The sequence below is a fragment of the Moschus berezovskii genome, chromosome 10 (genome assembly GCF_049115385.1).
Source record: "Moschus berezovskii isolate FMDL1 chromosome 10, NW_MosBer_1.0, whole genome shotgun sequence".
NCBI lineage: Eukaryota > Metazoa > Chordata > Mammalia > Artiodactyla > Moschidae > Moschus > Moschus berezovskii.
In genome coordinates, this window is record NC_142469.1 from 57842164 (window position 1) to 57914252 (window position 72089).

Sequence of the window (72089 nt, forward strand, 5' to 3'; positions counted from 1 at the left end):
TTTGGCACATTGTAGGGTCTTAATGAGGGGGTCTAAGATAACAGAAGCTGGTTAATTCAGTATTTCCACTCTCCCTATGCCTCGCTCCAGATTGCTAGTATCTTACACAAAGGAGTTTATTTCCTTCTCTAGTACCCTGATTTTCATGACCGCTAGAAGGGGTATATCTATATCACCTGGCTCTGGTGGCCAGTGGGGCTTATACTTACATGTCTCACAGGACTATAATCAACACTGAAAGAGTTCTTAAACAGCTACCACCCCAGGGCACAACAAAAGGCAACAGTCCCAGGAGCTCAGTCTTTCTGGAAAGAGGCTTATTAGCTTAGCATCATAGCTACAGCCTGAAGGAGAGGCTTCTAATTAAATATACATCTAATAGCCAGTGATAAACCTTTCCTGAGATGTCAGATGGTGAGCACTATCCACCCACTCTCCCTCTGCCACAGACCCGAGTGTTCGCATCTCTCAGAGGGGAGCTATTGTAGTGTTGGTATATCTGGGTCCCTGGCACTTGTGGACACTATTTGAGAGATTCTCCTTGATTGCATGATTCTGATGGCCAGGGACACTTGCATTTCAGAGTCACATGGGACTATAACAATCAAAGAGACATAATAGTACCATCTTCTGTTAAGAAATATTATCCAAAACTTGGGAATAAAGCAAAGGAAAGAATGTATGTTCTTTCAATGTCAGGATAATGCACTGAATAACAGGCCTACCCATGGAGTATTTAATTCACAAGGGGACTGTAACTTCCTTAGATACATTATTTACTATTAAGCAGGACTTAGGTTCTGAAATTACATGTTAATTTATGAATATCTTAGGGTGGTGAACTAATTGACTTTTATCCTAAAAGATTCATATAGTTATCATGAAAGGTTATCATTTTATTACCATCTAGGACTTTAAGCAATTTTGCATATAATCTCACAATTTTATTCCAGTAACTTTCCTTAAAACTATAGTATATAATCAGTTCCTTAAATAGTCTTTAAACAGGCTTATATCTCACTTGTTCCTTCATTATAGATATAAATAGGCAAGAACATCTTTGACATATATTCCTCTAGATATATGTGACAGTCTTGATTATATAACATTTATGACTTTTTAAAAATTAGCTTTTATATATCCATATAAAAAATCTCTATTGTCTTTAAATATATCTTCTCATGTGATTTGAAATATTTTCCAACATACTTCTAACTTAAATTTATATAATTTTAAACTTCATAAATAAATGTAAGCTCAGTACATATCATAATTTTAAAATGGTCTTCTCTACCAGTTGGTCCATCCCCACCTGACTCCACTTAATCTCTTGTAATGTAGTCTGGGATTTTAGACCCAGACTTTTGAGATTGCATCATTATTTTCATGTATATGGTTTCATTCAAGAATAATTCTCCATTACCATTTGGTCACCACAATTAAAACAATGTTAATTAGAAATACTAGGCTAGGAACTATGTGGGACACAAAATATATTATTTGATCACTAAATTACCTTGTAAGATTGGTTCCATTAATATCTCAAAATTTATGAAAAAGTAATGTGAGGCTTAGAGAAAGTAAGTGCCCAAGGTCATAAATTTCTAACTGGTCCCATAAAGTGAATCTCAATTTGTCTTCCCAGAACATGTACTCCAAACCAATGTGTAAATTTACTTGTTGGTTTAGCTTCAACTACCTGTTTACTGTTTTCAATGCTCATAATCAGACATTATCTTCATATTCCCCAAATTAGTTTGAATTTTGTTTCATCATTCAGTTAGCTGAAATGTATCAATATTATTTTTTGAAAAGGATTTTTCTTTTCTCTTTAAATTTCCCACATTTAAAAATTTTTTAAATATTTTTAAAGATATTATTTATAAAAGTCTATATTTCTATTTTCTCATAATTTAATGGCATTTCAATAGTATAAAAATTATACATCATAATCTTTAACCCTTTAAATTCAGTGACCACCTCTCATGTCCTGTCATAGACAGAAATATGAGATAGCCTAATTTTTGAGCATTTCCTGTTTTATATTTTACCTAAATACTAATTAGTAAGTTAAGGAGATCCAACCAGTCCATTCTAAAGGAGATCAATCCTGGGTGTTCATTGGAAGGACTAATGCTAAAGCTGAAACTGCAATACTTTGGCCACCTCATGCGACGAGTTGACTCATTGGAAAAGACTCTGATGCTGGGAAAGGTTGGGGGCGGGAGGAGAAGGGGACGACGGAGAATGAGATGGCTGGATGGCATCACCAACTCTGTGGACATGAGTTTGAGTGAACTCTGGGAGTTGGTGATGGACAGGGAGGCCTGGCGTGCTGTGATTCATGGGGTCGCGGAGAGTTGGACATGACTGAGTGACCGAACTGAATTACATTTCTCAGAGTATATCTAGAATATGCATCTCTTTTTACCTATTTTGTATATTATACAGTGAATCCTTATGCCATGAATAATTGTCTTTTTATAGTTGTGAAAAGTTTTCTTCAAGTATGCCTTTAATTACTGATTCTGTTCCATTAGTTTTACAATGTTTCCTATAAATTGTCCTTTTACTTCCCACTCACTCAAATACAACTTACATGTTTAATTCTTTGCCATTTTTGTTTGAATCCCAAAAAATTTCTCCAATGCATCTTAATTTCCATGGATAAACTATTTTTCCATTGGACCTGAGCTGTTTGCTTGCTTTTTCTTATTTATATACTTGTTCAGTTCAGTTCAGTTCAGACGCTCAGTGGTGTCCAACTCTTTCTGACCCCATGAAACGCAGCATGTCAGGCCTCCCTGTCCATCACCAACTTCCGGAGACCACCCAAACTCACATGCATCGAGTCGGTGATGCCATCCAACCATCTCATCCTCTGTTATCCCTTTCCCCTCCTGCCCTCAATCTTTCCCAGTATCAGGGTCTTTTCAAATGAGTCAGCTCTTCAAATCAGGTGGCCAAAATACTGAAGTTTCAGCTTCAACAGCTGTCCTTCCAATGAACACCCAGAACTGATCTTTAGGATGGACTGGTTGGATCTCCTTACAGTCCAAGAGACTCTCAAGAGTCTACTCCAACACCACAGTTCAAAAGCATCAATTCTTTGGCGATCAGCTTTCTTTATAGTCCAACTCTCACATCCATACATGACCACTGGAAAAACCATAGCCTTAACTAGACGGAACTTTCTTGGCAAAGTAATGTCTCTGCTTTTTAATATGCTGTCTAGGTTGCTCACAACTTTCCTTCCAAGGAGTAAGCATCTTTTAATTTCATGGCTGCAGTCACCATCTGCAGTGATTTTGAAGCCTGCAAAAATAAAGTCAGCCACTCTTTCCACTATTTCCCCATCTATTTGCCATGAAGTGACGGGCCTAGATGCCATGATCTTAGTTTTCTGAATGTTGAGCTTTAAGCCAACTTTTTCACTCTCCTCTTTCACTTTCAAGAGGCGCTTTAGTTCTTCTTCACTTTCTGCCATAAGAGTGGTGTCATGTGCATATCTCAGGTTATTGATATTTCTCCCAGCAATCTTGATTCCAGCTTCTGCGTCATCCAGCTCAGCATTACCCATGATGTACTCTGCATATAAGTTAAAAAAGCACAGTGACAAGATACAGCCTTGACATCCTCCTCTTCCTATTTGGAACCAGTCTGTTGTTCCATTTCCAGTTCAAACTATTGCTTCCTGACAAGCATACAGATTTCTCAAAGGCAGATCAGGTGGTCTGGTATTCCCATCTCTTTCAGAATTTTCCACACCTTATTGTGATCCACACAGTCAAAGGCTTTGGCATAGTCTATAAGGCAGTAAGAGATGTTTTTCTGGAACTCTCTTGCTTTCATGATGATCCAGTGGATGTTGGCAATTTGATCTCTGGTTCCTCTGCTTTTTCTAAAACCAGCTTGAACATCTGGAAGTTCATGGTTCACATACTGTTGAAGTCTGTCTTGGAGAATTTTGAGCATTACTTCACTAGCGTGTGAGATGAGTGCAATTGTGTGGTAGTTTGAGCATTCTTTAGCATTGCCTTTCTTAGGGATTGGAATGAACACTGAATTTTTCCAGTCTTGTGGCCACTTCTGAGTTTTCCAGATTTGCTGGCATATTGAGTGCAGCACCTTCACAGCATCATCTTTCAAGATTTGAAATAGCTCAACTGGAATTCCATCACTTCCACTAGCTTTGTTCATAGTGATGCTTCCTAAGGCCTGCTTGACTTCACATTCCAGGATGTCTGGTTGTTAGGTGTGATCACACCCTGATTAAGTGGGTCATGATCTTATTTGTACAGTTCTTCTCTGTATTCTTGCCACATCCTCTTAACACCTTCTGCTTCTGTTAGGTCCATACCATTTCTGCCCTTTATTGAGCCCACCTTAGAATGAAATATTCCCTTGGTATCTAATTTTCTTGAAGAGATCTCTAGTATTTCCCATTCAATTGTTTTCCTCTATTTCTTTGCATTGATCACTGAGGAAGGTTTTCTTACGTCTCCTTGCTATTCTTTGTAACTCTGCATTTAAATGGGTATATCTGTCCTTTTCTACTTTGCTTTTCACTTCTCTTCTTTTCACAGCTATTTGTAAGGTCTCCTCAGACAGCCATTTTGCTTTTTTGCATTTCTTTTTCTTGGGGATGGTCTTGATCCCTGTCTCCTGTACAATGTCATGAACCTCCGTCCATAGTTCATCAGGCACTCTGTCTAACAGATCTGCTGCTGCTGATGCTAAGTCGCTTTAGTCATGTCCGACTCTGTGTGACCCCATAGACAGCAGCCCACCAGGCTCTGCCGGCCCTGGGATTCTCCAGGCGAGAACACTGGAGTGGGTTGCCATTTCTTTCTCCAATGCATGAAAGTGAAAAGTGAAAGTGAAGTCGCTCAGTCGTGTCCAACTCTTGGCGACCCCATGGACTGCAGCCTACCAGGCTCCTCTGTCCATGGAATTTTCCAGGCAAGAGTACTGGAGTGGGTTGCCATTGCCTTCTCCAGTCTATCAGATCTAGTCCCTTAAATATATTTCTCATTTCCCCTGTATAATCATAAGAGGTTTGATTTAGGTCATATCTGAATGGTCTTGTGGTTTCCCCACTCTCTTCAGTTTCAGTCTGAATTTGGCAATAAGGAGTTTATGACCTGAGCTACAGTCAGCTCCTGGTCTTGTTTTTGCTATCTGTATAGAGCTTCTCCATTTTTGGCTGCAAAGAATATAATCAATCTGATTTCAGTGTTGACAATCTGGTGATGTCCATATGTACAATCTTTTCTTGTTTTGTTGGAAGAGAGTGCTTGCTATGACCAGTGCGTTCTCTTGGCAAATCTATTAGCCTTTGCCCTGCTTCATTCCATACTCCAAGGCCAAATTTGCCTATTATTCCAGGTGTTTCTTGACTTCCTACTTTTGTGTTCCATCCCCTGTAAAGAAAAGGACATCTTTTTTAGGTGTTAGTTCTAAAAGGTCTTGTAGGTCTTCAAAGAACCATTCAACTTCAGCTTCTTCAGTGTTACTGGCTGGGGAATAGACTTGGATTACCATGATATTGAATGGTTTGCCTTGGAAATGAACAGAGATCATTCTGTCGTTTCTGAGACTGCATCCAAGTACTACATTTCAGACTCTTTTGTTGACTATGATGGCTACTCCATTTCTTCCAAGGGATTCATGCCCATAGTAGTAGATATAATGGTCATCTGAGTTAAATTCACCCATTCCAGTCCATCTCAGTTCGCTGATTCCTAGAATGTCAACGTTCACTCTTGCCATCTCCTAATTGACCACTTCCAATTTGCCTTGTAATATTATTTGCTCATAATATTACTTTTTTGTTTCTGGTATAAAGATAGATCCAGAATAGGTTTCTAAAATTATGGCATTGTGGATTTTTCTTGGTCCCATTTTGTAGATGAAAGCTGAATCAATAATTTGAAGGAAGCAGACCCTGGTTCAAAAATAAGCAAGGAAATAAGAGCAAATAATATGATTTTAATAGGCAAATGGTCGGAGAAGGCAATGGCACCCCACTCCAGTACTCTTTCCTGGAAAATCCCATGGATGGAGGAGCCTGGTAGGCTGCAGACCATGGGGTCGCTAAGAGTCGGACACGACTGAGAGACTTTCACTTTTCGCTTTCACGCATTGGAGAAGGAAATGTCAACCCACTCCAGTGTTCTTGCCTGGAGAATCCCAGGGACGGGGGAGCCCGTTGGGCTGCCGTCTATGGGGTCGCACAGAGTCGGACACGACTGAAGTGACTCAGCAGCAGCAGCAGCATAGGCTTATAAGAAGAGCAGGTAATGATGTGCATTTAATGATTACAGACTATAACAAAAAGCGGTATTTTAAAAATTAGAATGATACTGAGAATATCATTGATACATCATGATACATGTAGAATATTTTTATGAATCAAAGACTCAACAAGTAAATTTTTAATTTCATATACCATGCCTATTTCTACATAACTGTATTCAAATATTGATGATAATAATAATGGATGAAAGAAGGAGAGGAGGCCAAAGAAGGTGTATACACACACATATACATATGTAGCCATATGTATTTGGTTTGGTTTAGTTGCTAAGTCACGTCCGACTTGTGTGACCCCATAGACTGTAACTGGAGTGGGCCGCCATTTCCTTCTCCAGAGGGATCTTCTGAACCCAGGGATCAAACCTGCATCTCCCATGTCTCCTGCATAGCAGGTAGATTTTTTATCGGAACCAACAGATGTGTGTGTATATATATGTGTATATATATATATATAACCAAATATATATATAGTTTGTAAAGCCCTGTGGTAGGCACTTTACTTCCTTTTTTTTTCTTAAAGCTTTTGGTGTTAAAAACAAGAATTGAAAAGCTGAAAATAGAAACATAAGGTGTTATGAGTTTTATATTTTGTGATTACTTAGGAAAATGTTTTCCATTTTTCTGAATTATATACCAATTCCAATTCCCAGTCACAGAATTATTTGTTCAGACCTTTACTATGTATATAAATATCTAACATTTACATAAATATATAAAAATCTGTATACTTAAAGACTACATATTTCATTACACCAGTTACAATCAGATGATTTGAAAATTTTTAAGTAAAATAGGTTTAAACTATTTTGAAGATTTCCTAAACAGTCTCATCTTTTTTTCATTTCTATGTAAATGATAGTGAAAAATAATTTTGTTCTGGCATTATCCTGCCAGAAATGAGTCCTTTCCAATAGAACAAAGGGCTTCCCAATGAAAGTAACTTTCAGAAACAAAGATCTCCCAGTCAAAGTAGACATTTAATTTGAATTTTTAGCACAACATTAAGGGACTGTTTTTGTCCAGTTGCCACCTGAATGTCATTGACCCAGAACCTTCTTTACTTTTATGCCCTAGATGTTCTGAAATATTGTTTTCATAGCTAAGCATGCCCTAGGTAACCCAGGGTACATTTAATTATCCAACTTATAGAAAAAAAATTGCAATATAAAATGATATGAAATGGAACAATATAGAATAATTGACATTGTAATTGAGGAAAATGCTTCTAAATGATATATTTTTGAGAAAGACTGAGGACTATAGTGATACACACCATAGAAATGAGTTAAGTACAGTCCTTTGTAAACTTAAATCACTTTATGAAGTTGGAGAAACATTTTACTATTTAATTTGCATTTTTCTTTTTGCATATGTCAGCAAACAAAAATTATAATTTCTCTGATATATTTTAAGACTTTTATATATTCCAATTCCTTGGTAGATTTTTCCTAATGTGTACCATTCACTGGAAGCCTGAAGTACTCGTATTAAAAAATACTGCTTGTAGATATGCAGATAACTTCAAATATTTCTGCACTTCACAGTGAATTGCTCATCTACCTAAGTGTTTAAAAGTGTCAATGTGCTCAGCATTATCATATTTAATTGAATAGTTCAACAAGATAATATGCCAGGGCACACACCATCCTGTGAAATCATTCAATGCATTAGGCTAACAATAAATAAAGCAACACTTAAATGCAATACAAGGGACTTAGAGGAAATCACACACAGAGAAAAGAGAAAAAGAGACAAATAAAAGAAAGGGAGACAGGAAAGAGAAGGACTTTTAAGAAGAAAAGAGAAAGGAGATGGATGTCTCAGAAGAGATTTCTAAAGTCTGATGACATTGATTCTTAAACCTCATTTTCTTGAATGACACTGAGAGAAAATATAATTTATGAGAAATAAAGAGAGCTTGTTTGAATATTATGATTATGTGCATGGCAAATGAGTACTATTTCTGGTCCTTCAACCAAGATTGGGTGGTAGACAAAATTTTCTGTAAAGGATCAAATAATAACAATAATATGGCTTTGGGGGTCATATGAAAGAGCCATAGATAATGTATAAAAAATGAGTGTTTCTGTGTTCCAGTAAAACTTTACATACAAACAGGTGTCTGTCCAGATTTGATCCAAGGCCTTTTATCACTGACATCTGATCTAGACAGTAAAGTCAACTCACTCTTGGGTTTGGATGGTCTAAAATAACATGGAAAACAGAGTCATGCTTTTAATTTTAATAGGAATTCAGTGACTTATTTTTAGAAGCCATTCTTTTTTCTTTCATGGAGTGACCCAAAGCACATATATTAGCTTTTCCTTAAATAGATACTTCTTAGAGCACAACAATATCAGAAATCCTTATTGTCACACGACAATTGATTCAGGAAGAAAAGCCATTGAGAACAAAACCATTTAAGAGAGAGACCAAATTTTTATCTTAATTAAAAGGAGATCAATGTCCTAATTGGGACTTTCCTTTGAAAAATATGGTAAAAAATCTAGATATAACTGACTTGTTTTTAACAAAATAATCTTTTAAGTATAAACATGTGCTAATTCTCAGAACAAAAGAAAGGACTGTGTTAATGGGGAGGGAGGTATAACTCTTTGGGGTAAAACACATGGGGGTAAACACATGATAATGAGGTATGTTACATATGAGTCTCTCTCTTTATAGTTCAAACTTTTAGCTCAAAATTCCACATTCTTGATAAAGGAATCACAAAGCATTTAAAACAAAAAGTCATTCAAAATAAATAATGGAGAAGGTATAAGAAAACAATGAAGCAGTTACTACTTAACAATTATAGTGTGCACTTCTATTTCAGGTTTTCTACATACTCTGTTTTGGCCTGAAATCAAATTTTATTAATTGCAACAGTAAAATGCTAGATCAAGTATGTATTTATTAAAAAAATCTTTGTAAACGTTAGGTAGAAATCACTTGATTGTTATTCAGTTCAGTTCAGTTCAGTTGCTCAGTTGTGTCTGACTCTTTGTGACCCCATGAATCACAGCATGCCAGGCCTCTCTGTCCATCATCAACTCCCGGAGTTCACTCAAATTCATATGCATCAAGTCAGTGATGCCATCCAGGCATCTCATACTCTGTTGTCCCCTTCTCCTCCTATCCCCAATCCCTCCCATCATCAGAGTCTTTCCCAATGAGTCAACTCTTCGCATGAGGTGGCCAAGGTATTGGAGTTTCAGCTTTAACATCAGTCCTTCCAATGAACACCCAGGACTGATCTCCTTTAGGATGGACTGGTTGGATCTCCTTGCAGTCCAAGGGACTCTCAAGAGTCTTCAACACCACAGTTCAAAGCTACATGTAAATTGTGGGAACAGTCATTTGAAAAAATTTTATTGCTGGATTATCTTCATTTGGAAGATATTATGACGTATTGGGAAAATAAATGAGATGACGTTCCTATAGTTGAGTTTAGAAACTCATACTTGTCTGTAATGAAATGAACCATGATTAACCTTATTAACATAATTAACAAGGAACTTTAATATAATCCACAGTTTCCTCAGAATAATTAATTTACTTCAGTTTAAAAATGGGCCCTTTTTTTAGATCAAGTAGCAAGCATATAGTATTTCTTAGTGGCTTTGTTTAATGGCACAACTGTTATGAAATTGCAGGATAATTATAATAGTAGAAAACATGAGTTAAAAGTATGGTATAGGTATGAAATACAGCACTTATAGCTTTTGTTTAATTCTTGGACTTATAACCCATATTATTTGAAAACATCAAGATCACATAATACAATGTATGCTCCATTTTCCTTACATGTGTTTTTCTATATTTTTCTTCTTAGTCCATGTGATACCACGTGAATTTTGACTTGTTCTAAACAGAGCAAGAAACTACTTGCTGTCACAATGAATAGTCTGCTACCAAAGTTACAGAATTCATTTAGACATTAAATAAATCCTCCCTCAATGAATTGGAAATTCAATTTTAGAGAAAGGAACAGGCTTCATGACCCTTACTATGATTACAGCTTACTTATAAATGTATCTACATCATAAATGACTATCATTTTCCTAAACAAGTAGCTAGACTGGGCCACTTATTGCCCAGTTACTTAAGTTAAACTAGTACCATGTAAGCATTTTCATAAAATATATAAATGGAATGAAATCTCTAATTTAAAATATAAATAAAATCAGTGGAACTTCATGTTTTTAATATGTATGAACTACATGACTATGATTCAGCTTGAACAAGAACTTACAAATATAAATGTATAGCTTGCAGGAAGTATCTAAAATTACACAAGGAGTCTTATAGAGGCATTAAAATAATGTACTACATTGAGCTAATGAAGAGCATTCTGAAAATGTCAATAAAATGTGATCTGTAAAAGAAGGAAAACATAACTAATCACCATCACTGTCAAAAAGTTAAATGAGTTGGCTTATGAAAAACTATATACACATACTATATGTATTATATATCTTCCCTGGTGACTTAGATGGTAAAGAATATGCCCTGCAACACAGGAGATCCGGGTTCAATCCCTGGGTGGAAAAGATCCCCTGGAGAAGGAAATGACAACCCATTCCATTATTCTTGCCTAGAGAATTCCATGGAGAGAGGAGCCTGGTGGGCTACAGTCCATGGAGTCGCAAAGAGTCAGACATGACTGAGCGACTAACACACACACACAAGTTTTATTTTTACACATATTACTACTGGGGTAAGATTAAGACATACCATTATTTTGCTAGTTCAGAGAGAACTCAAGATAAACTTAGACTAGGAGATTCCTAAGTAAATTAGTGGAGGTGATGGAATTCCAGTTGAGATATTTCGAATCCTAAGAGAAGATGCTGTGAGAATGATGTACTCAATATGCCAACAAATTTGGAAAACTCAACAGTGGCCACAGGACTCAAAAATGTCAGTTTTAATTCCAATCCCAAAGAAAGGCAATGCCAAATAATACTCAAACTACTGCAAAATTGCACTCATATCACACGCTAGTAAAGTAATGCTCAAATTCTCCAAGCCAGGCTTCAGCAATACGTGAACCTTGAACTTCCAGATGTTCAAGCTGCTTTTAGAAAAGGCAGAGGAACGAGAGATCAAATTACCAACATCTACTGGATCATCGAAAAAGCAAGAGAGTTCCAGAAAAACATCTATTTCTGCTTTGCTGACTATGACAAAGCCTTTGACTGTGTGGTCATAATAAACTGTGGAAAATTCTAAAAGAGATGGGAATACCGGAGCACCTTACCTGCCTCTTGAGAAATCTGTATGCAGGTTAGGAAGCAACAGCTAGAACTGGACATGGAACAACAGACTGGTTCCAAATAGGAAAAGGAGTCCATCAAGGCTGTATATTGTCACCGTGTTTATTTAACTTATATGCAGAGTACATAATGAGAAATGCTGGGCTGGAGGAAGCACAAGCTGGAATCAAGATGCTGGGAGAAATATCAATAACCTGAGATATGCAGATGACATCACCCTTATGGCAGAAAGTGAAGAACTAAAGAGCCTCTTGATGAGAGTGAAAAAGTTGGCTTAAAGCTCAACATTCAGAAAACTAAGATCATGGCTTCTAGTCCCGTCACTTCATGGCAAATAGATGGGGAAACAGTGGAAATAGTGGCTGATTTTATTTTTGCGGGCTTCAAAATCACTGCAGATGGTGACTGCAGCCATGAAATTAAAAGACGCTTACTCCTTGGAAGGAAAGTTATGACCAACCTAGATAGCATATTAAAAAGCAGAGACATCACTTTGCCAACAAAGGTCCATCTAGTCAAGGCTATAGATTTTCTAGTGGTCATGTATGGATGTGAGAGTTGGATTATAAAGAAAGCTGATCGCCAAATAATTGATGCTTTTGAACTGTGGTGTTGGAGAAGAGGCTTGAGAGTCCCTTGGACTGCAAGGAGATCCAACCAGTCCATCCTAAAGTAGATCAGTCCTGGGTGTTCATTGGAAGGACTAATGTTGAAGCTGAAACTCCAATACTTTGGCCACCTGATGCGAAGAGTTGACTCATTTGAAAAGACCCTGATGCTGGGAAAGATTGAGGGCAGAAGGAGAAGGGGATGACAGAGGATGAGATGGTTGGATGGCATCGATGACTCAATGGACATGAGTTTGCATTAACTCTGGGAGTTGGTGATAGACAGGGAGACCTGGCGTGCTGTAGTTCATGGGGTCTCAAAGAGTCGGACATGACTGAGTGTTTGAACTGAAGTGAAGTAAAATTTGAGAAGAATGAATTTTAAAATATCCTTCTATATTGTACATGGCCTTGGTAAGTGGTGGCTCTGATGGGAAAGAATCTGCCTGCAATCCAGGAGATTTGGGTTCGATCCTTAGGACGGGAAGATCCCATGGAGAAGGGAATGGCTACCCACTCCAGTATTATTGCTTGTGGAATCCCATGGACAGGGGAACATGGCTGGCTACTGTCCCTGGGGTCGCAAAGATTTGGACACGGCTGAGCAACTAATACTTTCAATTCAAAAATCACAGCTATCTGAGAATAGTTTTAGACCATGTGAGGGAAACTGGATCCAACTTAATAGTTGAAATAATGCTTCTAGAGTAAAAAAAAAAAAAATTATTATTTGGCATTCTAGAGGTATTTCAGTCCACTATTTTTAAGTCATGTCCACCCAGAGCAAACCAAATAGTTAGCAACCAACATCTAGAAGACATCAAATCTGGCTTTCCTCTGCATGTGTCTATCCTAAGGACACAGCTCTTATTCTCTAATACACAACTTTCTGTGCAAAAACAAACCTATCATTGCAAGTTCAGTAGTGTATACCAAGAACCTTTCTAGATTTAGTTCCCTCATGTTATAGAAAGTCATTCAGTCATGTCTGACTCTTTGCAACCCCATGGACTATAGTCTGTCAGTCACCCCTGTCCATGGAATTCTCCAGACCAGAATACTGGAGTGGGTAGACTTTCCCTTCTCCAGGGGATCTTCCCAACCCAGGGATTGAACACAGGTCTCCTGCATCACAGGTGGATTCTTTATCATTATGGAAAAACAAAACTGGATTAGTTTACATTTTCAATGCACTTCAAGTTCTGTATAAGAATGTTTACTCTGTTAAATTGTTATTTTAAATGTTGGAATTTTATAGTTCATTGATTATAGATGTCTATAATCCTCAATATCACAGCCTCTACTATTATATAAACATCACTTTTCTTAACTTCTACACTGGAATCTCAAAAAGGAAAAAATAGGTAAAAGTTCATAGTATATTCTGAAAAAAAGAAGTGAAAAAAGGAGGACAATGTAATAGTAAATTATGACTGTAAATAATTTACACTGTAAACTGTTTCAAAATATAAGCTTTTTGAAGGTAGGAATATATCCTTTAAACAACAGTATATATTTATATTTACATGAAACAAAAGGAATAGTAATTTTAATATGTTGCTTTCCTAATATATATGAAATATTAGTAGTTCCATGTTTCTATCTGCTTATTTATTATGAATGTTGGTTTTAGAACCAATATATTTCTGCGTCAAATAAGCACAGATGACACTTCGGTCTGTTTCCCATCCCCATGGGCCTTATGATGGCTTTCTGCATGCCACATAACGGTCTCTCTGACATTCAGGCTTGGATGTCATCCAACTTTTTAAAGCCAAATATAGACAAGGCTAAATTATTACTCATAGGATCTCCTCAACATCAATCTTTATATTTCTTTTTAGTTCTTGCCTCTGACATCTAGTATAACCTCCTCAGTGTCTCAGAGCTCATAACACTGAACTGATTTTAGATTCTGAGCTTTGTTTTTGATGTCCATATTAATCAGGTGGCAAAGTCATCTTATTATCATCCTAGGAGCCTTTCTAGGATATATCTTACTGAGTCTCTCAGGGACTGAAAAACCCTTGGATTTGCCTCTGTTATTTCTTGTTAAGATTACCATGATTCATTATATTCTGGCCTACCTGTCACCTCTACTCTTAGCTACTTACAACTAGTGCAGACTCTGGTAATGTGTAAAGGCATACAAAACCTAAAATATCTAATCATATTACTTCAGCAAAGAGAAACTTCTGCTTTCCTCTAAGAAAGCTGTGGGTTGTGTTTAAGCCTTTATTACATACAACCATGACAGCTCTCTGAACTATAGTTAAGTAGCTTGTTTTTCACTAATTGCTATTTTTCTTTAGAAAAAATGCCAACATTGAAAGCATTTATTTCCAACAGCATGTTTACCTCACAGAAAGCATAGGAGTTATGATCCTGAAAGGGTGAAAAATTAATATATCAAAACTGATTTTCATTTTTTAAGAACTTTGGAGGAGAGTTTATTATATAAAAGAATCTTGATAAAAATCACATATTATTTTATAATGCAAACAATCAGTCTTATGTTTACTTGTACCGTAAACTTGAATGTTAGTAGCAGTCTGGTAGGTTTAATAAGGCAAGGAATACTTGCATTGAAGCTGTAAAAAGAATAACCAACTCTATTTCAGTCTGGATTCTGAACTGTGAATAAGTTCTTCAGGAAAGCTAGCAATGCAGGAGCGGGTTTATAGTCAGTCACAGAAACTGACCAAAATGAACAATAAAATACACCTGCCTTCTCTTTCAGTTGTGATTAATTTGTACACTTACATTTCTTCATTCTGGGGCATGTTTCATTTTCCTTCATCTATGTTATGCTGTTTCAGTGTAAAAAGAACATCATCAGAAATCTCCTTCTTATGAGACCGAAGAATTTTCCTTGCTTATCTTCTACGTCAAACTGACTTGTAAGGTTCTTGAACATGGCACGATGAATCTTTCACCACATTGAATCCATAAAAGGTGTAAACAATGAGAAAGCAAAAGATATGCTACACTGTCTGTGCGCATACTCCTTACCTGTTCTCTATGTCTATCAGCCCTACTGAAGGCATTTTCATGGTAGACTTCCAATTTTATATTACTATAAAAATAAATTACAGAAAATTGTAACCAGTCCGTCAAAAACATTTGTGAGATAAATAAACCTCAAAAAAATGGCAATATCTCCCAGGATTTTTACTTTCCTCCTAGAATACCAAAGGAAGGCAAAAAGCAAGTGTATATCCTTACTAATATTCATGAAAAATGGTGGGTAGTGAGGGACAATGTGGGGATAAGAAGAATCTAGAAAGTAAAATTGTCCTTGAGATGAAAGATATTGAGTTCCTTTTGAAAATCAATGATAATATATTATCTAAAAATACTGGTTATTCTGGCTTTGGAGTTGACTAAGTGAGTCCCTTGGACTGCAAGGAGATCCAACCAGTCCATTCTAAAGGAGATCAATCCTAGGTGTTCATTGGAAGGACTGATGCTAAAGCTGAAACTCCAGTACTTTGGCCACCTCATGCGACGAGTTGACTCAATGGAAAAGACTCTGATGCTGGGAGGGATTGGGGGTAGGAGGAGACGGGGATGACAGAGAATGAGGTGGCTGGATGGCATCACCGACTCGATGGACATGAGTTTGAGTGAACTCCGGGAGTTGGTGATGGACAGGGAGGCCTGGCGTGCTGTGGTTCATGGGGTCGCTAAGAGTCGGACACGACTGAGCGACTGAACTGAACTGAACTGACTGAACTGATGGTACCAGATGCCATGATCTTAGTTTTCTGAATGCTGAGTTTTAAGCCAACTTTTCCACTCTCTTCTTTCACTTTCATCAAGAGGCTCTTTAGTTCTTCTTCCCTTTCTGCCATAAGGGTGGTGTCATCTGCCTATCTGAGGTTATTGATATTTCTCCTGTCAATCTTGATTCCAGCTTGTGCTTCCTCCAGCCCAGCATTTCTCATGATGCACTCTGCATATAAGTTAAATAAGCAGGGTGACAATATACAAGATACAAGGTACAATATACAAGACAATTTTATCAAGATAAAGGTAAAAGTCTTATGTATGAGTAATAATCAGCAGTGTCTTAAAGTAATGGAAATTTTATCCTTTGTAGCCTTAAATCCAGGATCATCTTCTCCTTTTATGAATCGTGTCCTTCTTCATTTACTTCCCTTTCCATATCCATAAAAGTGATAGTTGCAACAGGAAAATCAGAGGAGGCAACTTCCTTCATCAGGTATTCAGATAAATTCAGGGTACTCCAGTATGTGCCAGCAAGGACAACATACTGATCACTAAGATAGAAGAGGCAGAGGAAATGAAGTTAAATGAGGAGAGGCTTCAAGAATAAAGGAGAGGCCAAATGCTGCTCTATGCTTAAAGAAAGGAAGAGGTAAGAACTGTCCATTAGACTTGGCTAATGGATCATGGAGGTCCCTGATATCACCGGAGCAGTTATAGTGTCATGGTAGCAATGGAAATCAGAAGTGGGGGTGGTGGTAGATAATGAATTGTGGATGAGAAATTGGAGATGGAAAATTGGGTTTATTCCTCACATTGTAGCTCTAATATTTCAGAGAAGATACATGTTAATGAAACTACAAACAAAATAGGCCACATTACTGTGAAATATTAAATAACGACATAAATTAGAGGGTACCTATTTTACACATCTATGCTACCCAGACCTGCATGGTACTTTAGGTTGATTTTTAAGGACTAAAAAAACTGCAAGAATGCAAAAAGAAAATTTTATTTGATGTATTTTTCAAATATTAGTAGTTCTTCATTCTGCTGACAGTTTATGGATGAGTAAACAAACAAAAAGTGCCTATAACTATTTATGTGAAAAATATTTGCAAAAGAAAGAAGAAAATACAGTGTCACATTTATAATGAAAAATACATTGCCCAATAATATAAAATTTTAGATGATAAGCACTGGACACTCAGTGAAATAAAAATATGGACTCCATATTTTAAGAAGATGAAAGAAAAGAAAACAGAGAAAGCTAAGGAAACATTTTAAGGTGAGAAATGTCATTAAAATGTTAAAATTATTCAAAATAATCAAATGAAGAATCAACCAAGTTGAAAAGTTAACCTAAGGTGTGGAGAATAAGCTTGAGAAAAGCACAAGCAAATATAAATTGTCAAATCGATCACAGAGGAAAGTATACCACTACAATTAAATCTAACAAATATTGAATTTGGATTTCAGAAGAAATGGATGAAGTAGAAAATATGTTCAACTGCATAACAAGTGCAAGTCTGTTTGTAAGTATGGAGTCTTCTAATTATGCAACAAAAATGCTTTTATCTCAGGTTCTTTCCACAAATTTGCTGTAGCTTCAGGTGAAAAGAGAATACTAAAATGCGGCTGGATACACTTAGGTAGCAAAAACTGGCTGTAGTTTTATAGCTCCAGACAGGGTATTTGAAAGGCAAGTGATTTCTCCCTCTTGTTCAGTTTTTGTTTTTGTTTTTTAATGGAAAGGTAGAATTAATCAGAATTTAAAATTTAAATATAATTAATCTAGTGTCTATTTTGTCCTATCCTGTCTTTATTGTTGGATTATTATTTACTATTGCTAATATCTAAATCTAAGATGATGTGATGTGCTAACAGCTTTTAGTTATTGACATTATGGAGGAAGTAAATAGTAGACCTATGCAGTTGGATAGCAAGTGAAGGGACAACCACATTCAACCTTCAAAGAAGTACTGCAATTGTCTTTTACCACTAATAATGGCTGATGGGGGGGGGGGAAGCAAAAAACAAATATAGTAACACAAATTTCTTCTCTTTTTAATGGGAAAATAATGCTAATAAATCATAAAAGTCTGTTTTAAATGAAAAAAATTAGAAAATATGAATCATCAAAACTGACTGAAAAAAAGGTAAACCAATAAGGAAGGAAAACATTAAGAAAATTTTCAACCATATTTCAGAAAATTTTTGGCAAATATTGTTATAACTCTTCTAAAGCTAAAAGAGAAAACTCTCTAGTTACTTGTGAAGTATATATGCTTGTAACACTAAAGCCTTATAAAAATAATGAATGATATGGAAATTTATTTTTCAAATTATGAAGTCTAATTTCTTAAATAATATCATATAAAATCAAATTATATATTGAGATAGAATTCAAAATAAATTAAATAATCATTCCAGTAATTCAAGGACTATTCATCATTCCTCAGTAGATCAGATTGTAAGACTACGTGATCATCTCAAGAGGTCTAAAAAGGACTACCTAAATTTTATGATCCATATCAGACCTTTTTAAATATTGAATGTTATTTCAAAAGATGAATCCATCATAATCAGGAATGAAAAAAAAAAACCCATATTTTTTACACAAAGCTACAAAAACAACTCACAAATGAACACAAAAGCAACAACAGAAAGCTTAAGTACTGAAAATAAGGTCAAATGATTATTATTAACAAGAGTTTTGCTATCTAAAAAAATCTAAGGAAAGGAAAAGCAATAAGTCCTACATGATGGTAAATTAATATTTCAAAAGACAATGACTTTCTTATTTATCAGTAAATGTTAATTATAAAATGTACTATGAAAATAATTATCCTCAATGGACACAAATATATACAAATATTAAATTCTTAAAATAAATTTAATAAGAAATGTATAAAAATATGTAGAGAAATAACATATATTTAGCTTAAAATATTATGGATAGAGATATACAAAATTCTGTTTTTAAAGATGCAGTAATGTAAACTTTCCAAATTGGAAAATCCAATTAAAATTTCAATAGATTTTTTTGGAAGGAAACTTGAAAAAAAGTGTTTCTAGTGCTTAAAAAAAAAGAAACTAGATAAGTAAAGAAAGAAAAAAAATGACTTTACCTATTGTGAATTAAAATATACTTTGGCACTCTGTACCTGTGGGTTCCAACTGCTGATCAAAATAGTCAAACAAATTCTAGCAAGTTCCAAAAGGCAAAACTTGAATTTGCCATACACTGGCAACTATTTACAAAGGATTTACATGGTATTTACAACTATTTACATAGCATTTACATTGTATTAGGGTATTATAAGTAATCCAGAGATGATTTACAGTATAAGGGGAGATATGTGTAAGCTATATGCAAATACTACATAATTTTATAGAAAGGAGTGAGCATCTGCAAATTTTGGCATCCGGGTAGGTCCCTGAACCAATTCTTCACAGATACTCAAGGAACATTGTACATAAAAATAATAGTTTAATATGGTGATATTTATGAAAAAATAATGCAATAAAATAGAAAAAATTTAATCAAATATAACTAGAAGAACCCTTTTAATTAGAAATGTGACACAAAGTTATAGAAAATTGATATTTTCAGAAATTAGACTATAATTTAGGGAAACTATAAATTCAAATTACTTTTAATAAGTTGAATATAGGTTTTAATATAGTATTTCAACCATAAACATTATTCCACTTTTAGAAATGTATTTGAAGAATCAAAATACATAGTCTAAGTTAAATATTTGTTTATTTTAATATTAATGGAAAATGGAACTAAAAAGAAATGTAATAAAATGGAATTAAAATACATGTATTGATTAAAATACATTCCTGTACATCAAATATTAGACAGCAGTTAATGTGATCTTGTAGAACAATATTTATACAGTGTACACTGAATTAAAAAGGCAGGTTAAAAAGGAAGACTTGATTTCTTTTTTAGCTGGAGTGCTTGAATGATGTTCTTTATTTGTTCTAATGATACATCAGATTTTGTATAATGAGCAACTATTTTTGAAGAAGAAATAATTATATACTTTTATTTTTAAAAAAGACAAGCATTCTAACCAGGGCTAACCATTCATATATGATCTTGGGCAAATCAATTAACCTCACAGAATCTCCATTTCTTCAGCTAATAATTTTTTAAAATGACTGTCTTTCTTATGTGTTATATGTAATAATATATGTGTAATATATATTGTGTTTTGTGGATATGAGCAGATTCTTACTAGTTATCTATTTTATAGATAGTAGCTTGTATATGTCAGTACCAGTCTCCCAATTTGTCCCTCCACCCCCAATCCCCTGGAAACCATAAATTGTTTTTTTATATCTTTGATTCTATTTCTGTCTGTAAATAAGTTCATCTGTACCACGTTTTTAGACTCCACATATAAGCTGTGATATCATATTGTATTTGTTCTTCTCTGTCTGACTTACTTCACTTCAGTATGACAATCTCTAGATCAATTCATGTTGTTGTGAATGGCATTATTTTGTCTTTTTTTTATGGCTGGGCAATAGTCCATTGTATATATGTCCCACATCTTCTTTATCCATTCCTCTGCTGATGGATGTTTGGCCTGCTACCATGTTTTGGCTATTGTTAATAGTGCTGCAGTGAACAATGGGGTGCATGTATCATTTTGAATTACGGTTTTCTCTGGACATATACCCAGAACTGGGATTGCAGGATGATATGGTAGTTTTATTTTTAGTTTTTTAAGGAACCTCGATATTATCCTCCATAGTGGCTGTAACAATTTATATAACTGTTGTCCCACCAACAGTGTAGGAGAGTTCCCTTTTCTCCACACCCACTTCAGCACTTCTTGTTTGTATATGTCTTGATGATGGTCATTATCAAAATGATGATTTCTTCAATAAGAAATTTCTACAGTAAGATAACACCTCACTGTAGCTTTGATTTGTCTTACTGAAAATTTAGTTATGTTGTGCATCTTTTCATATTTTTTAGCCATCTGTATGTCTTCTTTGGAGTAATGTTTACTTAGATCTTCCACCCACTTTTTTTATTTGTTTGTTTTTATATTGAGTTGAATGAGCTGTTTATATATTTTGGAGAATAATCTCTTGCCAGTCACTTCATTTTCAAATGTTGATATTTTCTCCCTTTCTGTGGGTTGTCTTTTTGTTTTGTTTATGGTTTCTTTTGCTATGAAAATCTTTTAAGTTTAATTAGGTTCCCTTTGTTTATTTTTGTTTTTATTTTGATTACTTTAGGAGGTGGATCAAAAAAGATATTGCTTTGATTTATGTCAGAGTGTCCTGCCTATGTTTTCCTCTAAAAGTTTTATAGTATCTGACTTTACAATCCCATCACTTCATGGTAAATAGATGGGGAAACAATGAAATAGTGACAGACTATTTTCTTGGGCTCCAAAACCACTACAGATGGTGACTGCAGCCATGAAATTAAAAGACATTTGCTCCTTGGAAGAAAAGCCATGACCAACCTAGACAGCATATTAAAAAGCAAAGGCATTATTTTGCCAACAAAGGTCCATCTAGTCAAAGTTATGGTTTTTTCCAGTAGTCATGTATGGATGTGAGAATTGGATTATAAAGAAAGCTGAGCACTGAATTGATATTTTTGAACTGTGGTGTTGGAGAAGACTCTGGAGAGTCTCTTGGACTGCAAGGAGATCCAACCAGTCAATCCTAAATGAAATGAGTCCTGAATATTCACTGGAAGGACTGAGGTTGAAGCTGAAACTCCAAAACTTTGGCCACCTGATGTGAATAACTGACTCTTGGAAAAGACCTGATGCTGAGAAAGACTGAAGGCAGGAGGAGAAGGGGACGACAGAGGATGAGATGGTTGGGTGGCATCACTGATTCAATGGACCTGAGTTTGAGCAAGCTCCAGGAGTTGGTGATGGACAGGAAAGCCTGGCTTGTTGCAATCCATGGGGTCACAAAGAGTCAGACATGACTGAGCAACTGAACTAACTGACTGAATCTTACATTTAGGTCTTTAATCCATTTTGAGTTCATTTTTGTGTGTGCTCTAATTTCATTCTTTTACATGTAACTGTCCAGTTTCCCCAGCACCACCTATTGAGGAGACTATTTTTCTCCACTGAATGTATATTCTTGCCTCTTTTGTCGTACATTAGGTGACCGTAGGCACTTAGGTTTATCTCTGGACTTCCTATCTGTTTTCATTGATCTATACTGCTGTTTAGTATGTTTAGTTGGGAAAAGAATCTAGAAAAGAGTGGATACGTGTATGTGTATAACTGATTCACTTTGCTGTACAGCAGAAGCTAACACAGCATTGCAAATCAACTATATGTCAATACAGTTTTTAAATATATTTGTTAAAATATTAAAAACAGTGTTAACTATAAATGTATTGGGAATTTTATAAACAAAAACTAATATTTATTTCAGTTAAGATCAGTCACTCAGTCGTGTCTGACTCTGCGACCCCATTGACTGCAGCACACCAGGCTTCCCTGTCTATCACCAACTCCCGGAGTTTACTCAAACTCCTGTCCATTGAGTCCGTGATGCATCCAACCATCTCATCCTCCGTCGTCCCCTTCTTCTCCTGCCCTCAATCTTTCCTAGTATCAGGGTGTTTTCAAATGACTCAACTCGTCGCATCAGTTGGCCAAAGTATTAGAGTTTCAGCTTCAACATCAGTCCTTTCAATAAATATTCAGGACTGATTTCCTTTAAGATGGACTGGTTGGATCTCCTTGCAGTCCAAGGGACAAGATTATTCTCCAACACCACAGTTCAAAAGCATCAATTCTTCGGCGCTCAGCTTTCTTCACAATCCAACTTTCACATCCATACATGACTGTAATTTAAAGCAAACAAACAACAACAAGAAGACACATTACAAACTGAAGAAAATCAAGAGCCCAGAAATAAAATAAATTCATGAATATTGACCATTATTTTACAAGGGAACCAAGAATAATCAGAGGAGAAAAGATAATCTCTTCAATAACCAATGCTGGGAAAATTGGATATAAAAGAATGAAACTGGACCCCCTATCTTTCACCTCTTACAAAAATTAACTCAAAATTAATTACAAACTTAAATGTAAGACCATAAAACTAAAGCTTCTAAAAGAATATATAGGAAATAAACCTCCTTAACATGGGTACAGGCAATGATATTTTTGGATATAACACATAAAGCACAAGCAAAAATATCAAAATTAAAATTTTAAAAACAGTAAGAAATAAACAAATGTGAATACATCAAGCTAAAAAGCACTACACAGCAAAAGAGGCATCAACAAAATGAAAAGACAATCTATGGAATGGTGCAAAAGAAACTTGCAAACCATATATTTGATTAGTGGTATATATACATATATAAAGAACCCATACAACTCAATAGAAAGACACCAAATAATCCAATTTTAAATTGGCAAAGGAACTGAATAGACATTCTGCCAAAGAAGCAAACAAATGGTCAACAAGTATATGATAAAGTGCTCAATATTACTAGTTTTTAAAGAAATGTAAATCAAAACCACAATGATCTATGCCTTCATACATATTATATGGCTATCATCAAAAAGACAAGAGATAACAATAGTTGGCAAGAATGTTGAGAGAAAGTAACTTCTGTTCATTGTTGGTAGGATTGTTAATTAGTACAGCCACTATGGAGAACAATTCTGAGGTTCCTCAAAAATAAAAAATAGAGCTACTATACGATGTAGAAATTCCATTTCTGGAAATAAACCTGAATGAAAAAAAGACTCTATGTTGAAGAGATATCTCCACCCTGATGATTACAGCACCATTATTTAAAATAGCCAAGACATGAAAACAACTTTGTCCAACAAAGAATGAATAGATAACACATATTTGTGTATACACACACACACATATATATATACATATATATACACACACACTCACAAACAATGAAATATTGTGTAATGTGTGTGCTTAGTCACTCAGTCATGTCTGACTCTTTGTGACGCTATGGACTGTAGCCTGTCAGGCTCCTCTGTTCTTGGGGATTCTCCAGGCAAGAATACTGGAGTGGGTTGCCATGCTCTCCTCCAGGGGATCTTCCCAATCCAGGGATCGAACCTAGGTCTCCTGCCTTGCAGGTGGGTTCTTTACCAACTGAGCCACTAGGGAAGCCCAATGAAATATTATTGAGTCATAAAAATGAAGCCAATCCTGACATTTGTGAAACCGCAGATGGACCTTGAGGGTATTATGCTAAGTGAAATTAACCACAGAAAGAAAGACAAACGCTCTATAGTCTCACTTAAATGTGGAATCCAAGACAAATAAAACAAAAATAGACAAGCAAGCAGGTAAAAATCCAAACTTACAGAAAAAGGGATCAGATTTGCGGTCATTGGAGGCAGGGTGTAAAGGGTTGGGTATTAGATGAAAGTGGTCAAAATGCACAAACTTCTGGTTATAAAATAAATAAATAAGGAGATGTAATATACAACATGATGACTATAGTTACATTACTGCATGGTACATTTGAAATTTGTTAGAATAAATACAGAGTTCTCATCTTAAGGAAAAACTCATTTTCCCCTATATATATGATATGATGGATGTTAGCTAAACTTATTGTAGCAATAATTGCACAATATATTACACATAATTGCACGTAATTCATTATACTGTATGCCTTAACTCATACAGTGCTGTTTGTCAATTATATCTCAAAAAAACTAAGGAAAACGTTTTCCAAATGTATGAAAACTGATCAGACACAATAAGAAAATAAATTAAAAAATATGAGATTTTGAAATTTGAGTGTCAGTTTAGCAAAAAATAAAATGTACAAAATTCATCAATAATTAAAGTGAGCAAAATTATGGTATATGAACGTGATTAATTTTATGTGTACCACAAATAGAATGAGCTAGAACTAGAGTTTGACTTCAAGTGATTTCAAATTTCTAGGTGCGCTAAAGTGAGAAAAGCAAGATGCCAGTAAGGGTGCTTCCACGCGTGGGTGTTAAGTCGCTTCAGTTGTGTGCAACTCTCTGTGACCCCTTGGATGGTAACCCACCAGATTTCTCTGTCCATGGGGATTCTTAGGCAAGAGAATCAGCCCACTGGAGTGGACTGGCCGTTAAGGGTAGAGCATGTTAATTATTTTGTAAAAAAAAAAAAACAAATCCTTATAAATTAGATAAATAGATCAACATAGATATGTTTATGTATAGAGTATACATGTGTATATGTATGTGCATATTTATGTGTTTAATATGTATATACATGTAAAAGTGTGTGTATTTTGTATGATTTTATATCTATATATTTACATGTCTATCTATTATAGCTGATACTATTCTATCATGTAATTTGTTTGTGAGTTTGGTGTGGAAATGTGGAAAAACTGAAAGAAGAAAACACAGGCTAGAAGAGCTAAAAAAACCTGAATCTTTAAAAGTAACAGTGAATAATATTTATACAAAACTGTAAATATACATGAGTATAACATGAATTTCAGTTACCAAAAATCTTTGCTGAACTAGGTGATGTTCATAACATTTTTGAAAGAAGCAATTTACTGATTAATGTCATTCAGTTCAGTTCAGTCGCTCAGTCGTGTCCAACTATTTGCGACCCCATGAATCACAGCACGCCAGGCCTCCCTGTCCATCACCAACTCCCAGAGTTCACCCAAACTCATGTCCATCGAGGTGGTGATGCCATCCAGCCATCTCATTCTCTGTCATCCCCTTCTCCTCCCACCCCCATCCTTTCCCAGCATCAGAGTCTTTTCCAGTGAGTCAACTCGTCGCATGAGGTGGCCAAAGTATTGGAGTTTCAGCTTTAGCATCAGTCCTTCCAATGAACACCCAGGATTGATCTCCTTTAGAATGGACTGGTTGGATCTCCTTGCAGTCCAAGGGACTCTCAAGAGTCTTCTCCAGCACCACAGTTCAAAACCATCAATTCTTCGGCGATCAGCTTTCTTCACAGTCCAACTCTCACATCCATACATGACCACGGGAAAAACCATAGCCTTGACTAGACGGACCATGGTTGGCAAAGTAATGTCTCTGCTTTTTAATCATTAACATGGTTCTATTTGGCGGTAAAAATGAAGAAACACATTTCATATATATGTTTGCATGAGCAAACAGAGAGCTACACCAGCCTACTGACGTCACTTCACTTGGGGGAGGAGTTGGGGAAGATACATTTGGAAGAGATCAGGTGGATATTTTATTACACTTAGTACAAAGACAATATAGTAAATATCTTAAAGAATATTTTAAAAATTATCTTAGTCCCATCTGGCAAGATATATTGAAAGCCTTAAAAATCCTCATTTCTCTTGATGCAGCATTTCTCTATTAAGAATTTTTCTTGAGAAGTATAGATGCTTTCCAGGATTTATGTACAAGAATGTTAATTCTAAAATTATTTATAAGAGCACAAATTTGAGCTAATGTTCCATCAACAAGGAGCTAGCTAGATTAAATAAAATTTTAATTATACATACAAGTGTACGTCTTATTCATACATACAATGTATAAATATAAATATACACATATATTTCTATGAAAATATTTAAAATCATGTAGACACATTTTAGAGAGAATAGGAAATCCTTCTATATGCTACAAATGTATTACCAGTTTGCCATTGCTTTGGATTCTTTTGTGACACATTTACTATTATTTAACCAATATGAAAAGATAGTAGAATTAACACCACCAAATTATTAACAGTGAACCAGTAGGTATATTTTCCATGATTTTAGTTTCAGACTAATGTTTACATTGGGCTTCCCTGGTGGCTCAGGCAATAAAGAATCCACCTGCATTGAGGAAGACCTGGGTTCCATCCCTGGGTTGGGAAGATCCCCTGGAGAAGGGAATGCAACCCACTCCAGTATCCTGGCCTGGAGAATCCCATGGACAGAGGAGCCTGGCAGACTGCAGTCCATGGAGTCTTAGAGTTGGACACGACTGAGAGACTAAGCACAGATGTATACATACCCTGTATGAGTGTTCAGTTGTTCAGTCATGTTTGACTCTGTGACTCCATGGACTGTAGCCTGCCAGTCCCCTCTGTCTATGGAATTATCTAGGCAAGAATAATTGGAATGGGTTGATATTTCCTACTCCAGAGGATCTTTCCAACCCAGGGACTGAACCTGCATCTCCTGCATCTCCAACACTGGCAAGCAGATTCTTTATCACTGAGTCACCCAGGAAGCCCTTAATATACCTTATATATCCTTAATCATTAAAACATGTTACATTTATGAAAAAGAAATAAATTATTCAAAATAAATTTTTATTTTGTGTAATATGATGTATTTAAGCAGTGTGCAAAGAAAAACTCTACATTAAGTATAAGAACATATATGTAGGCATAAAATATATACTGTTCAGGAAGTCACGCTTCTTAGAATACTGTGACATGGGATAAGATATTATATTTATTATTTTTAGATAGAAAGTGGAAATGGGAATTGTTAATGATTCCCTGTGCCCTGGATGTATACTTAAAATTTATTAATTGATATTTTCTTTTCTTGATGTATCACTAAGACATATTACATACAAATGTTAGCATTTATATATTTTCAGAAATTATAGGTTGTTAAAAAGTCAATTATTATTAAACATTTCAACATTGATTTCTCCAATTTAATTAAACCTCAATGGATAGGTTTTCTTTAATTTATTGTGCTTTTTTGCTTTTAGCTGTCTGAAGTGCTCAATTTCCTTATAAAATATGTTGGAAAAGGAGGCATTTGTTTAGTTGTTCTTTAATACAAGTAGTTTGAAAATAATTCTGAAATAAAACTTTCACTGTGGTTAAGTTATTCCTATTATCTTTCCATAGCACCAACCATGAAAAAAAAAATCCATTGCTATTTTAACAATCATATTTAAGAGTAAAAAGACCTTTCCAAAAGGTGAGAGATTGCCTTTGGTACTGTTAGTTAAATGTCATATTTTCCTCAGGAACTTGGAGTCACCTTTATTAACATAGTTGACTATAGTGGCATCTGGTACCTCATTCTGAATTTAGAAAGCCACTAAGTTTTTTGTGTTTCTTATATACATAATCCAGCTTCCATATCAAACGTGGAAGCTGCTGCAGTGTTTGCCCTTGACTCAATTAATTTCAAACTTAAAGATTAATTATAATAGAATTTTTCGGTTAGAAGAGACAGAAACTCAGCTCCAAACAGTTTACATAAAACTGGAATTTTATACAGTTATGAGATGTTCCACTGAGTCTAAAGATAGCAGTGGGACAAGGCCTGAGGGAAAAGTGGAATGAACGGTTTTCTTCTCTGCATCTCTCTGCGGTTCTGGCTCATTTTTCTTTCTTTCATTGCTTCTGAACCTTCTGTGGTCCACAAGCCAGGACATATGGTCATATAACTGTTCCTAACAGTTCAATCCCTGCCTCCGAAAGCATGACACTCTAGGCCTAACGTCCTAAACTTATTAGATAGGAATCAGTGTCCCAACCTGGCAAGCTGCCCCCAGCAAACCAGTCAACTGAAGTCGCCTGGTTCTAAGGTTGATTCTGCTGCTACAGTCTGGATGGCAGTACTGAGGAAGACACAGACTCAGAAAAAGCGGGAGGTTGGTGGTCCAGTAAAGTAATATATATCCATTGTACTAGTGCCTTATCTAGATTATTCTCTACAGAGACATATCTCATTTTATTGCACTTTTTAAATACTGTTTTTTTACAAGTTGAAAGTTTTTGTCAACCTTGCATCAAGTAAGTCTTTTGTGTGTGAGTGTCCATGCATGTGTGCCTGCACTGATACTGTATCCCACCAGGCTCCTCTGTGCATGGGATTCTCCAGGCAAGAATATTGGAACGGTTTGCCACGTTCTCCTCCAGGGGATCTTCCTGACCCAGGGATCAAACCCGGGTTGTCTGCATTGCAGCCAGATTCTTTACTGGCCGAGCCACCAGGGAAGCTTTCCATTACAAATTGAAGGTCTGTATCAACCTTGCATCAAGCAAATCTATTGGCATCATTTTTCCAGGAGCATTGGCTCACTTCCTGTCTCTATGTCATATTTTGGTGATTCTAGCAATACTTCAATTTTTTTCATTATTATTAAGTTTGTTATGGTGACCTGTGATCAGTGATATTTGACATTATTATTTTAATTATTTGGGGGCACCATGAACCCCACCCACATAAGATGACAAACTTAATAACTACTGTGTATGTTCTGACTGCGCCACCAAGTGACTGTTCCCTGTGTCCCTCCCTCTCCTTGGGCATCCCTATTCCCTGAAACAAGAGAATATAGATAGTAGGCCAATTAATCACCCTACAGTGACTTCTAGGTATTCAGGTGAAAGGAACTGTCACACATCTCTCACTTTAAAAACAAAAGCTAAAAGTGATTAAGCTTAGTGAGGAAAGTATATCAAAAGCTAGGAAAGGCTTAGATCTAGGCCTCTTGCACCAGTTAGCCAAGCTGTGAATACAAAGGAAAGGTTCTTAAAGGAAATTAAAAGTGCTACTCCAATGAACACAAACAATAAAGTGAAAAAGCCTTATTGCTGACATGGAGAAAGTTTTAATGGTCTGGTTAGAAGATCAGACTAACCACAACATTCCTCTAAGCCAATGCCAAATCCAGAGCAAAGCCCTAACTCTCTTCGGTTCTGTAAGGGCTGAAGAGGTGAGAAAGCTGCAGAAGGAAAGATTGAAGCCAGCAGAGGTTGGTTCAGGAGGTTTAAGGAAAGAAGAAACTTCTATAAGACAAAAGCTCAAGTGCTGATATAGAAACTGCAACAAGTTATTCAAAAGATCTAGCTAAAATAATTCATGAAGGTGGCTACACTAAACAAGAGATTTTCAATGTAAATGAACCAGCTTTATATTGGAAGGCTTATATATGAATGTCCTTGATGGTACATTCATATATAGAGAAGGACATTCATAGCTAGAGAAAACTCAATGCCTATCTTCAAAACTTCAAAGAACAGGTTTGACTCTTTTGTTAGGGGTTATTGCAGCTCGTGACTTAAAGTTGAAGCCAATACTCATCTACCATTCCAAATATCCTAGGGCCCTTATGAATTATGCTATGTCTACTCTGCCTGTGCTCTACAGATGGAACAACAGAGCCTAGATAACAACATATCTATCTACAGTATAGTTTATTGAGTATTTTAAACCCACTATTGAGACATACTGCTCAGAAATAAAGATTCATTTCAAAATACACTATTGACAATGCATCTGGTCACCCAAGAACTCTGATGGAGATATACAATGATACTGGTTTTGTTTTTATGCCTGCTAATACATCTATTCTGAAGCCCATAGATCAAAGAGTCATTTTTACTTTTAAGTCATTATTTAAGAAATGCATTTCATAAGGCTATCGCTGCTATAGATAATGATTTTTCGAATGGATTTAGGAAATGTAAATTGAAACTTTCTGGAAAATATTGAATTAAGAACATTTATGATTCATGAAAAGAGGTCAAAACATAGACATTAACAGGAATTTGGAAGAAGTTGACTCCAACCTCATGAATGACTATGAGGAATTTAAGATTTCTCAGTTGTGGTGAAAATAGCAAGAGAACTAGAATTAGAAATGGAGCTTGAAGATGTGAATGAATTGCTGCAATCTCATGATCAAACTTGAATAGATGAGGATTTGCTTCTTATGGAAGAGGAAAGGTGGTTTCTCAAGATGAAACTTTCTCCTGGTGAAGATGCTATGATGATTTTTGAAATGACAACAAAGGATTTAGAATATTAGGTAAATTTAATTGATAAAGCAGCAGCAGAGTTTGAAAGGATTGACTCCAGTCTTGAAAGAAATCCTAATGGTTAAATAGAATTGAATGTTGCAAAGAAGTCATTTGTGAAAGGATGTATTAACTGATGCAGGAAACTTCATTGTTGTCTTATTATAAGAAACTGTCACAGCACCCCCAGTCTTCAGCAATCACCACCCTTATGAGAGAGTATCCATCAACATCGAGGCAAGGCTTTCCACCAGCAAAAGGATAACAACTCATTGAAAATTCAGATGATGGTTAGTATTTTTTAGCAGCAAACCATTTTTAAATTAAGTATGTAAATTGCTTTTAGATATGTCTATTAATATCACACACACTTAATAGACAACAATGTAGTATAAAAATAACTTTTAGATAAACTGGGAAATCAAAAAATGTGTCAATTGCTTTATTTTTATATTCACTTCATTGCAGTGGTCTGGAACTGAACCCACAAAATTTCTGAAGTATGCCTTTGTCATATTGGTTTCTCCTTAAACTGCAGAAATTCACTTTGAATCAGATACATAGAATACTTTGATGCATTATTCTCAAGAGAAGTTGGTTTTAATTTCAATAAAAATATTAATTCTAGCCACTTCCTTTATTCTTTCTCCAGTGCTAATTATGCCTGTCCATGACTCATTCAATCTCTCCTCCTTGCTAGTCGATCCTGGTATGTGGTACAAAGACAAATCATTAACACAAGTGACATTGTTATCTGAACTCTCTCCTACGTCCTAAAATATCCTGAGTTCCTTATCATCAAAATCTTTGGCTAAGTCACTATGTGGTAGAGCTAAGCCAACAGAGTTCGGCCTATATATACTCATACTCACCAAACACATAATTAAACTTACTGCATTACTAATCCATCTATTACAGAAGTGAAGGTGATTTTGAGTTTGCCCACATTTCTAATTCACAAAATGACAACGCTAGCGTGTCATTGATTAGAAGGATATGATCAAGAAGAAATAGATTTTGGAACCTACTACCACCTATTGCCATATCCAAATACCCTAGGACATCAGTATGCGATTTACAAGTTTTTTTTTTTATTTCATAGGCCCACAGTTACAGATTTCTATTCCAGTTCTTCTATGTGATGTAATCTTGGCCAAATTATTTAATCTTTCTAAACCATTAATCTTATCTACAAAAAAGAGGTTTGATATATCTAACTCTAAGTGTTATAAGGATTAAATAATGTGTACAGTGCTACAAGCATAGGTTGTCTTTTTAATAAATATTAGTTTTCATAACACTCATCCCAATAACCCTCTAAGACCAGAGGCTCAGGCTGGCCCTGAAATGACAGATAAACAGCCGGGCTAACTGGTGGGAAGCAAAAAGGCAGCCTCCATGAGATCCTCACCCTACACTCTGCCTTGAGGCATGTTGGTAGCTCTAAGACTATAAACAATTGCAGACATGAGGTTTGAAGGATTCTTTTGAGCTGAGTAGTATATAAATTGTTAGTCAGATAATTAAAAGTGATAAAAAGATCCTAAAACAGTAAGCCAAATTGATGATATGTTGTAATGGTAGAAGTATAAATGCTTTATTAATTTTTCTGTTTTCCAAACTTTCTTCATGTGATTCTGTTACTCTCAGGATGAAAACTGTATTTTATTTACACTTGAAATACCTAGGAAAAACAGTAGTTTTAAATATTGTTTATTAGAATAGTATTTAAATTAAAAATAAATAAAAAGTCTAAGTGCCCATATAAAGAAGATGGATAAACTATGTGTTGGTATACTCATCAAATGAATTATTATGCAAAATTTTGAAAGTGACAATGTGGATTTATATTCAATTAAATAAGACGAAATACTTAAAAACAGATTATGTATCACTGTGAGCCAGTGCAAAAAAAGCTATGCACTGACTATGGGAAAGTAAAGAAAAAAAGTTTGCAATATGTATGATTAAATCAAAATTAGCAACAATTTGAAAATTAAAGAAAATCAAGATGGTGAACTTTGGCCTCATGTCTGCCTTAATCCTCCTGCAGCCCTTCTTTTTGGTACCAGTACACGCACCATGGCTGCTGCCCCACCTCTCACCTCTTTTTTTCAATCCACCTTGTTTTAAAGACCATGTTTTCAGTTCACTCCCAAACCAGATGGCTTCAGCCCTAGATCTCTGACCCCAAGTGCTCTAGCACAACATTGCCTGCCTGGATTTCTGCTTCTACATACCTGAAGGTCTTCAAGACTTCTCTGCCTTTCTGACTCAGTTCCAGGCATGTCATACTGGAGGAATGCTGGCCAGAGCCTTCCCCTCCAGGCACACTCAGCAGGGTTGGTAGCATGCACATTGCTTTTAAAGATTTTATTAGCATTACTGCCTGTTTTTAGCTACATGGTACAAATTCATTGATTCAGTACTTAATTATTTAGATCAACTATATCTCTGTAATAACACTATATCAATTTTTTTCTAAAATATTCTTTATTATGTCTTAATTTAAGAAATGCTATTATAATCAGATTAAACTGTGCCTTACTTTTTTATAAAAAGGGTCTTTTTTCTTATAGCATTTGCAGCAGATACATTTATGGCATTAGAATCACTCTGTTTCTTTCAAATTAAATGATGTTCTTGAGAATGAATAAATCTTCATTAATAAGCACTACTGATGATACAATACACATAATATGTATAATAAAATACATATTTTATAACACTGACAATGACTCTGGCTTCTCTTATTCTGTAAGGGACTTGGTTTTGTTATCAGTGTTCCCTATGACTGAAAAATGACAGAGCACACCCTGGTGCTTGCTGCTGCTCTTGAATCTGCTGGGATAAGCCAATTAAAGCTGCCCTTGAAGGACTTCCTGAAGATCCTTGATTTGGAATTGTATTCTATCTCTTTTCTAATTGCACCTGCCTACAAGGGAAAGCTGATCGCCGAAGAATCTATGCTTTTGAACTATGGTGTTGGAGAAGACTCTTGAGAGTCCCTTATACTGCAAGGAGATCCAACCAGTCCATTCTAAAGGAGATCAATCCTGGGTGTTCATTGGAGGGACTGATGCTAAAGCTGAAACTGCAATACTTTGGCCACCTCATGCGACGAGTTGACTCACTGGAAAAGACTCTGATGCTGGGAAAGGTTGGGGGCGGGAGGAGAAGGGGACGACGGAGAATGAGATGGCTGGATGGCATCACCGACTCTGTGGACATGAGTTTGAGTGAACTCCGGGAGTTGGTGATGGACAGGGAGGCCTGGCGTGCTGTGATTCATGGGGTCGCAGAGAGTCGGACATGACTGAGCGACTGAACTGAACTGAACAAAGGAAAGGTTGGGGGCGGGAGGAGAAGGGGACGACAGAGAATGAGATGGCTGGATGGCATCACCGACTCGATGGACATGAGTTTGAGTGAATTCCGGGAGCTGGTGATGCACAGGGAGGCCTGGCGTGCTGTGATTCATGGGGTCACGGAGAGTCAGACATGACTGAGTGACTGAACTGACTGACTGACTGATTAACAAGGGTGTGACCCTGCTTATTTAACTTATATGCAGAGTACATCATGAGAAACGCTGGGCTGGAAGAAGCACAAGCTGGATTCAAGATTGCTGGGAGAAATATCAATAACCTCAGATATGCAGATGACACCACCCTTATGGTAGAAAGTGAAGAGGAACTCAAAAGCCTCTTGATGAAAGTGAAAGAGGAGAGTGAAAAAGTTGGCTTGAAGCTCAACATTCAGAAAACTAAGATCATGACATCTGATCCCATCACTTCATGGCAAATAGATGGGGAAACAGTGGAAACAGTGTCAGAATTTATTTTGGGGGGCTCCAAAATCACTGCAGATGGTGATTGCAGCCATGAAATTCAAAGATGCTTGCTCCTTGGAAGGAAAGTTATGACCAACCTAGGTAGCATATTAAAAAGCAGAGACATTACTTTGCCAACAAAGAACCATCTAGTCAAGGCTATGGTTTTTCCAGTGGTCATGAATGGATGTGAGAGTTGGACTGTGAAGAAAGCTGAATGCCAAAGAATTGATGCTTTTGAATTGTGGTGTTGAAGAAGACTCTTGACAGTCCCTTGGACTGAAAGGAGATCCAACCAGTCCATCCTAAAGGAGATCAGTCCTGTGTGTTCATTGGAAAGACTGATGTTGAAGCTGAAACTCCAATACTTTGGCCAGATCATGCAAAGAATTGACTTATTGGAAAAGACCCTGATGCTGGGAGGGATTGGGGGCAGGAGAAGAAGGGGATGACAGAGGATGAAATGGCTGGATGGCATCACCAACTTGATGGACATGAGTTTGGGTGAACTCCGGGAGTTGGTGATGGACAGGGAGGCCTGGAGTGCTGTGATTCATGGAGTCGCAAAGAGTCGGACATGACTGAACTGAACTGAACTAAACAAGGGTGTGAGGCTTTAAGTAACTCTGGAACACCCTGTATGGCAAGGGAGCCATCATTCTCTATGAAGCTTTAGAAAATGCAAAGTTATCTTAATACTGGCTTGTGCTTTATCGATATGTTTTCCTCTCAGTAAAGTTTTATTTATCTAGAGGGGAAAAGAAAAATGCATCTCCAGGTATTAAACTGACCTTATATTTGGCATACAAAGGCTGAAATCTAAATTTCAAAAACTGCAAAATTTGATTCTAATTTTCTGTATGAGGAGGAAAATACGACAGGTACAGTCCTTAAAGTTTTATATAATTTCTTTTACTAAAATTCCACAATGAATCTGTGGGGAAAACATTAATATACCCATTTCTCACTCAAAAAAAGATGGAATTTGAATCCCAGGATGTTGACTCAAGAATTTATCACCTTTAAAATCACTGTTCTCCCTGTAGTTACATAAACAAATTTGATTTCATCCTTAATATTTTGATGACATATTCTAAGTACTGAACTTCTTTTCTTTATTTGAATTTGAACTTGTCAAATCAATCAGCAAGCTCCAGAGACTCAATGGATGATATCATAGGCTAATTGAGGACCAGACTTCATTGGTAAACATATCACCTGATCACCTGCACTATCATCATCATGAGAATGGCCACTCTTTGAGCACCTACTTTGTGATAACATTTTATCATGAAATGAGCATATTTGTTCTAGTTAATCCTCACAGTATTCGACAAATCTGGAATTGTTAACAACAAATTATGACTCGTATCTGTCAGGATTCTCCAGCAAAACAGAGCCAACAGGATAAAGGAAGAGAGAGAGACTTTAAAGAATTAACTCACGGGCATGTGAAAGCTAGCAAATCCATAGGGCAAACAGGCAGGTTGGAAACTGAGGCATGATTTTTATGTAACAGTCCTAAGGCAGAATTCCTTCTCCAAGAAACTTCAGGGTTTTCTGGGGTTGTTTTTTTACATTTAAGGCCTTCAACTTGTTGGATGAGGTCCAGGTCTACATTATCAAAAGTAATTTTCTTGCTTAAAATCAACTGAGTAAAAAATAAAAGGTGATTTACAGAAAAAAAATGGCATATAAATGTGTGTTTAAAATTAACTTAAACAATAAATAAGTACATAATCAACCAGTTGTTGGAGTTAATCACATCTAATGGTTGACCAGACACCTGGATACCATATCCTGACTAAGCTGACACACACACAACTATCACACTACCCTTTCAGAGACAGTGCCCCGCTTTCCTTAATGTTTGTGTGTTACTCGCCCAGTTGTGTCCAACCCTGTGAACCCATGGACTGTAGCCTACCAGGCTCCTCTGTCCATGGAATTCTCCAGGCAATAATACTGGAGTCAGTTGTTGCCATTTCCTTCTCCAGGGATCAAACCCAGGTCTCCTGCATTGCAGGTGGATTCTTTACCATCTATGCCACCAGACAAGCCCACTGTTTCCTTAATAACATGCTGTATGTGAGGCCACAACTCATCAGTTTAATTTTTAAAATTTTAAAATCAAACTCATCAGTTTAATTTTTATGTAAGCCAAGTAGCTTTAGCACCCTAACACCCTCACCCCACCTAAATTACCATCCTTCAAATTCTGCCTCATATCTAAATGTCACCTCTAAAATCTGTCTGTTTCTACCAATCACCAGTGGCGTTTGGTCACACAGTTATTTGGATTGCTCTAGCAAATTAATAACAGCCAAAGAGTTCATAGCTTTAACTTGTGTTCCAAGACCAACTTCCTAAACCAAGTATAGGTCTCCTGTAAGCCACATAATCCAAGCAAGCCAAAATCTATTACTTTCACAGAGTTTCATGAAAACCATTTGATGTTTCAACAGCAAAACATCATTTGCCCTCAGCAAAATCTTTCATCCACAGTGTTCAGTTCAATCAGCAAAATGTTAAGAGGCATCATTATTTCTCACATTGTGTAAATAAGGAAACAGAAATCAGTAGGCTAAGTAAGCTGTGTAAGCTCAAAGAGCTAGTGTGTGAGATACGGGAGATTTAGAACCCCAATTCATTTACTCAGCATATATCACTTGAATGCCTGTTGTATTTCAGGCTCTTGAATCCAGCAATAGACAAAATGTACAGACCACCTGCTCTCACAAACTTTAAATTCTAGAAATTGTAATTTGAAAACAAATAAATGGGTAATACTTGGGGTATCAGATAATAATATGTATTTGTAAAGAAAAATAAAGCAGGTAGCAATTAGGATATATGATTTGAGGGTGAGAATTGCAAAACAAAAATAAGGTATTCAGAAAGAACTCACTAAGAAGGTGGCATTTGATCAAAGTCCAAAAGACATGAGTGACCAAACTCAGCGGAAATATAAAGAAAAAGGGTGTCTGTCACACACAGGGAAGGTCCTGGCATAGAAGCTGCCTAGAGTGTTTGAGAACTACAGTGGAAGTATTACAGAATGATGCCAACTTAATTTATGCTAATCTGTCATTACCATCTTTAGATGCCTTTGCTATAGAATTCTGTTTGGCATATCTACATGAAAAGTCAAATATGCTTTACAAAATGAAAGCTGTGAAACTACAATTATTTTATCCCTTAACATATCTATCATATTGATACTTACTTGTCATGATATGAATTCATCCTTCACTCATTAATGGTGCCACAAATTAACTGGAGTGACTGGCAACTAAGTACATGAAGCATTAATTTAGCTTCTTAACCAAGCAAAAGGGTGATTTTGGTCTCTCTAATTCCTTCGCATTTTAGGGACTACTTTAGGCTTGGCAGTACTTTGTTTAAGATGTATTAAGACTTTTAGGAAATCATTGTTCAAAAAGCCTTAAGAGAAATTACTTTTTATAACCAAATAAAATTGAACAAAACTGTGCATTTAAAAAGTATAATATCTGACCATATTTATATTTTTAGGGTTCCTTGTTTTGAAGGTAGGTTTTCAAGACAGATTAATCATTATTAATGGCATCTATGAAAGAGGATCATTTATATTATCTTATGAGTCTCATATGATGATCATTTATCTAAAATCTGAATCCATTTAATGGTATTTGGGCAATTTCAAAATGGTGACGTTACGGATTCTAGTCTAAGTGCCTAGAGTCTAGGCAATAAGTTTTACTAACAAAATCTGTGGTTATTACTTATAAGACAAACCAGTTACCAAGTAAATTCTGCACCTGCGGTATCATGCTTACTGTTAAAGTCATGTGGCAATGAATGTTCAAGTCTATAGCAGTTTGCAGCAAATTTCTAATGCATTTCACTTTGATAATATTTCCTTTAAATCACTTCCAAGAAAATGAGTAAGGTAGATTTCTTCCTTTTCAGTTCAGCCAGATGTTCAAATACACATACGGCAGAACAAGAATTCCAAGGACAAAAAGCCAATCAATTCCATAAACAGAAGTATACAAACAGGAACCTCTTACATTGGGATATTTTTTAAAAAATCTAAATTGTGTTAAAGTACACTTTAAGGTTATTCACATATTTTCCAATAAAAACTACGATGGAGCTGCTTCAAGCACAATAACAATAAATAGCAAAAAGAAACTTTTAAAAATCCTATTCGTCCTGCAGCCTCCTGCCAGAGTCCCACACAATAGCAAATACTTAGGCTGAGAATGGCTCCACTGGAGCAACACTAATACATTTGACACAGCTTCCACCCTGTCATTATGCAGAGGAGCCTGTGCTTATCCCTTTGTAAATTGGAGACTCTTTTAACCAGGAATCCCAGGATGAAACGGAACCATTTTCCTCACGGCAAAACAAATCCTTCTCCAGTGAATTTTGTTATTGTTTATTGTTACACTGTTTTATCAGCACTAAACTGTATGAAAGCTTCAATTAGTTCTTGATGAATGATCCCATAAAAGCATGTAGTTTCATTTCCCCTGCCACCAGATATTTCACTGAGTGTTATTAAATGAAATATAATTGGGATAAGATTCAGGAAACTCAGCGAGGCTGTAGTGCTCTCAGTTCAGCCTAAAATGGTTAGTCATCAGTGTAGCTGAATCACACTCGACACACTGTACATATAAATTCCCATCGCTTGATCCTGGGGATAATGTAGAGGCACTAGATGCAGTCTAATGCACAATCTCTGTCCTTTAGTGAGGATAAAGGCCTATGGTGTGGTGCTGAGTTCAGTGCTGGGTCAAAGAGTTGCTATCTCCATACAGGAGCCAAAGGAATATGTATGAATCAGATTTCTGCCTGATGGAATATATTCATGTTATATGTTTCATAGGATCTACTGTATTGTTCCAGCAATGGGTGGAAGCCATCTATTTTCTTCTTTCTCCTTGGTACAGAAACCCTAATATTCAGCTAGGCATAGCGATACATCTGCCTCCTTTGTTTGTGACCGTGTTGCTGCCAACAAAATGTAGAACTGGTGTATGAGACTTCTGAGAAATCTCATTAAAGGGAGCTGACTCAACTGGGGGCAGACTCTATAAAAAAAACTTTATATCTTTCTTTCTTCTTTTAGCCTTTAACACAGAAGTGAAAACTGGAGCGTTAGCAACTGTATGGGATCAGGATGTGACCTTAATATGAAGATCATGTAGGAGAGTATCAGTGCAGGAAAACAGAATCCTGAGGGCCTGAAGACATTCTGGAGCTAGCATCTAAGCCTTGAACTGCCATCCTAGGCCTTCATTAATGTATGACACTCTGCTCTTTTGATTGAAACACTGTTATAAGCAACACAGCCCAATTATAACTGAGAGAACTGTGGATCCTTAATATGTTTTTGAATTACTAAACATTACTCTCTATTGGTCATTCTCTATTGTGAAGAATTTTAATGCATGGTAACATTTCATCTTTAAAATGAACCTATAAAGTAGGTACGGATGTGTTCTCCACTTTACAGATGAGAAAACTAAATAACAAAGCCATCCAACACATAACTCAGTTGGTGGTGAGGGGCTGAAGGAGAGGAGAGGGACTGGAATTCCTGCGTTGAATGTTTCTTTCTTTAATGCAATGAATAATATGTTTGTACTTTTATCACTTGTTAAGAGACTGTTCTAATTTCTTGGGAGACAAATGAACAAAAAAAGGCCTCCTGTTCACAGGAATCAAATACTCTCAGTCTGAAGAGTTCTTAACTCTAACCTTGAATAGAGGTTTCAAAGTGTGGTTTGCGAACCTCTTGGAAAACCAAGATCTAGTAAGTATACAACATCAAAACTATTGTCATAATAATACTTTTTTTTTCTTTACTCTGTTCACAATCACACTGATGGTGCAAAAGCAATGGTGGATAAAACTGGTGGCAGTTTCTACCAAACCACTGGTAGTCATAGTATTTCTCACTCCAACAGATCCACAGTTAATAGCTAAATTAATTAAAGAATTTCCCTTTAGAACATACTTGGTGAAACAGTAAAAATGTTTAATTTCATTAAATCTTGAAACCTGAGTATACATCATTTTAATATTTTATCTGATGAAATGGGAAGATTACAAAATGCACTTCTGCTATATATTGAAGCATGATGGTGAGCTGGATGTAAAGAACTTGTGCAACTGGAATCAAAAGCTGAACTAGCCAGTCTTTCATGGAATGGCATTTTATTTGAAAGAATTAATAACAAACTATGGTTACTTGATATGAATATTTGGTAGGTGTTTCATAAAAAAAACTGAAGTAAATCTGTCAGAGGAAGGACCCAACAGAATTTGCTGCCAGTGATAAAATTTGAGCCTCATAATATGTAAATTTTTTCTGGTGAAATTGGTGGTGATATTGACAAATGTGATGTTTTGATATTTGGAAGATCTGCATAATTCCATGAATTAGTATTCTCTGAATGATCAATGTATATGTTACATACATGCATGGGTAAAATCATCTACCAATAAAAGATCCATTCAGAGTATGTAATAAACTAATGGATTTTAATGTAACAAAGTATTAAAAGTATATTGATATGACTTCAGATTTCACATACTAATCTTTAAAAGAACAACCACTTGCTGAGTTTTGGTGTAATATCAAAGAATACCTACAATTATATGTGATGACAACTAAATATCTGCATGAGGACATATTTTCTTAATGGATTTCAATCATGAGTTGCAGCAGAAGAAGATACAGATATAAGAACTGACTGTGCTTACTAATTTAGATATTAAAGAGATTTGCAAAAGTATAAAATAATTTCATTCTTATCCCTTAGTCCTTGTGTGTTGGGAGTTATTTTTCATAAAAATTCTACCTAGGTTAACATGCAATGGGGTTTAATATTGTTATTTTAAATGATTTAAAATATTTAAAGTTTTTTCTTGGTTTCAATTTTTAATGGTAAATAGAGACAGTTATAACCCATAAAACAAAATTCATGAAACCAGCAAGTCTGAGAACAGATTGTCTAACACATGGCCCTTCATCTTCCTTGGTTGGACATTTTTCCTGATAGTGGAAAATATTTTAGTGGTGAGCAACTTACTTTGAAAAAGAAAACCATGTTATTCAGACTGTTTTTATTATTTCTATGGGACTCATAGCATCTCACGTGTGTTTCCCTCAAATTTTCCATTATGCTAGAAGACTCAGTAGCAGAAGAAATTTATTACTGTAAAATTTGTGACCTGACTATAATCATAAAATTATGCCAGATTTCTCTTATTTGGAATGAGAAAATTAAAGTTCAAAAGCATGTCACCTTTGACACTGCAATTAAGCCAACATTGAGGAGCCTGCAGAATATATAGAAATGTCTGTGGCTAATTTCTCTAAATGTTGCAACTTCTGTTTTCTCTAAATTCCTAAGAATCGGAATGATTGCGGCAACCTTTTAAAAACTGAATAAAGGAGGATTACCTTCCCTTATGATTTGTTATTCTTATATGATTTTGTTCAAGAAAAAACTATACTTTCCACAATCCAACCAAGGCTGCTACTTAAATATAGCATCATACACTATTCAAGTATCTCCTTAAAATTAGCAACTTATAACCAGAGATATATTAATACATCTTTTGTTACCTGAACCTTATTGATCAGAGATGTTTCAAAATTCACTTACCTAACAAATTGTCAGCCACAGGCGTTAGTTTCTGCAGAAAATCACCCAGTCAATAATGTGTTAAGATGACATCAGTCATCTAAACTGTTTTTATATATTTAATATAAAGATAATAAGATTTGTTCTTTATGGTTGTTGTGAGATTGAAAAGGGAACAAGCTTGAAAACACCCAAGAACCATGTGCTTAAATACTTTGGATTTATTTTAATACTTTCATTTTTATGGCTCTAAAAGTTCCTCTAACAATAAAATATCTCTCATTCACTACGGTGGCCATAAAAACATACTTTTTTGATCTCTCACAAGTGCGACTAAGAATAACTGAACTTTGGCCTCAGGGCCTATAAACACAGTGTTGGCACTGAAGCTGTACTTCCCACAGGCTGCTCCCATTCAATGACTGACAAGACATCAGTACTAAGACTAGCCTGTTCCTGAGAAACTCACAGTTCTCAGTATTCTAACCAGAAGTGTTGAGAGTTCAAAAAATCACGTTGCCCAGAATTATAGAGCTAAAGAGTTGAGAATGTTTAACTGAATTTTTTACTAGGTAGAAGGCTGTCTTGAAATATAGAGCTACAAAGATTTGTGAAGTGACTTTAGTTGATTATGAATAAAATACAGAAAAGTAATAGGCAGAAAACATGGTATTACTTAACCCAAACCTTTGTAATTACAATTTCTATTCAGAAATTCAAATCCATTTTATTTTGTGCATGGCATCCTCTAACCACATGTACATTTTAATTGGTAATATAAATTATTATCATGTTATTATACTGAGTTCTATTCTATTACATATTCAAGTCTTACAGACAAACAGACACACACACAAATACGTATATTTTAGTCCTCTCTCAAATGTAGAATGGAATCGCTACCTTGGGAAAACAAGTAATTGAAGGAGAGAAAAGAGAATTAACCTCACCCACTTCCTGCTTCTGATTCCCACAATCTTAAATTTAATATATTATGAATCACGTTTTCATATGTTTTTAGACACAGAATACTAGAAAGAGAAGTCAATTTATATTTTTTATTATAAACATGCTTAGATTATATGTATAACAATAAAAAGTAAACATTGTTATTTAGTCATTAAGTCGTGTCCTGTCTTTTGTGACCCCAAGGACTGCAGCCTGCCAGGATCCCCTGTCCATGGGATTTTCCAGGCAAGAATACTAGGGTGGGTTGCCATTTTCTTCTCCCAAAAAAGTAAACATATAGGTAATAAACAATAAAATAGTAAATAATAAAAAGTAAAAATTAAACATTTACTGTACTCTGCCCTAACATCTAAGCATTTCAACATTTTTCTTAGATGTTAAATTTATTTGTAACCATAATACCAGTTTATACCCAAAACTCTCATAACCAATCAAATTTCAAATTTATACAAAAATATATTCTTCAGTTACATACAAACTTATGGAGAGGAAAATAGTGGCAATTACATAATTGGCAATGTTGATGACCATGATGATCACAGCTTAGCCCTCATTACTTTTCACAGTTTCCCTAATACTCAGTTTCACAAGAGCTCCTTTAGGTAGATGAAGTGGATAAACCTTTTTTCCTAAAGAGAAAAACCTAACAGTTCAGTTGTTGTGTTTGCTATCAAATAAATTGTTCTGATTTTAATATCCTCTTCTAGATCACAAATATCAAGAAGTGAGGGAAAACTGCTCTTTACAATTCAAATCTACAGCATCTGTTCACCATTCATATATTACTTTCCAATCCTTGTATTAGAGTTAAAAGAATATAGACACTAAGCTTTTGATACCAATCTTCTTTCCTTGATAACTAGATAGTACCATATTTTACCTATCAATTAAAATTATTCAAGTCAAATGGGAACATTTTAAAAGTAAATTGCATGCAAAGACATCATTTTTCCCAACCTGGTCTGTAGATTAAATGCAGTCTCCATCAAAATCCCAGCAAGTTATTTTGTTAATATCAAAAACTGATATTAAATTGTATATGGAAATGCAAAAGACCCATAAGAACATTTTGGAGAACTGACATTCCAGAGTTCAAGATTTACAATAAAGCTACACTAATCAAGAAAGTGTTGACAAAAGGATGGACAAATAGATCAACGGAACAGAATAGAATGCCCAGAGTTAGATCCGCATAGATACAGTCAGCTAAACTTTGACAAAGAAACAAAGATAATTTAATGGTGCAAAGATATTTTCAATAAATGAGGCTGGAATAATTAGCCATCTATATGCACAAAATAAAGAATCTGGACACAGAACACATAGATTCAAAAAATTAACTTAAAATGAATCATGGACCTAATGTAAAATATAAAACTATAAAACTTTTAGAAAATAGCACAAAGGAAAATCTATATAAAGTAATGACTTTTTACTTACAACACCAAAGGCATGATCCGTGGACAAAAGAACTAACAAGCTGGACTTCATTAATGTTAAAAATTTCTGTTCTGCATAAACACTGTCAAGAGAATTTTTAAAAAGCCACTGATTAGGAGAAAGTATTTGCAAAAGACATTTCTGATAAAGGACTGTTGTGAAAAATATACAAAGAGCTTTTCAAATTCAACAATAAGAAAACAAACCAATTAAAAAGTGGGACAAAGGTTTGAACAGACACTATACCAAAGAAGATACACAGATGCAAATAAGAATTTTAAAATATGCTCCATATACTCTGTTCATCATAGAAAAGCAAATTTAAACAACAAAGAGATACTACTACACACCCATGATAATGTTGGCAAAAATGTGGAACAATAGGAACTATAATTCTAAGTGCTTAGTGGGAATACAAAATGATAAAGTCACCATGGCAATTTCTCACAAAACTAAAAGTAATCTTATCATATTGTCTAGCAAGTATGTACCCTGGTATTTACACAAGGGAGTTGAAAATTTGTTCTGCATGTAGATGTTTATAGCAGCATCATTCATAATTGCCAAAACTTGGAAGCAACCAAGTTGTCTTTTTTTTATTAATTTTTTTTCTAAATTTAATAAATGGTACAAAGCACAATGCCATAAACATTAACAGTTAAAATATCACCAAATGAAAAAAATAAGTTGTCTTTTAGTAGAATAGATAAATAAACTGTGGCATATCCAGATAATAGAATATTATTCACAGCTAAAAAGAAATGAACTATCAAGCTATGAAAAGATAAGGAGGGAGTTTAAACACATATTATTAATTGAAAGAAGCCTATTTAGAAAGGATATGCCTGTATGATTCCAACTACATGACATTCTGGAAACGGCAAAACTATGGACAGTAAGGAAATCCAAGGTTACACTGGTGAGGGAAAGAAAGGATGAATAGCAGAGCACAGAGGATTTTTAGAGCAATGAAGTTGTTCTATAATACTACAATTGTTGATACATTTCACGTGTGTCCAAATCCATTAAATGCGTAACACTAAAAGTCAACCCTAATGTAAGCTATGGACTTTGAGTAATAATGATGTGTCAGTGTAGGTCCACTGATTGTAACAAAAGTACTATTCTGATGAGTAATGTGTTGTAGGAGAGTCTGTGCATGTATGGAGGGCAAGGAGTACACGGAATCACCCAGTACTTTGTGCCCAGTTTTGCTATGAACCTAAAACTGCACTTAGTCTATTTTTTAAGTAGTTTTCATACCATCTGGGTAACATTTTAAAATGATAATCTGAGAGTTGGGTACTGGAAGCAATATTTTATGGAGCTTTGGGAGTTTCCCTTGAGAGTCTTCATAATGCTGTTGGGCTTCTACTTTAAAAGACTTCATTTTGCTAAGGGGTGGCATTTTTCCCACTTTGAAGATTCTAACATGTTTTAAAGGTCCTGTTTTTGAAGAAATGAGTATCTGTGGAATTCTCTGATGAGAAAGTTTCCTATTCCAGGAGAAAAGAAGTCCTCTGTTGAAATTATTTAACAGATTATGGTTTTAACCCTGGAGACAGTCTAATCCCTGACAGGGTTATCATCTTTTTGAAAATATTAATATGTTTGGAAAAAGGTTCTACTTCTGAAGAAATTATTATTGCTAGAAGGAGGCTATCTTTAAAATTTTAGTAAGTTGTTGTTTTCAAGTATATTCAGTAGCATAGTATGACTTCGCTGGGGAAACATTAAAGTAGATGTAATTTATTCTATCAGCAATTTTATAGAATTCTATGAACACTGGAATAGAACTAGTATCTCATGATGTGTGTGAATCAATATTTCCGTTTATTAAACTAAACAGCTAAGTGAAATGTACGTAACTTTATTTATATGCCTTACTAGTCATATATTTTTTGCATAGTATTTATTTTTTAATCTTTATTTTATATTGGGGTATAGATGGTTAATAATGTTGTGTCAGTTTTAGGTATACAGCAAGGTGATTCAATTAAACATATACATGTATTTACTCTTTTTCAAATTATTTTCCCATTTAGGTTATTACTGAGTATTGAGCACAGTTCCTGGTGCTATACAGTAGCTCCTTCTATCTATTTTAAATATAAAAGTATGTACATGTCAATCCCGAACTCCCAATCTATCCCTCCTCCTCACCCTTCCCCCCTGGAAACCATAAGCTCATTATTTTAAATATATAACAGAGTCTCATAAGCAATGATAAATATTAGGTCCACCATTAGACTACTAATAAAGGAAATACATACTCTCTATCAATTGTCCTTTCTTAAACCCATTTCTAAAACCAAACATTTCCAAAGATCACACAATATTTCTCACATGGAGAATTCACATGAATGAACTGAAACAAGATAAAAGGAATAGAGGAATTATAATTATAAATATTTTAATGTTTCAATAGATAAAAGAAAAAATAAATGAAAGGAAGGAGAAAAGAGAAGTGAAGAAATAAATTAGGTGATTATGCAAATATTGTCTTACTTATTTGATGCAAAGAACTGACTCATTGTAAAAGACCCTGATGATGGGAAACATTGAAAGCAGGAGGAGAAGGGGACGACAAAGTATGAGATGGTTGGATGGCACCACCAACTTCATGGACATGAGTTTGAGCAAGCTCTAGGAGTTGGTGATGGACAGGGAGGCCTGGCATGACGCACATGGGGTTGAAAAGAGTCGGACACGACTTAGTGACTAAACTGAACTGTCGTACTTATTTCCCTGTAGGATCTGAAACACAAAGAGTAAATAAATGCAAATGGGGGGTAAAATAAGGAAATTATTGACCTGGATAGTTTTAATAAAAACAATCAACTGAAACCCAATGGTTGCATTTTAATGAAACTTTATTTAAAATGTTTTTCTTTTTTTTTTTAATTTACCATGTGTTGTATATGAGAAATGAGCTAATATTAAAACATCTTTTATGCAACTTGAAAATCTCAGGAAGATTTCTTAAGTGTCAATACAGTTCAGTCGCTCAGTCATGTCCAACTCTTCGTGACCCTATGGACTTCAGCATGCCAGGCCTCGCTGTCCATCACCAACTCCCGGAGCATACTCAAATGGACTAATGTCCATTAAGTCAGTGATGCCATCCAACCATTAAACCCTCTGTCATCCCCTTCTCCTTCCGTCTTCAATCTTTTCCAGAATCAGGGTCTCTCCAAATGAGTCAGTTCTTCGCATCAGGTGGCCAAAGTATCAAACTTTCAGCTTCAGCATCAGTCCTTCCAGTGAATATTCAGGACTGATATCCTTTAGGATGGACAGGTTGGATCTCCTTACTGTCCAAGGGACTCTCAAGAGTCTTCTCTAATACCACAATTCAAAAGCATCAATTCTTTGGCACTTAGCCTTCTTTATGGCCCAACTCTCACATCCATATATGACTATTGGAAACCCATAGCTTTGACTAGATGGACCTTTGTTGGCAAACTCATGTCTCTGCTTTGTAATATGCTGTCTAGGTTGGTCATAACTTTTCTTCCAAGGAGCAAGCGTCTTTTAATTTCATGGCTGCATCACCATCTGCAGTGATTTTGGAGCCCAAGCAAATAAAGTCTGTCACTTTTTCCACTGTTTCCCCATCTATTTGCCATGAAGTGATGGGACTGGATGCCATGATCTTAGTTGTCTGAATGTTGACTTTTAACCAACTTTTTCACTCTCCTTTTTCACTTTCATAAAAAGGCTCTTTAGTTCTTCTTTGCTTTCTGCCATAAGGGTGGTGACATCTGCATATCTGAAGTTACTGATATTTCTCCCAGCAGTCTTGATTCCAGCTTGTGCTTCATCCAAGCCAGCATGTCTCATGATGTACTCTGCATATAAGTAAAATAAGCAGGGTGACAATATACAGCCTGACGTACTCCTTTCCCTATTTGGAACTAGTCTGTTATTCCATGTCCAGTTCTAACTGTTGCTTCCTAAGCTGCAGACAGGTTTCTCAAGAGTCAGGTCAGATGGTCTGGTATTCTCATCTCTTTAAGAATTTTCCACAGGTTGTTGTGATCCACACAGTCAAAGGATTTGGCATAGTCAATAAAGCAGAAATAGATGTTTTGCTGGCACTCTCTTCCTTTTTTGATGATCCAGCAGATGTTGGCAATTTGATCTCTGGTTCCTCTGCCTTTTCTAAAACCAGCTTGAACATCTTGAAGTTCATGGTTCATGTATTGCTGATGCCTGGCTTGGAGAATTTTGAGCAATACTTTACTAGTGTGTGAGATGAGTGCAATTGTGTCCATGAGTGTAGTTCAATTCAATTTCCCACAACATCCTTTTGTTTGAGTTAATGTAGAATTTGTTAATATAGGAAACCATAACTTCATATGAAGAAAGAAAGGAAATGCAAATTACAAATGCAAATCTCAGCACTAAAATTTCAAGGCAGAACTTGGTACTCTATTTGATAATCTAAAACATGATTAATTACTATTTTCAGGGACCATGAATCTAATTATGTTATATCCATTTACAATCTTTTTCCAATGCAGTATACACACACATGGGCTTCTTCAGTTGCTCAGCGGTAAAAATCTGCCTGTAGTGCAGTAGATGCAGGAGACTTGGGTTTGATCCCTGGTTCAGGAAGACTCCATGGAGCAGGGAATGCAACCTACTCCAGTATTCTTGCCTGGAGAATCCCATGGACAGAGGAGTCCGGCCGGCTACAGTCCAAAGGGTCACAAAGAGTCAGCCACCACTGAAGCGACTGAACATACACACATGCATACACATACATACATGATCAATCAGTCATCAGCTATTTTACATGTACTTTGAATATAGTAGTTATTCTACTGTGGCCAGAAATCTGTATTAAGAATTTCACTTAATTTTGTGTCTTCATCCAAGTGATAACCAGAAGACCAAGGAATAATTGTCTCAGAGAAAGGGTGGTATGGTTGTAAGGGAAGGCAAGAGGGGAAATCAGGAAGCAAAGAAAAGTATTAATGAAATCTGGATAAGGATATCATTTGTGTTATAGATGTCTAATTCCAGTAAGGCTAGAGGTATTTTACCTCTTACTTCCATAGTGGGGCCAGATAGGGGAGACACATATGCCAGTCTGATTCTTAGTGGTTCTTCCTTCTCCGACCTGGGTAAATAAGCAATATAAATGGAGAGAAAAAAAAAAAAAAAACAGTGGTCCTACTGCAAGGATTTTAGATGTTAAAATCCCATAGGAAAGACAGAACAAACATGTGCAAAGAATTTGAGAATGCTTAACATACTCCATAGAGTAGAGAGAGACATAAATTGCCTCTTTAAAGTATGTGTGGCAATTCTGCCTCAGAGTTTCTAAAATCTCACCCCAAACTAAGGTCTTCTTTAAGAGTGGATATGCATCTTTTAGCTGATTCTATCATGTCTTTTATGCTTCTTAATTCAAATCTGAAATGATCTGATATTTACAGTTCTTATAAACTACATGCTTTAAATTATTTTGAATTTGATTGGCTTTAAATGGAGGATAGTAGCATAGTTCAATGCTAATACTCATATGTTTATATATAGATCATAATGCATACATTGCAGAATAGTTAATGATCCCCCAGTGAGAAAAGATAGAATAAAGGAATATATATAATACAACTTATTTAACAATTTTCAACCAGATTGAATTTCCTTTGGCTTTTTTAGGGAAAAATTCTCTAAGGATAATAATGTTAGAAGCAATGTGCATGGTCACTAAGGCTATTTTTGTTCTGTATTTCAGGCTTAAAATATACCACACAAATAAGAGTAAGATGCTGAAAATATATGTACTCTACCCTGATTAATGAATTCTATAGATATCTTTTTGCTCTGTCTGCTTGGTTAGCTTTGTTTCAAATGTGATACAGATCTCATGCTGCATGGCAGATCCAGAAATAGTCCATGTTCTTTAAATTCAGGCAATGCATCATATTCTATTACACCATGTCACATCAGACTATGACAGTAAAGCATGAGTTATATGGGTATACCAGTTGGTAAACTGGTCCCAACAAATGGACAATTTGAAGACCAAGTACAATATTCTCATGAAAAAAATTATTTTTAAAAATAGAATCATAAATAGCATATAAGACATGAAGGACACTTTCCTATTTAGTCACAACATCAACTTTCCACATAATTTTTCCCAAAACTGGAACATGCATCTTAACCACATTCATTTATACAAACTGGCACTTAAATAAAAGTTTCCTATGTCATATTTTGCCTTTGTATTTTTCATATATTAATTATGGAAAGATAAATAATTCATCAGAGGCTCTTCTCACATCATCTATGTCTAAGAATACAATGGGAGACATTAGAGACCAAAAAGAAAGAATTTCAAGGATAAAAAATTTTGTTTGTAGTAAAAAAATCAGTATTATTCCAGTGGGGTCTTAAGGAAAGATAAGTGATCAAAACAGTGAGAAACTTATATTGCTGCATCATTACTATTCTGATATTTCTAATTAATTAATATTTACTGTGTCCTGATCTGCTAGGTATTGCAATTTTAAGATGTACTTAGTTGTTTTTTTCATTAAAGTTTATAGTAAATTGGTACTGCACAATTGCACTCATTTCACATGCTAGCAAAGTAATGCTCAAAATTCTTCAAGCCAGGCTTCAACAGTATGTGAACCGTGAACTTCTAGGTGTTCAAGCTAGAGTTAGAAAAGGCAGAGGAACCAGAAATCAAATTGCCAACATCCACTGGATCATTGAAAAATCAAAAGAGTTCCAGGAAAACATCTATTTCTGCTTTATTGACTATATTAAAGCCTTTGACTGTGTGGATCACAATAAACTGTGGAAAATTCTGCAAGAGATGGGAATACCAGACCACCTGACCTGCCTCTTTAGAAATCTATATGTAGGTCAGGAAGCAACAGTTAGAATTGGACATGAAACAACAGACTGTTTCCAAATAAGAAAAGGAATATGTCAAGGCTGTATATTGTCACTCTGTTTATTTTACTTATAAGCAAAGTACATCGAGTGAAATGCCAGACTGGATGAAGCACATCCTGGAATCAAGATTGCCAGGAGAAATATCAATAACCTCAGATATGCAGATGACACCAACCTTATGGCAGAAAGCAAAGAAGAACTAAAGAACCTTTTGAGGAAAAAGAAAAAGTAGAGTGAAAAACAGGAGAAATATCAATAACCTCAGATATGCAGATGACACCAACCTTATGGCAGAAAGCAAAGAAGAACTAAAGAACCTTTTGAGGAAAAAGAAAAAGTAGAGTGAAAAACATTGGAGAAGGAAATGGCAACCCACTCCAGTGTTCTTGCCTGGAGAATCCCAGAGATGGGGGAGCCTGTTGGGCTTCCGTCTATGGGGTCACACAGAGTCGGACACGACTGAAGTGACTTAGCAGCAGCAGCAGCAGAGTGAAAAAGTTGGCTTAAAACTCAATATTCCAAAAACTAAGATCATGGCATCTGGTCCCATCACTTCATGGCAAATAGATGGGGAAACAGTGGAAAAAGTGACAGACTTCATTTGCTTGGGCTCCAAAATCACTGCAGATGGTGATTGCAGCCATGAAATTAAAAGACACTTACTCCTTGGAAGAAAAGTTATGACCAACCTAGACAGCATATTACAAAGCAGAGACATGAGTTTGCCAACAAAGGTCCATCTAGTCAAAGCTATGGGTTTCCAGTAGGCATATATGGATGTGAGAGTCAGGCCATAAAGAAGGCTAAGCACCAAAGAAATGATGCTTTTGAATTGTGGTTTTGGAGAAGACTCTTGAGAGTCCCTTGGTCTGCAAGGAGATCCACCTAGTCCATCCTAAAGGAGATCAGTCCTAAATATTCACTGGAAGGACTGATGCTGAAGCTGAAGGTCCAATACTTCGGCCACCTGATGCAAAGAACTGACTCATTAGAAAAGACCCTGATACTGAGAAAGATTGCAAGCATGAGGAGAAGGAGACGACAGAAGACGAAATGGTTAGATGGCATCACTGACTTGATAGACATGAGTTTGAGCAAACTCTGTCAGTTGGTGATAGACAGGGAAGCCTGACATGCTGCAGTCCATGGGGTCACAGACTTAGCAACTGAACTAAACATGCAAATATCAATAATTTTTCCTCTTTAAGTTAATTTTTATTGGAGTATAGTTGCTTTACAATTCTGTGTTAGTTTCTTTTAAGATATATATAGTTCCAAACAATAGAGCATAATAAATAAATTCCAAGCAAATCTGGGAATAATAGAGGGAAAAATTAAGAAAATAATAGATGATAGTTTAGAATGCTGTAATTTTAAATTTCTCTGATACAGCAAAATTATTATTTAGAATGTTTAATCAAATTGGTTGTGAAAAGTGTATTTTACATAGTATTGATAAGAAACTGAGGAAGATTCTAGGTATAGAATAAATACTCTGTTTAAATCATAGCGCTATTTTTTTTTTGGTTTTCAGTTCAGTCCTGTTCAGTTCAGTCGCTCAGTCATGTCTGAATCTTTGCAACCCCATGAATCACAGCATGCCAGGCCTCCCTGTCCATTACCAACTCCCGGAGTTCACTCAAACTCCTGTCCATAGAGTCACTGATGCCATCCAGCCATCTCATTCTCTGTCGTCCCCTTCTCCTCCCACCCCCAATCCCTCCCAGCATCAGAGTCTTTTCCAGTGAGTCAACTTGTTGCATGAGGTGGCCAAAGTATTGGAGTTTCAGCTTTAGCATCAGTCCTTCCAATGAACACCCAGGGTTGATCTCCTTTAGAATGGACTGGTTGGATCTCCTTGCAGTCCAAGGGACACTCAAGAGTCTTCTCCAGCACCACAGTTCAAAAGCATCAATTCTTCGGCAGTCCAACTCTCACATCCTCCTAAGGCAAAAGTAAACAAATGGGACTTAATTAAACTTAAAAGCTGTTACACAGCAAAGGGAATCATGAGCAAATTGAAAAGACAACCTAAAGAATGGGAGAAAATATTTGCAAAGTATATTACAGATAAGGGGTTAATATCCAAAATATGTAAATATTTCACACAACTCAACATAAAAAAAACTGGACATAAGATCTGAACAGACATTTTTCCAAAGAAGTCATATAAATGACCAACAGGCATATGAAAAGATCCTTGAAATCTCTGATCATCAGAGAAATGCAAATCAAAACCAGGTTGAGATATCACCCCACAACTGTCAGAATGGCTATCATCAAAAAAAAAAAATGTTGCCCAGGACATGGACAAAAGGGAAACTTTATACACTGTTGGTGGGAATGAAATTGGTGTGTCACTATTAAAAATAGTATGAAGTTTCTCAATAAACTAAAAATAGAACTACCTACTACCCAGAAACTCCATTCTGGGGAAATATCTGAAAAACTAAAAAACACTACTTTGAAAAGACACCTGTACCCCAATGTTCATAGCAGCATTATTTACAACTGCCAACCAGTTCATCCTAAAGGAAATCAGTCCTGAATATTCATTGGAAGGACTGATGCTGAAGCTGAAACTCCAATACTTTGGCCACCTGATGCAAAAAACTGACTCATTGGAAAAGACACTAATACTGGGAAAGATTGAAGGCAGGAGGAGAAGGGGACGACAGAGGATGAGATGGTTGGATGGCATCACTGACTCAATGGACGTGAGTTTGAGTAGACTCTGGGAGTTGGTGATGGACAGGGAGGCCTGGCACACTGCAGTCCATGAAGTCGCATAGAGTTGGACACGATTGAGCTACTGAACTGAACTGAACTGAAGGTATGGAAGAAACTTAAATGTCCATCAACAGAGAAATGGATAAAGAAATAGTAGATGGAACACTACCCAACCAATTAAAAAATGAATTTTTGCCATTGGCAACAACATGGATGGGCTTGGAGGTTATTAAGTCAGACAGAGAAAGACAAATACTGTATGATATCACTTGGATGTGGAATCTAAAAAATACAACAAATTAGTGAATATAACAAAAAAGAATCAGACCCACAAAACAAACTAGGGATTACCAGTGGAGAAAGGAAAGACAAAGAGGGGGAATATAAGGATAGGGTATTAAGAAGTACAAACTATTATGTATAAAATAAACTACAAAGATTCATAGCACAGAGAAAATAGCCAATATTTTATAATAACTATAAATGAAGTATAACTTTTAGATTTGAATCATACATTAATTTGATTAATGATTAATCAACATTAATCATACCTGCAATTTATATAATATTGTACATGAACAATAATTTTAAAATTTTCTAGGTATAGAAGCAGTGAGGGAAATAGAAAAACAAATCTTCAACAATTCTAGTAAATTATTACAAAATTTTTTACCTTGGGTATATTTATGGGATTTTTACAACAGTCCTTTAAACAGGTTTTCCCAAGTGGCACAGTGGTAAAGAATCTGCCTCCCAATGCAGGAGACATGAGTTTGATCCCTGGGTCAAGAATATCCCATGGAGTAGGAAATGGAAACCCATTCCAGTATTCTTGCCTGGATAATTCCATGGACAGAGAAGCCTGGGCAGGATACAGTCCATTGGGTCACAAAGAGTGTCAGTCTTCACATGACTGAAGATGCACACACGGCACCTTCTTTGAGCATAGATATGTCCCTATTCATGCCCCTAAAACTATCTTTGCAACTTTGAGGAAGAACGTTAAATAGAGAAAGGCCATTAGTTATGCAGCAAGAAGAAAAATGTATGAACTGGAAAGGACACCAAATCTTGGTAATACCTATTTGGAGAAGGAAATGACCACGTGAATTTATCTAATCACTCTTTTATTCAATAAACATCAATTATCAGCTATGTGTTAGGAACAGTGTTCGGCAGTCCCATGCTGAGTCACACTGGAGCTTCAGAAAAACAAAATACGCACCCCTGTATCAAATATATTCTTGTGTTTTGACCTAAGAGAAAGTCAATATAACTGCAGTCAAAACTATGATTATATATTAAAAACCCTGCTTTGCCCAATCTATTTCCATGCTACATCAAACCTGACAAACCTAACTAGTGTGGGTTGTGGCACTTGCCAGGCTGGAAGACTGCAGAAGATTAGAACCAACCCACTGATCACATAGAAGTGTGATCAGTAGTGTAGCCTAGTGAAAAGACACAGAAATATGCATGTATTTTTAAATGTGGTATTATGTTCATAGTGTACTTTTTGCATTCTTCAAACATTACATTCAAATATTTATCTTGATTATTGAATATTTGATGTGTTTTTTACATTTTGCATTTCACAGGTTTCACCCTAATCCAGACTTTGGGTTCAAGCTTGGATTACAAAGTACAACACAATAGGGTGTCTGCTATCAAAGAACTGAAACTTTAATAGGAACTTTGATTCCAAATCAGTATCCTCTATCCTATAGTCTTTTCCCTCCCTCTCTCTCTCCACACAGGTGCATATGCCACACACATGCAGGCATGTGCACACACACCCAATTGTATCTTCATCTTTGCTTAGAGAATTTCACATTTCCTCTGGATGTTTTCAGATTACTTATTTCCAAAAGCTTTACTCATATTTCAAAATATTCAGTTTTCCACTGTTCCTTAAGTTTCACCAACAATTTTAATGGAGTCCTAATGCTCAGTGCTTTGGCTTTTGAGATATTATTTCACTTTTGCCAATAATGCCAGGTATCTCCCATTGTTACTGCCAGAGTCACTCTCCATTCTGCTCTCTGACATGAGAAGCTGATCCACGTGGACTCTATCAACAACTTTTCTTATCTTACAGCTTATAGTTGGATTCTGTCAATGCAGATCACAGAACAAATTGGAAGGGTGGTGGAGAGCGAGGTCCGGATGTTCCCTGCCTATGTTCTCCCTGGGCAAGTCTTTTCAGTTGGCCATGTTTCTCAGCTACTCTTTCTGAAGGCAACATCTCTTTCTGGATTTCGGTAACTGCCCCCTCTCCTCCCTGTGAGGCTGAAGAGATATCAGCTCTCTTTTCTTATCCACTCCATCTTTTGGGTTTCCCCTTCACCCTGTCCACATCTTTGTAAATGATCCCTTGCAAATAACAAGTTTCAGTTTGTACAAACAGATGTGCCATCTATTTCTGGATGGAACCTTGATTGCTACTCCCATTTATCTTACTGCAGTGATCACTATGCCACCAGTTACTATTTATTTTGATGTTCACTTTTACCTCTCTTTAAATTATTTTCTATCTTCTTTTGTTGGATTATAAAATTCATATGTATTTTTTAAATATATTAAGATCTTTTATTAAGATATTTTCAAATAAGTTGATACATTACTCTGATGCTTTAAACAGTATTTAAAACATAAATTGACCTTAATTGATATGGAAATCTCATTATTAGAAGCATGAAATACTGTAAAGTAATGCCTCAAAGAGCTTTAAAATGTTGCACAGGCTCCTAGAATAATCATAGACTCTCGTGCAATTCCATTTCTGTACTTAGTTTACAATTGATTTCACTTTCCCTCCTGCCACTTTACTCAACACATTTAAGGATATCAATTATTGTAGGAGGTATGCATGAAGCACTACTTAAAGTATACAGGACTTTGTAGTATCATCTTCAGTTCAGTTCAGTTCAGTCGCTCAGTCATGTCCGACTCTTTGCAACCCCATGAATCACAGCACGCCAGGCCTCCCTGTCCATCACCAACTCCTGGAGTTCACTCAAACTCATGTCCATCGAGTTGGTGATGCCACCCAGCATCTCATCTATGTACCCCTAAAAGGCACCCCTATATACCTCTTTTCTCTTTCTCATTTGATATTTTGAATCTGCAATCATCTTGGAAATGTAACTAAACATAAAAAGCAGACCTGAGTAAGGATCTGGGGGCCACCTTACAGAAGCACATACTGACTTTTAGTAAACAGGCTTTGTGATTATTGCCAACTGTTTTGTAGCTCTCGGCGGCCATCTCTGGCTTTAAAACTATGTTTCAGAAAATTTAAAAACAGAAGTCAGAAATAGGGATGAATTAAGATTTATAAGCATGGATCCCTTGGATAGCTTATAAATATAATTGATCACTTATGTCATTTCTACTGTGTATGGAGAAGTAAACGTTTAGAGAGTGTCTAGTAAACTGAAAATATTTTTCCATGAAGTATTTATTAAAGATTATAACTAAATAGGCTATCTTTCAATCTGATAGTTCATGGGATTTACTATCTATATCATATAACCAAATTGATTTTAAGTTTTCTATTGAGAATAATTATTTTCCATTGATTTTAAGTAAACTTATCATACCCAAGCTTTTAAAGATGCTTATGAGTTAAAGACCCTGATATATCTGCATGTATGCATGCTCAGTCATGTCCAGCTCTTTGCCACCACATGGATTGTAGCCTGCCAGGCTCTTCTGTCCTTGGGATTTTCCAGGCTAGAATACTGGAGTGGGTTGTCATTTCCTTCTCTACTGAGATATCTTAGTCTTAATCAACCGTAGATTGTATGACATTAGGGAGATAGCAAATGTTGATAATCTATTGAACTGATTCCTCTTATGCACTGTATTCTTTTAAATTAAAGGGTATAAAGACATATGCTTTGGCCTAATTAACTTTATTAGATATTTAAAATTAAACATATGTGTTTCTTTAATAATCTGAACACTTTAATATCAAAATTGCAAAAGATAATCACAGATATTTAGGTCTAGATGAAGGGAATTCAGTGAGCGGAAGTAGGAGGATCCCTACACTTACTGAATGTACAGTGCGCACCTGCCATCAAGGACCACAAGGCAGGAGTTAGGAGCTAAGGCTTCTTGACTGGATTAGCATCTCAGCCGCCTACGAGCATGTAAATTAACCTCTCTGTGTCTCTGCTTCCCATATCATTGGGATTATTACAGCTATATATATATATATATATATATATACCATAAAACTCTCATGAGGATTAAATAAGTGAATATATATATATATATACACACACACATATATATATAGGTCTGCATAGGCATGTGCTCAATATATATCATCTCATTTTTTCTACTTTTAAGTTTAATTTTCATTGGAGTATAGTTGCTTTAAAATGTTGTTACTTTCTGCTGTACAGCAAAGTGAGTCAGTTATACATATACATACATCTACTCTTTTTAGATTCCTTTCTCATCTAGGTTATTACAGAGTACGGAGAAAATAATACTTTGAGATTTGTGTCACACCCATCTTCTTCTTTTGGAAACTAAAACCAGAATGAAAATATCATTTCTCTGTTCCAGTATCCCTAAAATTAAATCCTCTCTGTGATCATTGTCAAGAGTCACTGGCAATATCATGGATATTTAAGCAATATCTATGTTTTATATTTTTATATTACTCAAAGTCCTAAATAGAGGATCCTGTCAAATAAAATATGGTTCACCCATTAATTCTGACCATAGCCTAATAATAATCAACTTTTAATGCAAGGAGAATAAAAATGAAAACACAATTTTTTTTTTAAACGTGAGGATAGAAGAGGTTGATCACATTGGTTTGTCACCTGTCTCCCTCCGAAATGGCCAGACAGAATTAAGGAAAGAAGAATATGCATGACTTTTTCTTACATTCTCTGGTCATCTTCCTAATCTCAATTCCATCTTTCTCAATATTTTTATAGTGACTTCTTGTGTGATATTTCAGAGAAGGCAATGGCAACCCACTCCAGTACTCTTGCCTGGAAAATCCCATGGATGGAGGAGCCTGGTAGGTTGCGTCCATGGGGTCGCAAAGAGTTGGACACGACTGAGCGACTTCACTTTCATTTTTCACTTTCATGCATTGGAGAAGGAAATGGCAACCCACTCCAGTGTTCTTTCCTGCAGAATCCCAGGGACGGGGGAGCCTGGTGGGCTGCCGTCTATGGGGTCGCACAGAGTTGGACACGACTAAAAAGACTTAGCAGCAGCAGCAGCAGCAGTGTGATATTTGCTAAATTACTTTCTATCTCTATTTTCCAGTATATTTAATTTCTGGCCCCCATGCATTTTACTGGCTTGCATCATAATCTTGATGCCATTGCAAAATGGGCATGAAGGTTTTGTGTATGATAAGAAAAATTAACCTCTTCAAAACCTTCTTTTCTAGATCGATGAACATTCCTATTAGTAACTGCAGGCAAGTTGGTAGAACATCTGTCTCCTGGTTTGCTTCCTTGTCAAATTTACAGATTATTCTGCATAACTTTTCACCCTGAATCTGCACTCTACAAGACATAGGTAAAAAAGCACACAGCCAAGTGCAACACTCTTTCTTTAGAGAATGAACATGCAGTGCAAATTCATGCTGTGAGGATCTGCAAAGCTCCTTGAGCCTATGAACAGGTGTGAAAAATGTTGGGACAATCTGGAAAGCATATTTTAGACCAACTACTATTGTATTATTTAGATAACAATGAAACTATTTACCTACAAAAAAATGAAGTTTATAATACTGATTTTTAATATGAGAATATAACTTTGAGAATCTAAATGTTAAAATGGTCCCCCATTAGAGAATGCACAGGTGAATAATTAAAAAGTCAAAATCAAAACACTGACAATAGTCACATATTTTATACATAAAAAGATATGCTTTTTCCAGTTTGAATCACAAAAATATATTTCTTTGCAAAAGCTGAAAAGAGTAGAATCCAGATCCTGAATATTTAATAGAAAATAAAATGATATTTATTTTTAAGTGCATTCTACATTCAACACAACTGCATACTCACAACAAATCTATTGCGTTGCCCTGACATAGTTACTGCAAAGGTTTTTCCTCTGCTATCCCAAGGGCCCAATTGATTTATCTGCCAGAAGCCTAAAGCCCCAAAATAAGATAGCTTTGAGTTTACAGAGGTCATTTTTCATTGTCTAAATAAAAATTTCTAAACAAAAATCTCTCATCCTGTTAACCGCAGGGTCCTTATCTCCCCAGAGGCTACAGCAACCTGAAAGAAGCCATTTCAATTCTTTCATGAAGAAAGATAAAAGCAAGTTTTCGATTAGAAAGCCCAGCAAAGCCTTCTTATTAAATAGTGGTAACAGGAACTAGTTGAAAAGGTAAAACTGTTCTAGGATGGGGCGGAGGAAAGAGGGAAATTATTATGCATGAGACAAACCTTATACAGGGAATGCAAAGACAATCGAAGACAGTGACATTCGAGGAGCCAAAAGGCAGTTTATGAATCCTTGTAACTCCTCACAGTTGCTTTACCCAGCTCCTTAATAAACTGCCTAGTTCTATCAAGCATGTTCTCTTAATCGTGTGCACCCACTTTTATCAACTAACATTAACTATGTGTCTTGATAATTATGCATTCAGGCCCATCTTCTCTGATCTGTCATCATTCAAAGTGCTTATGCAGCACAGGCAGGGGTGGAATGTGGCACGCTATCCGAGCTTCAGAATAATAGATTTTGTGAGGCTAAGCTAAAAGGAAATTATCAAAAATTACTTCATAGACTAAGTTTTGATAAAGAAGATAAACATAGACACTAATGGTGATGCCTTGGGAAACAAACCAGAACTGTGGAAGAAAAGAAGGATGCTATTTGAAGGAAAATCTGTTATAAATGAAGGAGAATAAAAAGCACAGTTCATATTTTAATACAGTTATTTTAGCAAAATGTACAAGGAGAAAAGAAATAATTTGGGGGCATGTTTACACTAACACATAAACTAGCTCATTTACCAATTAAAGTGCCAGCGTATCTTTCCTACCGTCTTTAAAAAACAGAAAAGGCTTGAGGTTGAGGTTTACTTAAATCAGTAAACATTTTTAAAAATCTTTCTCAGTTTGTCCTCTAAATATGCATCCTATTATGTTTTTAGATTTTTATTAATTTAAATTTTGACATAAAGAAAGATACCTCCAGACAATAACAGTCAGACACAGTCTATAAAACATCTTGCTTACTTTGTCTTCCATTCTTAGCCTTGGTGTATTAACAAATAATGAATATAACTTTATTTCTCTCTGTTTAGGTACCTATTCTAGAAAGCATTTGAAGATACCCTTAATTATTTACCTAACAAAGAAAATATTTCAACTCATTTCTTCTAAGAAAATATGAAAATCAGATTTCTATACATTTATTTTAAAAATTGTCAAAACCTGAAGGTTACCCAATAAAATACTTTCAGAAAGTATGGCTTCATATTAAGTATTTTCATGCTACTACTATATCTGATAGAAAAGATCTAAATTTTCTAATATTCTGTAGGGAACTAATCTTAGTGGATTCAGATAGAAGTCATGTTGCTCAAAACCAAACAAAGAATGAGAATACCACAGAAGGATTTTTTTCTCTGTGTGTGTGTATAATTTTGTTTTTGTATTTTGGTGATACATATGGTGATTAAGTGGTAATACCTGATCTGAACATTTTCAGCCAAAATCATCTTGACTATTTTTTCTATAGGGCATAACTTTAAAGATTAATTAATCACTAGTTTATGTGTCACAAGGAACCCAATACTGTCTCATAAGAAAATATGTGCCCATGAGGCCACCTTCAGGCAAAGTGTGAGGGTTTTCTATCCAGTGATGAGTCTTCTTATATGCTTCAAGTATTGCTTATAAGGTACTAAACACATTACCAGTTTTACTGTTTATGAGATATATGGATCTGCTCAGAATCAGAAGTACAAAATACTCCTTCCTTGGCCTCCATCAGAGAGTGGGATATTTATTTCCCAGATCTTACATGCCCATCAAAATCTAAACTAATGAAATTATGATGCTTAGGGGAAAAAAAATAAACACACTGAAAGGTATTCCCTCCTCAGTAAGTTAAAATCTGCTTCCTGTTAAAACGTGTCTCTAGAGAAGATCATACATGGCTTCTATTGGCCTCCTATATACTTGATACTGGTAAGCTGTTTTTTGATGCCCCTGACCCATGCTTTAGAAGAATGCATACAACAAGCAACTCTATAAAATTCCTAATGTATTTCATATGTAAGTCTGCAGAAGATATTACCTCATATCAGGATCCACATAAGAAATTTTACTTCAAAATCAGTGTTCAAAAATAACTATGCTTCCCCTGGGAAACTACTAGAGCTTATCTTCGTCGATATTAAGCTTTAGACAATTGATTTTATCTATTTTGTTCTATTTTTTTGTATTTTACAATTACGTGTACGTGCTTAGTCACTCAGTCTTGTCCAACTCTTTGCAATCCTATGGACTGTAGCCCACCAGATTACTCTGGTTACTCTGGACTTTTCCAGGCAAGAATACTGGAGTGGATTACCATTTCCTTTTCCAGGGGAACTTCCTGACTCAGGGATTGAACCCAACTCTCCTGCATCTCCTGAATCACAGGTAGATTCTTAATCACTGAGCCCCCTAGGAAGCCTTTTACAATACTGAATCATTTCAAATATTTTGGGAGACAGAGTGTGCCATAAATAATAAATGGAATGGTTAAAATGATTGAACTCGCATTACAAAATCCATACAAATTAAGAGGAACACCTAATAAACATTGTGGGAACAGTGGAAACAGTGGCTGACTTTATTTTGGGGGGCTCCAAAATCACTGCAGATGGTGACTGCAGCCATGAAACTAAAAGATGCTTACTCCTTGGAAGGAAAGTTATGACCAACCTAAACAGCATATTAAAAAGCAGAGACATTACTTTGTCAACAAAGGTCCATCTATTCAAGGCTATGGTTTTTCCAGTAGTCATGTATGGATGTGAGAGTTGGACTATAAAGAAAGCTGAGCGCCGAAGAATCGATGCTTTTGAACTGTGGTGTTGGAGAAGACTCTTGAGAGTCCTTTGGACTGCCAGGAAATCCAACCAGTCCATCCTAAAGGAGATCAGTCCTGGGTGTTCACTGGAAGGACTGATGTTGAAACTGAGACTCCAATACTTTGGCCACCTGATGCGAAGAGCTGACTCATTTGTTAAGACCCTGATGCTGGGAAAGATTGAGAGCAGGAGGAGAAGGGGACGACAGAGGATGAGATGGTTGGATGGCATCACCGACTCAATGGACGTGGGTTTGGGTAGACTCTGGCAGTTAGTGACAGACAGGGAGGCCTGGCGTGCTGCAGTTCATGGGGCCACAAAGAGTCAGACATGACTGAGTGACTGAACTGAATAAACATTGGCCTGCATAATAGTCAGGTAAGTCATAAAGAGATGTCTAGAGGTGGATGTTCGTCCATTGTTAGTGCAGTTGTTCACAATGCCAACAGGGACCAAATTGTTCCATCTTTCCACACTGATATCATTAGACTGTTATTTTTTTTTTCATGTCTGCACTTTTTCACTCTTAGTTTTACTGCCACTCCTAAATAAGACTATATTCAAAGATAAGAGTCAGAGTGAAGCCATACTTATGTCAGGAAGAGAGTACCACCAGATGCCCCAGCAGACTTTTCCTCAGGCCTCATTGACTGTAACAAGAACACATGGTCCCCTCTTGCTGCTGCTGCTGCTGCTGCTAGGGAAGCTGAAAAAGAGAGTATTCAGCTTTCTGAGATGGCAAAAGAAAGGGTAGTATATTCAGCAGGTAGATATCAAAAACAATGTAAAACAAAACAAAAAGAGATTCTAAACACTCATCAGAAAGAATAAGGTACAATATATGTGGTTTTAGATCAAGAAGATTCCCCTGGAGAAGGGAATGGCAACCCACAGCAGAATTCTTGCCTGGAGAACTCCGTGGACAGACCATGGGGTTGAAAAGACTCAACAAAACTGAGCGACTAACACACTTTCACAGGCACTTTTCACTGTAAGTGTATTTGCTGTAGGCATCTTTGCCACAAGCATTTTTGCCATAAATATTTTTGCCACATAACTAATTGGCCAAGTCCATTTTTCCATGACAAGAAATAACTAGTTGACACTTTGGTTTGACAATTTGGTTTCATGTGTTAAAATGCCGTATGCTTCTTCCAGTTAGAGACAATATTGATGGCTTTATGGAGCTGAAAATTATCCTGAAGAATTGGTTGTTTATTTTCAAACATACTACATTGGAAGAGAAAGAGGCCAAGAAACTCAAAGGCACAGAGTTGAACCCACGTTTCCCATAGAAATTTGGGACATCTAACATATGTGACGATATGGCAAGAACAAACAACAGTGAAGCAACTTTCACAATACAATAGAAAGCTCAGGTACAAACACACATCCTAGTATTTGGAAACATACCTCTATTAATGAAGGAAGCAATTTACATGAAAAAAGAAAAAGCATCATGTTGAGTGGTGATACAAGTGAATGACAGAAAAACAAAAGTATATTACCATGAATGAACACAAGTTTAAGTACAATCTACAAAAGAAAGGCAGTTATTTGTGCAGTATGCCATGAGTCTATACACATTTTAAATGTAACCAAATATTCTGCATTTTGCACGTGTCAATTTTTTTATTCATTTTTCCTATTTCCTTTTATATTTTTCTTTTATTCTTTGTTATTTTATAGCAAAATTGCCTGATGGCCAATTACTTGTGCAACAAAAATGCTGCACCAAAAATGTACATGGCAAACGGTGAAAATACTAAACACGATATTGAGTATGAGAGTACTACAAAACAGTAGAGCATGTTGTAGAGTTTTGTCTTTACAATCTGGATGGTTACTTTTTAAATGTGTTAATTGTGATGGCATCATACTATCACTACCTAAGATCTCAAGGCCCAGAATAAAGTTAAAGTGAAGTTCAATCTTGTGAAAGTGAATGTAATTTGCATATCAAATAGAATTCTTAATGATGTCCAATTTCTTTAGCCAATTTTTGTTAGACCTGATAGGTCATCATTGGTCTCACATTGCATTATGGGTGAAAAAGAATAAAATGTGAACTCTGCCTGTACCTTTTTTCACACACTGTTTCTGTTTTCTTTATTCTTATTATATTTGTGCTTTCTTTGCAAAAATCTTTTTCAGTCACACATTTCTTTTGCAAGCTTTATTTACTAAAAATGAGTAATGAAATCCATAAATCCACTTACTTAGGAATATAAAATTATAATATTTAGCATTTACCTTAGTATGTGTCAGCACAGTTCAAAAGGCTTTAGTCATATTTGCACATTTAATCATCACAAAAGCCAAACAAGATAGGTACTATTAGTAACTACATGTTATAGATGTAAAATGTGAGACTCATTGAGTGTTTAGTGGCTACTCAGCTAGTAAATAGCTGAGCTTGAACTCAAAAACAGACTGCTCTAATCCCAAAGCATCTTTTCTTCACCACTCTACCAATAAATCAGTTAATTTAGTCAAAATTCAACCAAGCAAATGAAATGGAATTTTAAGGTCCAGGAAAAAGTAAGAAGTCAAATTAAGATCAATGCAATGCTATAGATGTATTGAAGGCAAACCACTGGGAAATTTCAACCCATTTTTACAATTGTATATATGGTAGAGTACAACAAAGTTATAGCCCTAGGATAATGATGGGCATCAGAATATTTTCAATTACTTTAATTTCTAAGAAAAGAAAGATTGGAATAGTTTTTTCTTTATAAAAGCTGCAAGTCAAAAGAGTATTCTTAGCTCTCAGCCAAAAAGGGGAATTCAATGAATTTTATTATTTTTTTTGTAGTTAATTTATTTTTTATTGGAGGCAAATTATTTTACAATATTATATTGGTTGGTTTTGCCATACATTGATATGAATTTGCCCCGGGTTTACATAAGTTCCCCCTCCTGAACCCCCCTCCCACCTCCCTCCTCCCTTTATCCTCCCTCTGGGTCATCCCCGCATGCCAGCCCCGAGCATCCTATAACATGCATTGACCCTGAACTAGTGATTCATTTCACATATGACAACATACGTGTTTCAATGTCGTTCTCCCAAATCATCCCACCCTCACCCCCTGTATACGAGACAGCAAAAGAGACACAGATGTATAGAACAGTCTTTGGGACTCTATGGGAGAGGGTGAGGGTGGGATGATTTGGGAATTTTAAACCATCATTCAGTTAACAGACCACATTACCTGCCTCCTGAGAAATCTGTATGAAGGTCAAGAAGCAATATTTAGAACCAGACATGGAACAATGGACTGGTTCCAAATTGGGAAAGGAGTACATCAAGACTGTTTATTGACACCTTGCTTATTCAAATATATGGCATCATGCAAAATGCCAGGCTGTATGTAGCACAAGCTGGAATCAAGATCGCAGAGAGAAATATCAATAACCTCAGAAATGCAGATGACACCACCCTTATGGCAGAAAGTGAAGAAACACTAAAGAGCCTCTTGGTGAAAGTGAAAGAGGAGAGTGAAAAAGTTGACTTGAAGCTCAACATTCAGAAAACTAAGATCATGACATCTGGTCCCATCACTTCATGGAAAATAGAAGTGGAATGGAAACAATGGAAACAATGATAGATTTTATTTTCTTGACCTACAAAAACCACTGCAGATGGTGACTACAGCCATGAAATTAAAAAACGCTTATTCCTTGAAGTAAAGCTATGACAAAACTAGACAGCATATTAAAAAGCAGAAATATTACTTTACCAACAAAGTTCTGTCTAATCAAAGCTATGGTTTTTCCAGTATTAACGTATGATTGTGAGAGTTGGACCATAAAGAAGACTGAACACCAAAGAATTGATGTTTTTGAACTATGGTGTTGTAGAAGATTCTTAAAAATCCCTTGGACTGCAAAGCGATCCAATCAGTCCATCCTAAAGGAAATCAGTCCTGAATTTTCATTGGAAGAACTGATGCTGAAGCTGAAACTCCAATACTTTGGCCATTAATGCGAAGAACCAACTCACTGGAAAAGACCCTGATGCTAGGAAAGATTAAAGGCAGGAGGAGAAGGGGACGACTGAGGATGAAATGGTTGAATGGCACCACCAACTTGATGGACATGAGTTTCAGCAAGCTCTGGGAGTTGGTGACGGATAGGGAGGCCTGGTGTGCTGTAGTCCACGGGGTCACAAAGAATTGGACACGACTGAGCAACTGAACCGAACTGTCAGCATTTAAGAATTTGAGTAGGAATGTCACCAGAAAATTAAGAATTTATTGAATTCACTACTTTTCTGTTTCTTCAATGAAAGTTCACAGTTGTTTATGTCACCTTTGAATTTATAAGATATTTAAGGATAGAGATCTCGTGATGTTTTATATATATAATTTCATGGCTGCAGTCACCATCTGCAGTGATTTTTGAGTTCAAGAAAATAAAGTCTCTCACTGTTTCCATTGTTTTCCCATCTATTTTCCATGAAGTGATGGGACCAGATGCCTAGATACTAGTTTTTTGAATGTTGAGTTTTAAGTCAGCATTTCACTCACTTCTTTTACTTTCATCAAAAGGCTTTTTAATTTCTCTTTGCTTTCTGCCATAAGGGTGGTGTCATCTGCATATCTGAGGTTATTGATATTTCTCCCTGCAATCTTGATTCCAGCTTGTGCTTCATCCAGCCTGGCATTTTGCATGATGTACTCTGCATACAAGTTAAATAAGCATGGTGACAATATACAGGCTTGACGTACTCCTTTCCCAATTTGGAACCAGTCTGTTGTTCCATGTCCAGTTCTAAATGTTGCTTCTTGACCTTCATACAGATTTCTCAGGAGGCAGGTAAGGTGATCTGGTATTTTTATCTCTTTAAGAGTTTTCCAAAGTTTGCTGTGTTCCACACAGTCAAGGGCTTTGGCATAGTCAATAAAGCAGAAATAAGTGTTTTTCTGGAACTCTCTTGCTTTTTTTATGATCCAACAGATGTAGGAAATTTGATCTCTGGTCCCTCTGCCTTTTCTAAAACCAGCTTGAACATCTGGAATTTCACAGTTTACATAACTATTGAATCCTGGCTTGGAGAATTTCTAGCATTACTTTGCTAGCATGTGAGATGAGTGCAATTGTGTGGTAGTTTAAACATTCTTTGGCATTGCCCTTCTTCTTGATTGGAATGAAAACTGACTTTTTCCAGTCCTGTGGCCACTGCTGAGTATTCCAAAGTTGTTGGCATATTGAGTGCCACCATGAGTATATTGGGGTCAGTAAGTTAGTCCACATGTAATAGAAGTGTGCTGACTCTCACTGAACAGACCTCATATTGCACCATAATCCAACTAAAGTATCACAGTCTCCTCCATCCTCAGCTTCTTGTGGCTCTTATTTTAACAGATTTAAACTAGAGTTTTAAATATTTACTTACTTATTCTTAAATACTGGCTCCAATAGCAGAATTTTGTTTTAACTCTCAGATGAGGTAGCAAAAATTAATTAAAATTCAATTATCCAATAAAATGAAACTTTCATTTAGTCTATAGCCATGTATCCTCTGATTCATTCCAAATGGATGTTTTGCAGATAGCATCTTCACTTCTAGATCATGTTATGGGAGAAGACTCTTGAGAGTCCCTTGAACTGCAAGGAGATCCAACCAGTCCGTCCTAAAGGAAATCAATCCTTAATATTCGTTGGAAGAATTGATGTTGAAGCTGAAACCAATACTTTGGCCACCTGATGGGAAGAACTGACTCATTGGAAAAGACCCTGATGCTGGGAAAGATTGAAGGCAGGAGGAGACAGGGACAAAAGAGGATGAGATGGTTGGACAGTATCACCAACTTGATGGACAGGAGAGCCTGGCATGCTGCAGTCCATGGAGTCACAAAGAGTCGGACACGACTGAGTGACTGAACTGGATTGAACTGAACTGATGGGAAATAGGCTGCTTGGTGTTTGCCGACTTCCTATTCTTTTTGAGAATTTGGCTAATTCACTCTGTTTTACTATTAATCTCTAAAGCGATAAAACTTCTCTCAAATAACATATTTAGGTGCAAAATCTGATGTAAAGCATATTCAAACTTATTGATAAAAAAATCAATAGTGGAGAAGTTCCCAGAGATCTGAACTGATGGCTTGATACAATTGCTATATACTGTGATACACATTATTTTACCCTTTTTTCATCAAACCAGCCTCTGTTTTTTTATACTTCAAACCACTTCCCAAAATATGAGAAATATTATTAGGTCTTTTATGCTAAGGAGGTCTTTCTACAACAAGATATTATCAAACTTTCACACTGGAACACGAATCTGCCTCATAGCTTAGGACTGGTGGGCTATATTATCAAGTAAAATTGTGCTCAAAATAATGCATCCAGTCCTATTTAGATATGTTTGAAATATTCTTTAAAGTTGTTTTCATCCATCCATCTATTCTCCCCTACAACAAACATTTATTAAGAAAACTGAATATATGTATACTCTGCTAGGTGGCTTCACCTTCAATCTTATCTCATATGTAAGAATAGTTGCTTGGCCCGGAAAAAGCTCAAACAAATACAAGCATCTTTTTTTTTTAAATTTACCTTATTGTATTGGTTTTACCATATATTAACATGAATCTGCCCCAGGTGTACATGTGTTCCCCATCTTGAACCCCCCTCCCTCTTCCCTTCCCATCCCATCCCTCTGGAATATAAATAAAACCATATTATAGAAAATTGATAATTTCAATTATGATATTGATAATATTCCTGAATGTTTGCAGGTAAGACTTTGCAGGAAGTTTAGCTTACTCCATGATTTATTTGTCAGCCACATTCCCAGTTAAGACTATTATTACACAAATGACAGAACTGGTCAGAATAATTCAGGGAATTATTTAATTAGTGTAACTTCTTGCCTCTAGTTGCTGATAATCTCATGGAATCTCATGCAGTCACTAATAAATATTGTATATATGTTAGACTGTAAAAATAAATATAGAATATAATCTAATATTAAGCCATTTCAAGTGACATGAGAATATAATGAGTTAGGTATGGTGTTCCAACTAGAAGTTTTCAGGAAAAGTTTCCCAGAGTAGGTGATAGTCTAGCTGAATTTTACAAGATGAGCTTTTATTTGGCCAGAAAATGATAGGTGAGGAAAGCATCAAGGCACAGAGAACAGCACCCTGACAGTTGTGCAGAGTAGGCAGGGAACTACACCCATTTAAGTATGATTAGGGGTAAGGCATGAGGTATACTAGTGGGACCTGGTGCTGGAGACCACATGGTCTCCATTTCAAAACTGGTCAGGCTACTTCAAAAATACTCAAAATGTCCCACAGATCAAAAGGAGCCAGTGAAGAGATTTAAGGGAAATGAAATAATTGGGCTTTAGATTTACATTTTAGCATGATTGTTCTAAGTCCAACACTGCTGTAAAAGAACTAAGAAAGAAAAAATGGAGGCAATGTCTCCTATTCAATATCAGGAAGAGGAGATTTTCTGAAGAGCCCTCTCTCCCAGGAGGATCTGCTCATGCTGTGGATGCTTGAAGCTGTGGGTCTCCTGTTCATACTTGATTATGGTCTCACATCACCTGGACCCCTTCTCCTCCCCTTAATGAATTATGCCTCATGCCCTGATTATCTTGCCTTATAACCTGATTTCACTTCCTTAATCTTCTCATTCTTTAAGACCCCAGTCAACTTGACCAACTATTTTCTCCTGAGGAGAAGACAATAAAAAAAAAAAGCAAATAAGTCTGTATTGTTCAAAATAACAGTATTCTAAATTTATAGCATTAATGCCATGTTTATGTATTTCACATACCTATTCTTAAAAAAAAACAGTATGGCTCTATTTAATTAGCTTCTGTATGTATTATGCTTACCCAGTGATATCTATGTTTTAGGATAAAAATAACTTTAGTAGATCCATATGCAACACCAGCCACTGACATAAAGAATACATAATGAAACAGTTATATTCCAAGAGAAAAACCAGATGATTAATTTCCAAATATTTTTAGTGGAATGTTAATAGAGAAACAAATAATATAACTATACATATGGGTACCCACACAGACTCATACACACACAAAAACTATACAAAACATTATTTTTCTATTTTAAGCTATGTCATTGAACTTACTTGGTTACTAGAAAAATCTTTTAGAAAGCACCCTGAAATAGCACTGTGGAGATGTAAGACAAAAAAAAAAAAAAAAATTCCACTACTATATAGCTTTCAGTGTAGAACCCATAATGTCCTTGATGGAGACCATCATGTATTGGGACACATATGCTGTTTTCTACTATTTCTTTGATTAGCCCTCATTCTTGCTCTTCAGGGTTTCTATCATAATACAAGAAAATAAAATTTTAAGCCCAGAAGGATTTTTACAGTAATGCAAGCTATTGATCGGTGCAATTTTTTCAACCAAAGCTTAGTATTGCATCCAGATTCCTTACAGCTCCAATATGCCCAGTGGGTTAATATTAGGTAAGGTACAAGCTGTTAGAAAACTACCAGTAATTTTTCTCCCTCAATGTTGCTACATATTTCAAGCTCCTGTGGGGCAATAACAAAACTTTATTTTTTGCTTTTGTCCAAACCTCAGATTTCAGACATATTCTGAGTAATAAAGATCAGCCATAAAACATGTATTCAAACCATGATTTTCTTGTATTGGTTAATCCTAAGACATTAGGGCACAGCCATGCCTATTGTACAGCCCAGAAAGACATCTTAAACCCCTACCATATCCCTCTATTC